Below are 71,681 nucleotides of genomic sequence, written 5' to 3'. Positions count from 1 at the left end.
AAGTTTAACAAACCTTGCTGATCAAGCAGCCCCCATTTAGAAAATTAAGTTATAGGCTGCCTGAAAATACCGAGATAATTATTATGTTATGCCTGTTTCTCTGTTGAGTTATCAAGAGAGCTAGCATAGTTTCAGAGATAGATATTTTACAACTAACGGAAAATCCAGTAGGGTTGCTTATGGGTAACGTTTTTCTCCCTGGTAGCCATCACAGGTTCATAAACACATAGAAAAGCAGAATTTGGAATGCTAAATTAAAAATTACTGAATAGGAGGAAGCTGGATGCTTTTTTCAAATTAAAGATAAACAAAACCGACGCCGACACATCAACATGCGCCTGATTACGTTGTTAAACAAAGGACGTAATGTATCTACTTTTATGAAAAGCAAATCCGCAACAAATTCATTTTGTCTTTCGATTTAATTACCATTATAGTCTACATTAAACAGACACTTCAAAAGGGAAAGGATATACATATATTCTGGAATATCGTCGCTTCACAATGGTCAGGAACTTCCTCTATCTGGCTTTATTTCTGGGATTTTTAATGAAACAAAAAATATCAGCATTTCAACTAGTAACAGAAAACGACCATGTTTTGGTCGGCCATGTTTTTCAACAGTTATTCGCCAGAGACTGGTTTAACTGTATTCAGGCCTGTCACGATGAACCAAGATGCATCTCGTACAACTACGAGAGATCAGCAGGCGCTAATGGTCTGTGTGAATTGAACGACTTTGGAGTTGCAAGCTTGGATGACAAAGACAAGTCCCTTTTCGTGTCGAAGGGCTTTGTATTTCAGCAGATAAGGGAAATAAAAGTAAGTACCATAATTTGTCAAACTTGCGTAGCGTTGAGATACTGGCCGCCGGCAAGTGTTTCTCTGTGCGGCTTAGAAAAATTGGCTTCATATATGCCTTATTCTCAGGCTGCGGGCGCAATATGGCGTCCATCACCGTACGCGACTGCTTGAACATTCTTTTGTATAGTCCAGTTCTGGTCCTCTCCCTGTCACGCAGGGACACCTGTCTACGCTTGCTCCCGCTAAACCAATCAGAGCTAGTCAGAGCGCAGGACGTTCAAAACGCAAAAATTCTGGGAACAGCATTTTGTGCATGAGCTGTTAGGTAGACGTGAAATTGGCCTCCCTCCAACAAGGGCGAAAACAAATGAATTGATCGAAAAACGTGAATGCGTGAGGGTTTGTAATCGTTTATACATGTATTTATTCAATATTAGTTACGACTGGCTCTCCCTAGCGTTGCCTGACAGAGAGCGGGCCAGAACTGGACTATATTTTGTAGAAACACAACACACGAATTGAAGCCTTACTGTCAATTTAGAGAGAGCTGTGAAGGTTTAATTGCAAAATTTCTTTTTCGGGTCGCGGAAAAAAGAATTCTATAATTCTCAAAGCTGCTTACTCGTCAGGCGAGTCATTAAACCTTCTCATAAAGCACTGAAATAAAGCACGCTATGAGAGAACTCGTTTTATTGTCTGGCTAGCTCCGTGAGCGGGCAAGATTGCTCTGCGATTGGCTAGCGAGAAGGCAAGATGGCGCTTATCTTGCATGCCCGCGTGGGATTATCTGTTGTGTCTCGCAAGGAAATTGTTCGGTCAAGATGGCTGGATATTGCAATTGGCTTCGTTCTTTTTTTTTCACGCAATGAAAGATCTTGGCCAACAAACAACCATCTCGACTTCAAGCTTGTCCAATAACCCATGATATATTACCACGTCATCTCAGTCATCTTTTCCTGGCTATGAGCCTTTCAAAACAAAATTGTCTATCTAGAGAAGTTAACGTTTTTATATAAAAAAATTCGTTCGAATGTCTGTTTCGAGTGTAATATATTCGTAACCGGAAGTTGTGTTAAGCTGTTGTATTACCCAAGATGCTTGGAGAATAAAGTTGTTGTGTTGAGCAAGCCTAGTCAACTTGTGTTGTTATGTCACCGAGCCATACTTTTGCTAGTATGTTTCATTTTGGCGACGAGGATGGGATACTCTACATGCACGAAGACGCATGAGAAATCCAGTGAAGTTTTGATTTTCTCTGTGTGAGGAAAAAGGTTTGTTTTCGACCGAGGCAACTTGATCAAAGTTTGAGCACGTGCTATCAAAATGGCGGGAATTGGATTGTTTGGTCGTGTTGGCGAGTTCAGCCCTGAGCGAGAGACTTTTCGTTCCTATGTGGAAAGAATGGAAATGTTCTTCATGGCAAATAATATCATAGAAGAAACAGGCGAGGGTAAAGAGGAAGCCAATCTCGCAGTTGCAAATAGAAAACGTGCTATCTTTCTGACTGAGATTGGACCGGAAGCATATTCTACCCTGAGCAATCTGCTGGCACCAGTGAAACCAAAAGACACTCCTTTTGCGGACATTGTCAAAGCATTGGAGAAACATTACAATCCAGCGCCATTGGAGATAGCAGAGAGTTTTCATTTTGGAACTCGCTATCAAAAACAAGACGAATCCATCAGTGACTTTATTATGGCCTTGAAGAAGTTATCGATTCATTGTAACTATGGAGAGTTTCTCAACCGAGCTCTGAGAGACCGTTTTGTGTGCGGATTGAACAATCCCAAAATACAGAATAAACTTTTGAACACCGAGGATCTTTTCTTTTGAGAAAGCGTGCCAGATTGCCAAGTCAATGGAAATGGCAGAGAAGAACACCCAAGAATTCCGTCCTGTCAGTGCAAGTGATGACAGCCAAGGCATAGTAAATAAACTGGAAACTGTAAACACTAAGGAACCCTCATGTTACCGGTGTGGTGGTAAGCATGCTGCACCTAAGTGTAAATTTAAGTCAGCAAAATGCTACAAATGTAGCAAAGTAGGTCACCTTGCATCATTTTGTCGCAGTAAAGATGTTGAGTCTAGCTTGAAAACAAAACAACCAGGAGCTAAAGGTACTGTTCATAGTGTCTTAGAATCAAACACAGAAGGTTATGATAATAATGATGAGTTAGGTATTTATTCCATGTATGCAGTTGGTACAGATAATCCTACCAACAAAAGTTATACTGTAGAAATGACCATAAATGGTTCACCATGTGCAATGGAAGTAGACACTGCAGCTGATTACTCAATAATGAGTAAGAGCACACATTCTCAGAAATTCAGTAGTTTTCCACTTCGTCCATCAAAAGTTGAATTGAAAACCTATACGGGTGAAACCCTTACAGTGTGTGGTGAAATGCTGTGTGATGTAGTGTACAAGGGCCATGAATATACATTGCCAATTATTGTAGCTGATTATGAGAAAAAGCCTACTTTGCTGGGAAGAAATTGGTTAAACCATATAAGGCTTGAGTGGGGGTGAAATATTTAGTTTAACAAGATCCGAGTTGGAAAGTGCCAAAAGTCAACTTGATGGATTACTAGTTAAACACAGTGAGTTGTTCAAAGATAGCTATGAGGGTATGAAAGAGTTGGAAGCACACATCACCATGAAAGATGGTGCAAAGCCCATATTTATTAAGCCACGTAGGGTTCCATATGCACTAAAAGATGAAGTTGAAAAGGAGTTGGATAAATTAGAGAAAAATGGGGTAATCGTTAAAACTGACAGCTCAGACTGGGCAAGCCCAATAGTAGTTGTGCCAAAGGCTGACAAATCGGTTAGAATTTGTGGGGACTACAAAGCAACCATCAACTCAGCTGTTGAAGATGAGCAGTATCCCCTTCCCACCCAACAGGACTTGTATGCTGCCCTCTCGGGATCAAAATTTTTCAGCAAACTTGATTTGTCGCATGCATATGCTCAGCTAAGCGTTGATAAAGCAAGTCGTGAGTACCTGACAATTAGCACACATAAGAGATTCTATTCCTACACCAAATTACCATATGGGGTTAAATCAGCACCTAAAATATTCCAAGCTAAAATGGATATGATTTTGCAAGGAGTAGAAAAATGTGTGTGTAAGCAGGATGACAGTCTTATTGGTGGTGTCAGTTGGCAGGAGAATATCAAAATCCTGGCTGAGGTATTGGAGAGGTTGCATAAATATAACCTGCATTTGAAGATGCAAAGCGTGAATTTCTGAAGAGGCAAGTTGTCTTTTTGGGTTTGAAGATAGATGCTGAAGGTTTGCATCCAGTTGAGGAAAAAGTAGATGCTGTAAAAAGGGCACCAGTACCACAAAACGTCAGTGAGTTGAGATCTTTTTTGGATATGGTCCAGTACTATCATCCATTTCTACCAGGTTTAGCAACCACACTAGCACCATTACATGAGCTCCTCAAAAAGGGTGTTCAGTGGACATGGACAAAAGAGTGTCAGCAAACATACGAAGCTTGTAAACAAGGTCTCACCAGTGATGCACTGTTGGTGCATTATGATGGGGACCGTGAACTGAGACTTGCTTGTGATGCGTCCAGCTATGGAATTGGAGCACTTATTAACCATGTGATGGATGATGGCCAGGAGAGGCCAATAGCCTATGCCTCTCGGACACTGAGTTCAAGTGAAAGGAACTATGCACAAATTGAGCGTGAAGCATTATCAATTGTTTTTGGTGTAAAAAAATTTCACCCGTTTTTGTATGGGCGTAAATTTATCCTGATCACTGATCACAAACCATTGTTGGCAATTTTCAATCTAAAATCCGCTATCCCCACACTAGCAGCAGCTCGAATGCAGAGGTGGACTCTAGTACTTTCGGCGTATGACTATGAGATTGAATGCAAAAGATCTGAAGACCATGCCAACTGTGATGCTCTCTCAAAGCTACCACATGAGGACTCCACAGTGGGAAGTGAGGGTGTGGTCTACAGTGTGAGTGTAATTGATGATGATTTTCCAATCACTGCAGAAGATATAGGAAACGCAACCCTTGTAGATCCTGTACTTGGTAAGGTACATCAATTTGTGATGTCAGGTTGGCCAGAAGGGTGTCCTGATGAGACCCTCAAACCCTATCATAATAGAAGAAATGAGCTGTCCTGTGAACAGGATTGTGTCCTTTGGGGCTCTAGGGTGATTATTCCACCAATCTTTAGAGCCAAAATGCTGGGGCAGTTGCATTGGAAACACCCTGGTATATGTGGTATGAAAGCAATTGCTCGTACATGCATGTGGTGGCCAAAAATGGATCAGGAAATCGAGGAAGCAGTGAGAGTATGTACAGTATGCCAAAATGTTAGAAATGCCCCACCCAGTGCACCCCTGATCCCATGGAAGTGGCCAACTAGACCATTTCAACGGATCCATATTGAGTTCTGTCAGAAGGGTAATGATTACTTCCTTGTAGTAATCGATAGTCACTCAAAGTGGATTGAAGTGAAACATATGAGCTCTAAAACTACTGAACGGACTATTGATGAGCTCCGTTTAATTTTTGCTACTCATGGTTTACCTGAAGAGGTGGTGTCTGACAACGGACCACAGTTTACGTCCATTGAATTTGCCGAATTCATGCGCAAAAACGGCATCAAGCACACGTTGGTTCCACCCTATCACCCTCAATCTAATGGGGCAGCGGAGAGGTCTGTTAGAGTTGTTAAGGATGCTTTAGTTAAACAAGTGCTTGAGGGTAAAAAGGGCATCTCTATGAAACACAGACTTGCTAATTTTCTATTTCGGTATCGCACAACCCCTCACAGTACAACTGGTGTGACCCCCGCTGAGTTGATGGTGAAGCGTTGCTTAAGAACAAGATTAAGTCTGATTAAGCCTAATCTGGCACAAGTTGTAGAGAATAAGCAAGAGAAACAGAAAATGTATAAGGATTTGAAATGTAAGAGGGAAAGATCCTTTGTAAGAAATGACAGGGTGCGGGTACGAAACTCGAGGGCTAATTCTAAGACTGATAAGTGGATTCCAGGCACTGTAATTAAAGTTTGTGGGCCCAGAACCTACGTAGTTAGGACAGGACACAAAACCAGATATGTGCACACTGATCACATGATAAGAGCAAATGATAATGTACCAGATGATGTCAGTGAGCCAGATGTCGTGCTGCCTGAATCAAGTGGTCAGAAAATAAATGATGATAATGTGAATCCTCTCGATAGTACTTCTGAACCACATGTAGATCTGCCTGAAAACGAGGATACTGTTGTATCTCCTTTAGTTGTAAGTAGTCCACCTACAGTTTTGCGAAGATCTCAAAGGATTAGAAAACCAGTTGTTAAACTTAACCTGTAACTTTAGGTTATCACTATGTCTTGGGTATAAGTGCATCCTGAAAATCTGGGGGAAAGTAGTGTAATATATTCGTAACCGGAAGTTGTGTTAAGCTGTTGTATTACCCAAGATGCTTGGAGAATAAAGTTGTTGTGTTGAGCAAGCCTAGTCAACTTCTGTTGTTATGTCACCCAGCCATACTTTTGCTAGTATGTTTCATCGAGTAACCTTTTACTGGTGAATTTCCTTTTTATTATATGAGCCAGTAACAAAGAAATTCTGCCCATCAATACCACCATTTTCATCGAGTATTCTTAAATAACTATTGTACAATTTGTAGTTTTGGATAAGTATGTAAGCCTTCCTTGCTAATGTCGTCTTCACTAAACATTACTTACATCATACCCGCCATATTTAGATTCTCATTAGTTAAGACCATCATTACCGTCTGTATGTAATATTACACTTGAACGAACAGCAACTTAAATACATATCTTCCCAGCAAAATATAATTCAAAACTTTCAAAATAAATCGGTGAGCTTTCACAAAATCAGATATACAGTGTCATTGTTACCGTTTTCGGCCCTATGTGCCACGAGGCAACAAGCGGACTGTTAGTTAGTAGTTTCATTGTTACTGGTTATGATATATTTCATCTTAACTTTATATTACAGCAGGCACCTCCTACTCCTTCTGACTCTTTCCAAACTCATTCTCAGCCAGTGAATTCCCAACAGCCGATCCCGACGACTGGTAAGTGTCGCGACTGATTTCATACGTTGTTTGAGTCCTCTTTAAACGTTTTTGTGCAAACCGAGAAAATTTCAACCAAAGTAAGACTTTCGAATCAACGTAAATCAAGAAACGTGAACATAACGACGGCCCCTACTAAATTCACAGTACTTTTTGCGCGATTTAGGACTATGTGGAAAAGTTGAAATTAACACAGGCTAAGACGCATTTTTAGCGATAATTGCGCATCAATCCCCAACAAAAATGCTAATGCCATGAGCTGTTTTAAACTGCTTTAACATTACTTTTGGGCTCCTGTACATCTATTTTCCTGTTAACTCTCTAGTAAGTCAAATACTTGCAAACCTCAAAATTTGATAGCAGTATAATTTTCTGCAAACAAGGGTAGGTCTTTCAGTTGTTAGCTGTTAGTGGTTAGTGATGTTTTGCTGTTGTGGTGTTTTGCTCCTGGTTTTAGTCAGTGCGTTCATTATAATTAAACTTGATTTGGCCATTGTTTCGACCCTGGCGCGCATTCTTAAGGTTTTTCCCCAGTATTGCATTGAGCATCCCTACTGCGCATAATTTCACGCGTGATTAGCGCGCGCGCATTAAAAAATGGCGGCTTTTTTTTTTACAGCTGGACCTCGCCATAGAGATAAATCGTCATTTTCTCGCAAACGAGTATGGTGACCTATCATTTTTTTCTTTTGTTTTGAACTGAACGATAAATTTCTCAATATAAAATAAATATGGACCAGTTCTCAATGTAAAACAAAAAGCAATCGTCGGAAACGTGAATTTAGCAAGCAATCATAACTACAATCATGGTGCTATTATAAGGATTTATATGGGTATAAACAAGGTGCTTTTGCTCCTAAACGAACATGGGGACCTCTCATTTTTATTTCAAAATTTAAGTTCCTATAATATAAACAATCGATAGGCAAAGTTTCACAAAAATCTCAGTGCAGGTTCTATTTCAGCGAAATGATCTTAAAGAATAGTGGCAATCCATTCATGCGTCTTCTGGTGCGCGCATGACTTTTGCTCACTTCTTCGTTCTTCTTCAAATACAGTCAATCTACCACGCGTTTACGTTGAAGTAAAATCCCCATTCAAGTCCCGGGACCCATACGCGTGGCACTCACTTCCCGATTCGTATTGAAGAACACAACGAACAGACCGCAGTTAGGGGCTCGAGCCCAGACCAGTCCATGACAGTAAGGGCACCTCACCTGCCATTAATCATGACTTGAATGCGATATCTCATTGTTCAAAGCGTTTCATACACGGATGGCTCGGTTGGTTCCACACATTTTCTTAACGATGCCAGCATTTAACTTGGAGTAAAACAAAGTTGTAATTTTCAGCTTTTAGTATGTAGCCACGTTGAAATAATTTGGGCATGCCGGGACAGACTCGCGATAACGAGGTCAATTGGATTGGCCTGACGTATCTATTAATCTGTTTCATTCTAGATTCATTTTCCTGTGCAAGCGCCGGTGAGGGTTTCCACCCAGACCCCAGTGATTGCTCAAAGTTCATCCGGTGCTATCGCGGTCAAGAATATAGACCAAGCTGTCGCAAGTATCTTTTGTTTAACCTGAAACGTAAAGTATGTGATTGCGAATAAAATGAACATCAGATAACAACATGCTTGACGAGAATAATTGTTTAAAAAAAGTAGATTTGTGTTTAACAAAATGAAGAACGCATAGTTTTATGCTCAATGTACTCACACTGTTTTCCCATATTCTGGGCTATCGTACTCCAGTCCTTTCCCACTGCTTTTAACTTTTGATGCACTGACCTTCTCCAGTTTTGTTTTGGGCGCGCACTTTTCCTTTTATCCTGGGGATTCCAGGAAAGGGATAAGCGATAGGCGATATCTAATCTGCATTGTTCTTATGGATACCCTGGGTAACAGAGGTTTCTTCTCGCGCGCGGCGGACTGAAATACTTTAAAACCTCTGGCACCCAGGGTATCTTCTGGACTACTTCTTTCAAAATGGAGCATATGCCTTCGGTCCTAACTAATTTAAAGTACAGCTGTAATGTCTTGAAATCAGACTTCTTCTACAGTTGTTCTGTTTTGTTCAGCTGTTAAAATGTTCGAGCTCGAGAATTTATACTTGAGCCCGGTATTTTTAGCTCCAAATTGCGAATATCAGCGAAAGATATCTCTTTGGAGAACTCTTGAATACGTATCGGAAGCTCGACATCAAATATTTCGCTCCATGTTACTTACTTAACTGCCCTTGACACAAACCTGTCGTCAGAATACCTCAAGTACAAATTAGCCTTAAGGAGAAGGTCAATATTAAAAAAAACGCATATTCTTTCTCAACGCAAATAAGAATCTCGCACTAAGTTTTGCTACTCATCGAAGGTTCAGACTCTCAAGTACCTAAAATTTTACATCGTTGCCGCTATTTTGAACAGTACTCAGCAGCCAAGCCACGTTTTCGTGACGTCATTCCGTCCAAGCGATTTTGTCGAAATGGCTTCCGACAAGACTTTTAACTACCACTCAAGATTATGGCTGTTCTTGAGCCGTATGATTTCGAGCTAGACGTGCCCCAAACCCCGAACATGATAGCAGAGAAGATAGTAAAGTGGATAATCAGTTGAAAAACAAAAAAACATTTTGCTGACCTTGTGAAGGATGCTAAGTCAGTTGAAGGTTTTCCTGCTTCCCGCCAGTTTTGATTTGGAAAGAGGCTGAAAGTTCGGTGAGTGGAAAAACCCAATGTTTATTTGCTATAGGTGGAGACAGCCTACAAACAGCGAAGACGGAATTACAAGTGAATATATGAAAGACCATACAATCTTCGGGTATATTGCGAACTCACAAAGTGACCAGCTTCCAGTTGGCATGATCGCTCAGTTGGTAGAGCACTGCACCAGTATCGCAAGGATCACGGGTTCGAATCCCGCTCAGACTTCAATTTCACTGCTGCTTAAGGTGGCTGAACACAGTTTTTGATACCCGTGTTTCATTCACCTTTTTCTCTAAAAGCCTTGATCTCTCGGTCGCCAAAAATGGCAGCAAGCAAGTTAACAACACAAACTTTGATTTTTTTATGGGTAGGCTGACGTATGTGCCGTTGCCATGGCAACACGAATAAAAATAAACAGGCCTTTAAAATCGGTTTTGTTTATTTGTAGAAAATCTAGCCATTAGATTTTCTTTATAATTTGCATGCAACAAGCTTGTAACGATTCTCACAAGTTAACACCATTTTTGCTAATAATTTAACAGAGAGATCTTTAATTATCCCTTGTTGAAGGTTTACTGGAATATCTAGAGTTTCCTATGTTAAAGTTCAATTATTTTCAATATTCCAGTTACTTATTTCCTAAAGTATTTTCGTGCCAAATTTCGTGAAATTCTAAAGTGTGGTTCTCGAGAAATAGGCGTATTTCCGAGAGTGCAAATTTTCATTCAATCGCAATTTTTTGACTTACTACGCATGCGCTGCATTTAACTGGGTTCTTTCGGTAACAAAGAAAAAGCTGAGAATTGCTGAGTTCTTTCCATCTTTACCTTTTCTAACATATATGTGTGATAAAAGACTAAAGCCATCAATACACTGCGTTCAATTATAGAGACAAATAGCACAGATAGTGCGAGTGTTGAGTAAATAAATTGATCGCTCTATTGACGGCATGTTTGTCTTTTGCAATCCTTGTGCGCGCGCTGAGTTGCATCAGCAAAAGCGCGCGCGAAAACTGTGTTCGGCCACCTTAAGGTGAGTGTATAACTGGGATGATCAGTCATGTCTTCATGAAGATGGAATAATAGGGAACATCTTTCTAAACTTTCTTATGCATGGTAAAATGGGTGCTTCATAACATTTGTCTCTACTTTCATGTAGCGGCTAAGGTTCGTATTACCTTTTATAATTAAGTTTCCATATAACGCGAGCTGTGATTGGCTGAAACAGCATGCTTTATGAGAGACCAAATGCACGGTAAGCTGAATTTTAAATTTTTCCTTCGATATTTTGACAAATGTGACCCAGATTAAACGTTCCCAGTGACTCAGACAAACGCAATGGAAACAAGCTGTTTGTCTGCGGTAAAGAAAGATGCCTGAAGGCCATTGTTTATTGCAGAACAACAGAATTGTTAAAACTGTACCCAAATAACAAGTTTTGCTAGAGTCCGACAAAACGGTACGCTTAATCACATAGCGAAATAAGCAAGTTCTCAACTTAGCGAATGCTTCGATAAGACATTATATTTGTTACGAAGGCAGAAATTATACTTTAGAAGTAAAACAACAGAAAACACCACTTGAGCTGTCTCTGTTTATGATGAGAAGCTTTATTTTTGTAAACATGCTCAAACAACCCTTACATGGAGTAAAGTAACTTTCGTTCGCTAAATAGCGATCTCTGGTAGCCTCAGCGAAGTGAAACTCGACAATTACAACGCTCACCCGACGAGTGATCAGTTGAAAACTTGTTGTGATATTCTCTCCTGTACTCGGAGTGTACTGAGAGCAGTTCAGTCTTTCCAACTTTGACGCTAATTCGGGCAATCTTGCCGCAAGCTTAAGTAACTGTAGTCCTTTCATATACAGCTCGCATTTCGCATTTTCATTCACAAGCTTTGAGCTCTTTGTTTCGTAATTTCCAATGGAAAGGTGAACTTTTTCATGAGCCACAATGCGGTCGGATTCCTCTGGACTAGAAACTTTTTAATCATTATTTTCAAATTAAACTAAAAAGCGAACTTTGAAGCGATCGCACTTCTCTCGAAAGCCACTCGAAACCGAAAGTTTGGCTGAAGTCCAGTTTCCGATTGACAGCTGTTGTCTTGTTAGCCAATCAAATTATTTGAATAATTCTAACAAGGATTGTGATTGGCTTATTTTTATCAGAGAACAGATGCACGCTGAGAGCACTATTCCTCGTTTGGAAAATAACGTTTGCTTGAAAGTATTAGCTGAATGTGTGGGGAAATTAATGGGTCTTCGTCATAAAACAAATAGAGAAGCCTCGACTGAGCTGTGTCTGTTGTAAAGCACTTAGAAAGCGGTTTTGCACTCACGAACTAGAGAGAAAACAATCGACTACGTCTCGTGTTTTCCCCTACACTTCTTCCGTTCTCTACCGCTTCCTGCGGGCTTTACAACAGAACAGAATACAGTCAAGGCTTCTTTATTCGTTAACTGCTATGTTTAAGATTGTAATTAGCATACTTATACATATTTATAAATTTTCAAAACTTAAAATATTTATAAATTTTAAAATTTTCGGTAAGTGAGTTTCTCTCTCTGTTATTGTTTCGTCTATATGTTTGTTTGTTTTTGTCCGCCGACATAAATATTGTCCTCTTTTTAAAGGGGCCTTCAGATGGCGCCATTTGCATGCAAACAAATTCGCTAAAGAATTGTCTTTAATAAACGTATGTCTCGTCACTAAAACATAGGACACGTTATGTCAAGCAAGGATTGTTAAAGTGATAATCAACAAAACGCGTGCGGCAGGCAGGTGGATGCATTCTGTAAAATTCAAGTGAAACAGAGAGTCAATATGGACCTAGATTGAAGATATTTTTTTTTAAATGTTAAACAAAAGAATTCTCTCTTTAACCGACCAATAGCTCTCTTGTTGGCATATTAATAACAATGGTGACATCACTGAAATCGTTGCTATTAAATTGCGTTTTAGTGAGTTGCCAAAGTCAACACTGGACAAATATATAAAGAGCTAATTCGTAGCAAATCCATTTTTTCGTCCATTACTCACAATTACCGTGTCAGCTGTGTTCATTTCCAAAAAGAGAAAAACATCGCAGGATATCACACGTATTCTTTGCACGGTGCTTGATAATGTTCAAGGGCTTCGTTTATCTTGGTTTACTTCTACAATTTTCAAAACAACCAAATATACTGGCATTTCAACCGATCACGGAACCCAACCATGTTTTGGTCGACCATGTTTTTCAACAGTTATTCGGCAGAGACTGGTTCAACTGTATTCAGGCCTGTCATGATGAACCAAGATGCATCTCGTACAACTACGAGAGATCAGCGGGCGCCAATGGTCTGTGTGAACTGAATGACTGTGGACTTGAAAGCTTGTGCGACAGACACAGCTCCCTTATATACTCGCAGGGTTTTGTTTTTCAGCAGATAAGGGAAAGCAAGGTACCTTCGCTGTGTTAATCCGTTACAGCTGTATAGTTAAGTAAAATTGCTAGTAGTTATAATGTTTTCTTGATAAAAGTTTAAAATAACCTCTCCTTAAAAATTTTTATCTCGTAGATTCAAATTATATCTTAAGGTACTGTATGTTTTATCCAACTTATTATTCAACTCCAATTTCACGTTTTTCCCGTGTGACAAATTGGAGTTGTGAATATGAAATATTAAACGAGGAATTCTGTTATAAAACGGAGGACTCAATGAGATGCAACTGATACCTGACAACTGGTGAAAATTTTACAACTGTCAACTGGGAAATGACGACATGCGAGAAATGCCAATTTTTTACTCTTGAAGTCATATAACGTAGTGAAACTGATCTAATGTCCTGCAAACTGAACATTCTCAAAACCATGACTTGTTATAATTATGTTTTTACAGGATATTGTGGGTAAAAAACGAAACACACTTTATCGGTAACTGGAGTGAATACACCTGTGTTGATTGTACGTTGTTAAGGCTTTGATGGATGATTGACGAATGGGCATTTGGGTGGCCACGCTGGTTCATGAAAATATCATGAAGATTATGGCATACATATGTCGTGCTTATTGTTCGTAGAAATAAGGAGTATTTATTACCGAGTACTCTGAGAAAAATTATGCGGATGCCTGATAATTGAACATTTACAAGTATGAGGACTTTACCCTCACTCGTTCTTGTTGCATTCGAGCTTAACTTCCGTTTCATTTTACAATATTGGGAAATGAGAGCAATCATCAGGTAAACGTTTTCTAAATTCACTCTAATGCCTATTTATAATCCCATAACAGTCTAGTCCTGTTGATCCGCGTTCATAATTCAGTTTAGAGGGTCGTCACGTTACAGGGGAGTCTCTGGCACGGTTTACTAACGGAAAAAATTGGGGATCACGGATCACGGATATAAAAATTTCGTTTTCCCGAATCACGAAAATAAGCAAGCAAGATACTCTTTTTAAGGTGGCTCAAAACAGTTTCCAACACTTAAATTTTGATGGGTCGTTATAACCACTCTTTATCACTTGATGCTGCAATCATGGTATCAAAAAAACTGCCCAATCGTTGGTGAACACGTTGTTATCATTTTCGTGACACAATAGGTTACAATAGCAACAGTATGACCTTCTAAAAACACCTTTAATTACAGCTTTAGGGGCTTATGATTAAAACACGGCACGGTAAATTTTTTTATATTATCAGCTTTTGATAATATTTTATTTGATATAGGGGTTTAGATATCTAATTAAGCGGTACCGTAAAATCCCACGTTAAAGACCTCTGCTTATATAACTTTCATAAGGGGTTTTGGGGGGGCTTATAAACAGGGGGGCTTATATCCGGGGGGCATATAAGCGAAATAAAAAAAACGGAACGACGAGATAAAACCTATCTGAGAAACGAATTAAAGCTAACATACGATTACATTTAGAGCTATTAGATTTGTATTTATAAAACGCAAAAGGAACGCACTTATTCATTAGATGGGCCTTATAATCAGAGGACTTTAACGTGGAATTTTACGGTATACGAACAATTTTAGTATTTACCGATTTCAAATTTGCTGGAATTGCTTTGGAGGAAATATCCAAGAACCAGTTCAACGCAGTTGGTCATATTATGACACCTGGGGCGAGTGCTCTGCGACTTGTGGAGGAGGTATCAGGAAGAGGACTCGTATTTGTTCCGCAGCATCCTGTGAAGGAAACACGCAAGAGACTGGAGAATGCAATGTTCATTCTTGTGACGGTAGGATTCCCTTGAAAACTGAGTTTACCATAAACGTTTAGAACAAGGTGTTGTGATAGATAATTGAAAAAGTGTCTTAACGAAAACGGAAAAATTCAGGTTCGCTTTATTAAGAATTATATGCAAGTAGGTGCAAACGACAAAAAACCGACTTCTACAGATTTCGTCTGTGGTGTAAAACATCGGAGAGTCTTCTAACAATTTTAAATCGTAGCAAACAGCCGCTAATGTGGTGTAAACTCAAAGTAATACGAACAGAATCATCGCTTTATTTCCGTTTGCAATGACTAATTTTAAATGGCAGTCAGAAGGTTTCCTTTCAAATACCATCACTTTTTACTGATTCAAGCGTAATCTGCGATCAGGCGTTCTTTTCAGTTCGTCGAACGGGCTTCGTCAAAAAAAAAGAACGCTTGGTAGCCGATTAGTTCAAGCGGAACTTTCTTTTCAAAAGAGCCATTGTTAACTGGCGTTTAAGATTTGTTGCAATTTATGCGGCCCTACATGGTTTTGGTTGGTTAATACAAAGTTTTAAAGAATGATTATCAGTAATACGAAAAACAGTGTACCTTCCAATGGCGCGGCCGGTTAAATATTATGTTTACTTCCCACAGGACCCAGTGCCCCTCCTAACTCTCTTAGAGCAGTTAACAGAACTATGCACAGCATCGGTGTCAAGTGGGATGGAGTGCCACAGGACCATCGAAATGGCGGTATCACGAGTTATACCATCAGTTACCATTCCGACACGTCTTCAGAACCACACCAAAAAATGGTTTTACATGCTCCCACACGTTTTGCAAACCTCATTCATCTTTCAAAGAATACAAGCTACACCATTACAGTTCTGGCCTCTAACAACGAGGGACCTGGACCTGCCAGTGATCCTATTGTTGTAGCGACAAGTGATGGAAGTAAGTATTCCTCCTGTTTTGTAATTTGAAAAGTATATCCGAGAAGAAAAGTAGCACAGCTGAAATAATTGACGGGATTACAAGAAATACGCACCTTGAGAAAGGTGATTTTGTTTTCCGGGTGCAACAAGTCTTAATGATTGCGCTGAAACTGACTGGCCAATACACTTGTTAAAAACCGACCGTTTGAAAGACCAAGTTGAGAGGAATTATACAAGGCGTTCTAATACAACGTTTGGATCGTCAAAGAAAGCCTGACTTCCTTATATCCGTTACGTTTATCCGTATGCCTAGAATCGCGAGTTCCTTATGTAATTTTACAATAACTGTGCAATTCTCGCGCGCTGATTTGCTCATTTTTATCATCAATAAGAGTATATTTCAGAATAAAAACTAGCGATAAAAAACGACGTTTCGATCTCTCTGAGATCATTTTCAAGTTGTAGAAAACGCGAATGAAATATGCATAGATAAGTACAAATTACGGCGTGAGAATGTCCAACGATAAAATATGTAAATACAAGCGCTAAAATGTAAGAATTAAAATAACAATAACTTAGAGTGATGGATGAGGAAGAGAGTCTGCATACGAGCCAAGTGGCCCACCAGGCCGGAGCTTATCCCGGTTTCTGTGGCATGAGCGACTGGGAGTATTTCTCCTTCCCCCTGGATGGGATGCTAGTCCATCGCAGGGTTACCCCCAGCATTAAATTCGCCGGTACCCATTTATACACCTGGGTGGAGAGAGGCACTGTGAGAGTAAAGTGTCTTGCCCAAGAACACAACACAATGTCCCCGGCCAGGGCTCGAACCCGGACCGCTCGATCCGGAAACCAACGCACTAACCATGAAGTCACCGCGCCTTCCAGTAGAATGATGGATTAAGGTACGGTAAATCGATTCGCCCGAAACCGGGGATTTTAGCGTGGCAGCTTCCATAAGGAGTCTTTAACCAGTTACAACTTACACGCTGAACTTTTGTATTTTTGTATCTTTTCTAGGTGCCTTCCAGTGTCCCTTGGGAAATGGTGATTTCTGGCTCGACCCGAACAGTTGTTTTCGTTACTATCGGTGTAACAATGGCCAATCTGTTTTTCATGGAAACTGCCCCGCAGGCACAGAATTTAAACATTCAGTGCACGGCGGTCGTTGTGATTATCTTACAAAACCCTACTGCCATTTATAGTAATAACAATAATAATAATAATAATAACAATAATAATGTTAGTAATAATAATATTAGTAATAATAATAGTAATAATAATTATATTTAACGAGGGAACCCAACTCGCCACGGCGGTTTTCAGTGGGGCCCTAAAAAAAATATAATTAATTAATTACTTAATTTAAAAACAGCCTAATCATTAAAATAGCTAACTAAATGTACAGAAAATGTACAAGTTTAAAATTCATTAAAATTAGTTAAAATCCAAAAAGTTTACAGTTTTGCTTTAAACATAGATTTTAAAAAAATTATAGTCTTTCGTCTCTTTTCTCCTTTGACGCACGGCCGTTATGAAACCTGAGAATTTCTCCCCCTATGAGAGTTAATGGTTAACGACGTTACTCGAAACTTGAGACGTAATCGGAGCGTCATAATGAATGAGTTGCCAGCAATCGGATACCCGTGTTTGCGCAAAGAATTCTGGGATCGTCAGGGGGCAAACATTGCAAGTCGCTAGAAGAAAATGTATGGCGAAAAGTTGTTTCGACGCCCAAAAACATGGTTTTGGGGAGAGATCAACGCTTTTTCGCCGTTGTTTTATTGCGAATGGATTTTGGCAATTTTTGATACGTAGAAAATGTAATTTTTTGTTTGAACAACCGTGAAATAAGTGATAAAATTCACCGATAAACTCCATTTTGCTTGAGTGAGGTTGATTCTGAAATACATTGAAGAGGATATTGAAAATTTCAATACACGCCTGATCTCGAGAGGCTACCCAGAACAAATGGTGGAAAAGACCCTCCGAGAAGTTAAATACAAAGACAGAAAAGAAGCTCTAAAACAGGAATCGACAATTGCAGAAGGAGCTATTACCTTTTGCGTCGCGGCAGGTATATTTTGCAGGTGGCAGGTTGCAGGTTGCAGGTTGAAATTTAATTATAACTGGAAAACCGCTGCACTAAAAATAATTAAGAACCTATATACTCGTAAGGGGTTCTTACATAAAGTAGTTCGCCTCTTTCAGATAGTGAAAACACGATCGATCCGCGCTCCATCCGATTCACAATAAGTACTTATCGATCGACACGCTTAGACCAGTGGGAACTCTTCAAAGCCATCTGGATGGCCGCTCCACAGATGTTTCCATCGATTCCAGATTTGGCTCGGGTCTTCTCTCAACAACAGAAGATTGCCATCACAAATGAAGCAAATAAAGCAATAAATAAAGAAATGAAATAATATAAGATTTTAACCGACGGAATATACGAGAACAAGCCCAGTGTGCTTTCATTTTGGTACTCACAGGAAAGAAACCAAATTCAGCAGATATTTCAGTTGATATTTCAGATGTTTTTTTAAAAACAATAATTCATTGCATAAAATCATAGGAATATACCTTCCTCCCATCGCTTCGATCAGCCGGTTTGGCACTTAAGTGGAAGCCTCCTTACTGAGCGATTGTAAACAGCGTCATCTAACAGTCGCCATAAGTCTGCTACCGGTAGGTTTCTTTTAAGTGCCAGCGGTTTTCCAGTCATAATTTTAAAATTTTTAACCTGCAACCTGCAACCTGCAGCCTGCAAAATATACCTGCCGTTTGTGTGGGGCAATTTCACTCAACCGTCAATACCAAACTTTGGAAAGCATAATTACGCACAAATGGCACTTTTAAAGACAAATGCTCAGCGATATATTCAAGGAGCCACCCTTGATCTGTTATAGAAAAGGAAAATCACTGAAATACGTGCTTGTAAAAGCAAAACAAAGTCTTCGAGCAACACAGTAGCCACACAGCATGAGTCGCGCGGACTCATTTGTCATTAAATCAACCCCAGACAGTACAATGATCTCCACCGGGCTTATTTCCAGTATTATTTGTATGACTGAGCTTTCAAGTACGCCAAAAGTAGCCTGTACACAACTTAAAAGGCTTTACTGGGTTATTTCCTCTCGATTTATACCTAATTGATTTTGTGATATTTTCAGACCATTACGCGATGTAAATTTCACAATAAACCTCACGCAAGCAACGGAGTTTATCGGTAGATTTTGTCGCATATTTCACGGTTATTCAAACAAAAACTTACATACTCCACATATCAACATTACCCAAATCCATTCGCGATAAAAACGACGGTTAAAAAGCGTTGATCTCTCTCAAAAATCGTTTTCTTGTACCTCGAAACAACTTTTCGCCACACATTTCCTTCTAGCGACTAGCAATGTTTGCCCCCTGACGATCTCAGAGTTCTTCGCGCAATCACGGGTATCCGATTATTGGCAACTCATTCATTACAAAGCGGCAGACGAGATAATATGCGGAAATGGAAACCGCCTTCGCTTCATTCAAATCCCTTCTAAACGACTCAAAAGTAAACAACAGTTCATTTATCTTTACTGCTCATAAAGCGCTCAGGTCCCCTGTGGTGAATATATGAAAGTAGAGTGTATTACGAACTCACAAAGTGACCAGCTCCCAGTTGGCTTGATAGCTCGATTGGTAGAGCACTGCACCCGTATCACTGCAGGGGTCATGGGTTGGAATCCCGTTCAGGCCTGAATTTTTTTCAGGCTTTGATTTCACAACTGCTTAAAGGAGAAGGTCACTCCAAAAAGCTTACTTTTTTGTCTTTCTTCGCCTATAGCAAGTAAACATTCAGCTTTTCCACTCACCGAAGTTTCAGCCTCTGAAGTGTCCGCTATATATCCTGAAAAAATTTGTCCCGAAAGAAGCAACTTCGGAGGCCACCATTTTAAAACTCTCTAGGCGGCCAGGCTGCGTTTATGTGACGTCATTCCGTCCGACTCGAAATTGGCGGGAAGGAGAAAAACCTGCATCTGATTTGGCATCCTTCACAAGGTCAGCAAAATCTATTTTTTCCGAATGGTTATCTATATCACTATCTTGCTATCATTTCAGAGTTTGGAGCATTTCTTGCTCAAAATAATATAGCTCAAAAGCAGCCATAACCCAGAGTGGTAGTTTAAAGGCTTGCCGGAAGCCATTTGGATAAAATCTCTCGGAGGTAGACCTTCCTTGCTGACGTCGTCTTCACATCACTGTTTACTGAACATTACTTACATTTGTCATATTAGTTTCGCAGTAGTTAAGACCTTTATTATCGTCTGTATATAATATTACACTTGAACGTACTTGAACGTACTGCAACTTTGCAGCAAAAAAGCAATTCAGAAATTTCAAAATTAGCCGGTGAACTTTCATAAAATAAGATTTCCAGTTCACTGTTTTGGTTATATCTCCGGTTTGCATAACGGCAGGTACCTCCTCCTCCTCCTCTTCCCGATGCTTTCCAGGCTCCTTCTCAACCATGCAGCAACTTCTCAACAGCCGACCCCAACGACCGGTAAGTGCCGCGATTTATTTGATGATGCAAATCTTTTTTTTCTACAATTTAGGACTATGTGGGAAAAAGTTAAAATTAACAAAGGTTAAGACGTATTTTTAAGCGATAATAACGCATCAATCCCTAACCAAATTACTAATGCCATGAGCAGTTTTCAACTTCTTTAGCAGTACTTTTAGGCTCCTTTGCATCAATTTTCCTATCAACTCCCCAGTTAGTCAAATATACTCTGAATATTAGATAGCGGTATAATTTTCTTCAAACAGGGGTCGGTCTTTCAGTTGTTAGCTGTTCGTGGTCAGTGATGCGTTGCTGTTAAGGTGTTTTGCTCCTGGTTTTAGTATGCGTTCATCTAACTTGATTTGTCCATTAAAAGACAATTTTCTGTTCAGGGCCACGCACTTGGTGGAGTAGTTGATTTTGTCAGTTTCGACCCTGACGACCCCCCCCCCCCCCTCCCCCCTCGTCCCCATCTTTTTTTTTTTTTTTTTTTTTTTTTTAGTTTCCTTTTATCTTGGGGATTCCAGAAGAGCGATAAGCGATAAGTGATAAGAGATATCTAATCTGTGTTGTTCTTCTGGAAAAAATGGACAAAATGGACAAAATGGAGAACAAGCTCCCGGTCCAAGCTACTTCAAAGTACACCTGTAATGTCTTGAAATCAGACTTCTTCTATAGTTGCCTCTGTTGTTGTTCACTTGCTAAAAATTAATGTTCGTGCCCGAGAATTCATATTTGAGCCCGGTGTTGTGAGCTCCAAATTGAGAATATAAGCGAAAGATATCTCCTTAAAGAAACCGTCAATACGTGTCGGAAGCACGATATCAATGAAGATGGAATTATAGGAATCATTTTGCTAAGCTTTCTTATGTATGGTGAAATGGTTGCTTCATAACATTTGTCTCTACTTTCATGTAGCCCTAAGATTCGTATTACCTTCTGATAAGGGGAAGATTGTACACAAGCGTACGTTAAAAATTTCTAACTTTCAAGCAAACTCTACTGTTTCGGTAAGTGATTTTCTCTCTGTTATTTTATCGTCTATATTTTTCTTTGCTTTTGTCCATCGACGTTAATATACTACCTGCCTTTTAGCAGTACTGAACTACGCCAGTTCATGTCTTAATTTAAAAAGAGACCTTCAAGCAGCGTCCGTTTGCTTGCGAATAAATTCACTAAATAATTTTCTTTGATAATTGTATTTTTCCTCACTAAAAAGTAGGACTAGTTGTGTCAAGCAAGGATTGTTAAAGTGATTATCACCAAAGCAGGAGGCAGGTGGATGCATTCTCCAAAATAAAAGTCAAACAGAGTCAGCGCCGACCTATTAACTTGTCTTATTAGGTTGCTTAAGTCAACACTGGACTAATATATAAAGAGCAAATTCGTAGCAAATCCATCTTCTCATCCATCACTCAGAATTGTCGGTCGTATCAGTTGTGTTTATTTCCAAAAAAAGAAAAACATTGTGCGATATTGCAAGTATTCCTTGCACGTGCTTGATAATGTTTAAGAAATTCACTTATCTTGGTTTACTTCTACAGTTTTTAAAACAACCAAATATACTGGCATTTCAACCGATCTCAGAAAACAATCATGTCTTGGTCGGCCATGTTTTTCAACAGTTATTTGCCAGTGACTGGTTCAACTGTATTCAGGCCTGTCATGATGAACCAAGATGCATTTCCTACAACTACAACAGATCAGCAAGCGCCAACGGTCTGTGTGAATTGAATGACTGTGAAGTTTGCGACAGACACAGCTCTCTTATTTACGCGAAGGGTTTTGTTTTTCAGCAGATGAGAGAAAGCAAGGTACGTTTGCAGTTCTAATCCGTTACAGCTGTTTTCGTTAAGAACAAATGTTACCAGTTACAATATTTATCTAAAGTAAATCTTGTTCGACACTGGACTTATCTGAGGTTGAAGTGCTCTTAAAACGCGACATTTTGGACAGTTTTATTGCTCTTCTTCAGACACAGTAGTTCTAGTCCAACAAGACGGACTTTTTGAAACACTGTTACTCTATAATTTGGTCCACTTACTATTCAACTTTTACGTATTTGTCGGTATAAGGTGTCAAAAATACTGGAGTTTGTAAATGGCAGGAGATTATTAAACGAGGGCTGATTCTGTGATAAAACGGGAGGTTTAATGAAGTTCAACTGATACCTGACAACTAGCCAAAATTTTCTTAGCTGAGAAACGTGGTCAAGCGCGAAATGCAGATTTATCCTGTGCACTTCATATCACTCCGTGGAATCTTACCCTGCAATCTGAATATTTTCAAAATCATGACTTGTTAAAATTATGTTTTAGCAGGATATTCTGAGATAAAATGAAACATATTTTATCGATAACTGGAGTGAAAACACCTGTATTGGTTGTTCGTTGTTAAGGCTTTGATAGATAAGTGACGAATGGGCATTTAGGTGGCCACGTCGAGCCTTTGTTTTTCTCTGCCGGAACTTGCTGTTTAGTGGAATAAAAAAAAACTCATTTGGTGATCTCTCTTATTTTGCATTTTTCCCAGCTCCCAGGAGGCTTGCATTGGAAAATATATGAACATTGTGATATACATATGTAAAAATAAGGAGTGTTTATTACTGAGTACTCTGAGAAAAATTATGCTGATACCTGAGAATTTAACATTTTCATGTGGACCTTACCCTTGTGGCAGATTCTAGCTTAATTCTGTTATATTGTATAATACTGGCTGAACAGTTGTTCATTTTAAAACGATTGCTGAGAAGCAGTTGTAGTATTAAGAACTTTTTATCATTCCGCTCAACTTAATGTAGGACAAGACCATCTGTACTTGGGCTGAAAACAAATCCAAGACGCAGCAATTATCAGGTAAAACTTTTATCAATTCATTCTGATGTCTATTTATACTCCCATAAAAATCTAGCAATTGAAAAATATCGATTTATTTGAGAACTTTGCAGGGAATCGATTTCTTCTTCAAGGTCATTTTGAATTCTTCACCACTTTTTCTTGATCATCGGCGCCTTGTGTAAATTTTAAATTGTACTAATCTAAATGCTTTCATACAGGATTTGACTGTAAAGAGTCACGTCTGTTGAATCTGGCGGAAATTAAGACTTCACTTATTCAAATTTAAATAATTTAAATTTGCTGGAATTACTTAGCAGGGAATACCCAAGGACCAGTTCAAGGCAGTTGGTCACATTACGGGGCCTGGGACGAGTGCTCTGTGACTTGTGGAGGAGGTATCAGGAAAAGGACTCGTACTTGTTCCACAGCATCCTGTGAAGGAAACACGCAAGAGACTGGAGAATGCAATGTTCATTCTTGTGACGGTAAGGTTTCCGTGAAAACTGAGTTTACCATAAGCTTTAGAACAAGGTGATGTGACAGATAAATGAATGTGATAGATAAATGTCGATGAAAAAGGGAAAATTCAGAAGTAAAGGTCAGTGGATCTTAACTTAATCTTATGTAACGTTTTGCTTAACTCAGAAATATATACAATTAGATGCAAACTATATTACCAAATTGTTGTCTGTAATTCAAAAACTCCTGGGCCGGGCTGTTCAGAGCCCGATGAAGCTAACCCAGGAGAAGCGAGAATTTTGATCTGAGTTTTGTAACTTTGTGGTGACGTTTTCTGTATATTGTTTGGCCTTCTGTTTTGAGTGTGAATAATCTCAAAATACACAAAACAAAAGCAGTGAAAAACATTTGTATACAAAGAAAAATTTATTATTCGGTTAACTTTTAATCCTGGGTTAGCGTTAAGCGGCTTCCGAACAATCCTGCCCTGTTTACAACAAGTTAATCTGACATGAACCGGCGATCCAATCGAAAACCAGCACTTAGTAAGCAGTCAACTTCAAAAAAAAAACTCACGCGACCTCGATGAGCTCAAAACTTGAGCCTGCGATATAGTCACGTGACACTGGTCAGTAGATACCTTGTTTGGACAGGTGTCAATTGGCCAGAACATGAATCTCTAATATAAAAGAAGGACGCTATAAACCGAGGTTGCATGTCTCTGTCAACCTGTTAGCTGGAGTACGGCCAGCGCTATCTTGGGCAACTCCGCCGTCGTCATCGTGCGCAAGCGCCCACGAGCAATAACGCTAGCCATGATAACCATGGAAAAATCAATTCATAGGTTTCCTTTTCTTTCCTATATAAGTATGGGGCTCCGCTTGGTGGCCTGCGGGCCGCCGGAGCTTCGTTGTGATGTTAATTTCCGACAGGACCCAGTGCCCCTCCTAAGTTTGTTAGAGCAGTTACCAGAACTATGTACAGCATCGGCGTCAAGTGGGATGAGGTGCCACAAAGTTTCCGAAATGGCGATATCATGGGTTATATCATTAGGTACCATTCAGGCACTTCTTCAGGACAACAACAGAAAGATGTATCAAGTCCTTCAACACGTTTTGCAGACCTGACACATCTCACAAAGAACACAAACTACACCATCACTGTGCTGGCCTCCAATGGCAAAGGAAATGGACCTGCCAGTGATCCTATTGTTGTAGCGACGAGTGATGGAAGTAAGTATGCATTCTGTTTTATAATTATATGTCCGGAAAGACATATTTATATATTCATTTATAAGAAATGACCACCTAGAGAAAGATAGTCTTGTTGTCCAGATAAAATGTATCTTCGTGGTGATGCTGTAACACTGATTAATCTACTTCAGTACATGTAAAACCAACCAAGTGGAGCTACGCAAAGCACCCTGAAATAATGATACTCGAGCGTCAAGGAGAGGGTGACTCTCATTCATTCATTCATTCATTCATTCCGTTTATTTTGCCTTTTTACATAATGTACAGTATTTATAAATATTTTAATGTGAGGCGAGGTGACCTCTAGAAACCATCAGGCTTTTAGTTGAGGCCACCTCGTACGTAACAATACGGTTACATAAATAGTGCAACAGTGTGCGGCTTTACCAGTTCAGTAATTATTTTACTAAAAACTCTTGCAGTTTTTTCTTAAAATTGGGAAAACTTGACAATGAAGTGATTGTAACAGGAAGGGAATTCCAGATCTTTGGACCTTGGTAAAGAATTGTGAATTCTTTTAGATTAGTCCGGCAATGATGCACGCGACAATTATTGGCTGTTCTGGTGCTATAGCCATGAATTTGACTGTCTTGTAAAAAACAAGGTGAAAATCAATGGAGGCAACAGGTTATTATGATAATAGCACATAAATTTAGCTATTTGAAACGTGTTGATTTGATAAATGTCTAAAATTCCTAACTTGGAGAATAAAGGAGCAGAATGTGCTCTATAATCTGAATTGGTAATAGCTCGCACAGCGCGTTATTTGCATGTTCAGAACTTTGCAATTTTGAGTTTCTGTATTTATTGTAATCTTGGTTAAGTTTTAGTGGAGGTTCCAAGTTTTCGAAGCCTGGTTTTCTGTGTAACAGCTACGATATACCTTAGTAATTTTCCAGCCAGTTACAACTTAAAAGCTGACCATTTGTGTCTTTGTATCTTTTGTAGGTGTCTTCCAGTGTCCCCTGGAAAGTGGTGATTTCTGGTTTAAAGACCCAAACAGTTGTTTTCGTTTCTATCGGTGTTACAATGATGGCAAAGCTGTTCAACATGAAAACTGCTCCGCAGGAACAGAATTTAAACCTTCAGTGAACGGCAGTTATAATAATTGCGATCATCCTAGCGAACCTTACTGCCATGTATAAGTAACCACACCATTAATGTCAAGCTAGGCTCTGTAAATTAAATGTATAGAGATAATATTAGGAGCGATGTTCTCCCTTAAAGATGATCGTTATAACTGAGCGCTATCAAACACTGGAGAGGTCTCTTAAAGTAGTGGTCAAAAGCTCTTTTCTTTTTTCAATACCAACATAATCAGGAGGCGAGAAGAAAGAAAATCATCAACTAAGTGATATTGTCTTGATGAACTACCGAATTCTCACAAGTGACATTAAAATAACTGATTGCAGTCAGTAAGAGGAAATAACAGTTTGAACTTAAGACTGAAATTAAAGGGTTAACACCACCGAAAGTTTTCATTTGCCGTAGGCGGATAGCCTGCTTTGCAGGCATAAACGGGGAAGAGGAAGGGAGGCAAAAAAGCGAGGAAGAAGGGGAAGGAACGCCTGCTACAAGAACCAGGCTTTTCGCATTACGTCCACCACTTTCGATGTAGTCCGATTTCATCAACTGTCAGTTATTGTCAAGTGGTTTGCCAATCGGAAACTAGCTCGCGCTTGTCGTCACTGACTTCCTGTCGGGGTCTAATCAACTGAGATTATTTCCCGATGAGAAAATCTCATCATAACAACATAACAACCATTTGCGGTTATTTTAGCTTGGAAATGTTCTCTACTCTCTTAAGAAGAGTTCGAAAATAGGGAGTAAAAAGAAGGAAGACGGTTGGAAGAATTTCTGCAGGTTCTGTGTTATCGAGTTTGGTACAAAAGCGGAGAGAATCTTCGATTCCGAAATGTTAGTTACAAAGTCCAGATGCTGTGTTAATTGGTCGACTGTTGTTCTTCCATTGGATTCCCTTTAATTCAATGCAGAAGTTGTCTAAACGTATTTGTAGAAGTTGTTGCCGCAAAATCAGAAACGCTGCAGAATTATCCTGTGTTATTAGGACGGCTGTAACTTCAGGCATGCCATAACTGCTTCGGCTACGAACTGTGAGGCGGCGGAAGATAGCCAGTAGTTTAAATGCGCACCGGCGAATAACACTAGGAAATTGGAGCAATCGGCGGAAGGATAGCACAGTGATTCCATCTCCTGCAGCTGCTCTCTCAAAGTTACTTTCCAAAGGCGAAATAACGAGAATCAACGCATTCCTGTTCAGTTCATAGTTCTTGGCACGAACAAACGTCATTTGACCAGGCATATTGGATTTCACTATTTTCTTAAAACGTCAAGAAATAAAGGAAATTAATACGAAATCAAGCCAGAATGCTTATGGAAAGTAAACATTCACGAATTTCTGCAATTTGATCAAGAAAACTTAAAAAAAAAAGATAGAGAATTATGTCAAAAAAGTTGATTTTCGGCCAGATCTACATGAAATTTGCGGTTGCTTTGGCAACGTAAAAAGTGATGGACACACATTGACATACCAAAATTTGGTGAATTCCTTCCCAACTTAATCGACCCTAAAGGAAGACAAAATATACTGAATCATCTAAAACTCGCCGAGATATTTTCACAGCGGCTTACACGGTGGCAATATTTGCAAAATATTCCAATAAACAAGAACCGTTGCGTTTTTATAAATCGAGTCTCAACTACACGATCCTGCTTGAAAGAAAATTCGCGGTACTCGAAAACCTTTATCAACGTATTTAATTCAGTTACAAATGATCCTGTTTAACGAATCAAGTTTACAAATCTTCGCTGTTTAGATAGTTCTCCACTTAGATCCTTGGATTTTGTGATATTAATTTAACGTTTGGCAATAAGAACTGAAAGACATTTTGTCGGATAGGGGATCTTCTAGTGTACTGTCAGGCATCCACTAATTTGCATTTCAAATTATTTTCTTAAGCGGGCTCCAGTTAGCATAAGCTTCATGATAAGAATCAAGCTACAGAGGTAAGTTTTGCTCATGTGGGTTAAATTCAACAGCTGCTGAGCGAAATGAACTGAGTTCTTAATTTAGTTAGTCATAATAATGAATCGAGTTTACAAATCTTAGGTTGCTATAGTGTTTAGATAGTTCTCCACTTAGATCCTCAGATTTTGTGATATTAATGTAAGAGAGACATTTTAAAAGACATTTTGTCGGATAAGAAGTCTTCTAGTATACTGTCAGATATCCATAATTTGCATTTCAAATTATTTTCTTAAGCGGGCTTTAGTTAACATAAGCTTCATACTAAGAATCATGCTACAAAGAAAAGATTTACTCATCTAGGTTAAATTCAAGAGCTGCTGAGTAAACTGAACTGAATTCTTAAAAGTATCTTACATATCTGTATACATGTATCCTACTCAGTTATCCATAATCATCACTGTAAACAGAGTAGGTTGTTTGCAACGAATAATAATATCTTTTAATGAACGCAGCCCTCCCGAAATGAAATTAGAAACTTATCACCTAAGGTGATAAGCTTCTCAGTGGTAAAATGCATGGAAGGCCTTGAATCAGAGGTTCATTTGATGACAGATCCTTTGAGAGATTCGTTTGAGTAATGTGCTGTTGCCATAATTTTACACCCCATTTCGTGTTGATAGATTTATAGGTAAATTGAATTAATTTGGTGGACAATTTGTGACTCACTGATACTATAAACGATGGATCCTCAGTCATACATGGTATCTGCTTCCATTCTAAATCTACTTCCATAATAAATATATTCTCATTTCTTTTTTTTTTTTTTTTTTTTGGTTTTTAAAATAAACGAAAGTAAAGAACATGGAAAACGTAAAGGAAAAATTGAATTGCAGAAAATAGTATTTTTGACCATTACACAAAGACAATTAAAAGCAATTACTTTGAGCTTTTAAGGAGTCAACTGTTAATTACCAGCTACAGCCAGCTGCATTGCCATGCTGCGATAATCTCCATTTTACATGCACATCATGAGCAAGTCCTCTATTTTTCTTAATCTCTTCTTCGTATATATACAGAGACCTGCTTTACGGTTGTGATTTTCTTTGTTTTAACTTGAAGAATCATTAATTAATGAGTTTGAGAAGTTTCCATGAAAGAATAAAACATTTGTTATTTTCTCGAAGTCATCCTCATGCTCAGTATTCAGGTTCAGATTTATTTGTGGCTCTGTTGTCATCTGGTCTACTGGATTGAACTCAAAATCGAGTGCTCAGCAGTTTAAGCGTCGCGATATCCTGGTGCAACGTTCTTGGGTTACGAGAGGCAGCATGGCCGACAGGCTAAGGCGCCGGACATGATATGTTCAAGTTCCGTGCTGACTATTACGCTGGAGTTGTTGCTCGGTTGACCCTAGTTAAACATCTCGGTCATGCTTGTGAATACAATAGCCAGCTGATCTGCCTTCCGCCAGTTGGGATTTTTAAGCCTATCATGTTTCGTTGATATTGTTTCTTTCAGTTTAAGTGGCATGCCTGTAAACTAGCTACAAACATGGACAAAAGTCTTGGGACAAATTTTCACTTTTTGGCGCTTTTGCGCACACGCTAGACGCGAATACAACTTCACCTGCCTAACCTCGCCCCCCAACCAACATATAATGTTGAAAACCACTACCTGCAATTTCTTCTGATTTGCAGCATTGTATTGGGTGGGGAGAAGGAACAGTAACGCGTTTTTAAAAGGAAAGCAGCGCTTTTTTCAAGCTTCAGAAGTAAAACACATACAATTCGTTAAATTACATAAGTGTCCCAAGGACTTTTGTCCACGATTGTAGGTGTAGCTAAGCGCATTGACCACTATAAACAACAACATCTGGACATTTTGATTTGAACAGTCCGAAACTTTACTTCTATGTGCCTTCAAACAAAACATTACAAATATCAGAAAGAGGTTAAAAGCAGAGGGAATAAATCACAATCAATTTAAATTAATAAGATTTGAGATATAGAAGATGTAGAAGGTATTTTATTTCAGGACCCAGTGCTCCTCCACTATTTGTTCGAGCAGTTAACAAAACCATGGACAGTATCGGCGTCACGTGGAATGACGTTCCAACACGTGATCAAAATGGTGTTATCGTGAATTACAACGTTAGTTACCATCCTCTGACACCTCAATTTATCGTAGAAGAGCAATCTATCATTGCTTTATCACGGTTTGCCAACCTCACAAATCTTACGAGGAATACAAATTACAGCATCACAGTGATGGCTTCTAATCAAGTTAGAAATGGACCACCTAGTTCTCGCATTTTTGTGACCACAAGCTACCACAGTAAGATTTTCTTTGTATATTTATAACAAGAAAACTGACTGTCTTTGAAGCATAGTGAATCTGCGCTTTAAACGTTTTGATATTGTTCTGGTAAAGGTCCATTTTACTTCAATTTTAAGCAAAATAATTTTTGCGTCACTTCGTCCCTGAACGCCTCCAAGAGGTTACTGTCCCTCATAAAGTTGTTTGTAATACTTCTTTCTTAAGACCCTAAGCAAATTCTTTTAACTAATTTAAACAAAATAGACTCAAGCCTTTTTTTAAAGTTTACCTCTATCTAACGCTTAGTATTGTATATAGGCAGTGGAAATTTTACCGTGTTTAAATAAAATTATCTATTTGACTCTAGACGATTTGATTGATTTCCCTTCTATTCCATTTTAAGAGCAAAAGATGTCCTGGTGGATTTTTGGAGGTATCAAAAGTTGTTGTGTTATTGTATGTTATTGTATGCCTTATATTTATGGTGTGGCAAATAATGATGATGATGATGAGGAGGAGGAGGAGGAGGAGGAGGAGGATTACGATGACAGCTTTCTAGTATCTAAAGATCTCTTTGGGTACGTATTGTCAAAAGTACAAGTAAAAGATTCAAACAGTTGTTTTCGCTACTACCAGTGCGACAGTGGTGATGATTTTCGTCTTGTAGCCTGTCCTCCCGGAAAGGAATTCAAAAAATTACCGACTGGAGGTTCATGTGACTATCCTAGCGATCCCTATTGCCACGTCTAGATCTAAGATACGGCAAGGAAGTCTTCTTTATCAACCAAACGATAAGCAACGTTTTTCTCTTATAATAATATATATGGAAAAATTACTCGATTCTGATTGGCTGTGAGCAGTGTAGTTTAATTGTAACGCCAGTGCAAAAAGTGTAACGCCAGTACAAATTACATGTTGTAATTCTGGATTATGATTGGCTGATAGAAAATAGGAGATTTTCTAAGCCAATGATATAACGTAAACTGATGACAAAAATTTTGTGCGGAAACTTTGAAAAACGTTTCTCGAATGAGAAAAAGTAGCTTCAAGAAAAGATCTTCCGGCACTTCCTCCACGCGAATTTTTTCATGTTTATGTTTTTAATATATAAGTAATCATACGGTTTTTCTCGTTTAATTTGGAATAAATTTGCTCTTGTAAGTTTTTAAAAAAGCTCACTCGAGCAAATTAATTCCAAATTGAACTCGAAACCGTATGATTACCTATACAAATACTATGTTAGCTCTAGAAGGGGTTTTCTGAAGGTGAACCGTCCCATAACCTGAGGTTTTAATCGTTCTATATGATTTTGCTACGTTTCTAGATCTACGAATGATGTATTATTTAGATAATTACATTAATAGAGCGAGGAAAATTGCACTGCCATCTTAGCCCAAATTTATGGCACAAATTTATTTCGCCAGGCCTTATGAGACATTGATGAGCGGGCGATTGAAGTAAGTGTTCAAGAGTATATAAAAGTATCGGTTGTTAGGTTGTTTTACGTTAAGCTAAAGTCATAAAACAAAGGAACTCGTATCAGTCCAGCCCGACTTTCCTTTGTTTTGGAAGTCCCACTGCGTAACTTGCGTCCCAGCGTAATTAATTCAGTACCATGTGACCGGATTCTGCAAAAGGGCCAATTGTGTTGCACTGCTGCTCATTTATTCCCACAGTATGGATATCATTCACAAATTGCTTCGCAGTCACATGTAAATTAAAAGGTTTGTCACCTAATATAAAGCTAGACATCAACTCTTAGAGCGGTTTTCAGTTGAGTGTCGTAAAACCAAAACCAAACCAATTATTTACCAATTAGACTACTCAGCCAATCTCAAACCGTAGTAAAGCCAAAACCAAAACCAAAGTAATTGTCTAATTACTTTCGACACTCAATTGAAAACCGCTCTATGCATTTTAAATTAATTTCTCGAGTGGCCTTATACTGTGAATCGGCCCTTATACTGTGTATCAGCCCCTTGTAATAAGAATGGATTTCGGCTCTCCACCGACACCATTTTCTCTGCCGCGCCTTCACCAATAAGTAATCATGCATGCCAAATTATCTATTTTAAGATTGTATAAATTTGAATTTAGTTACCTGATCAAGTGCACTCGGCTTTTCGCTAGCATTATACATTAAGAAGGCTGTTTGAACTGAATAAATAAGTGTCGTGAACCCTACAAGTATTCAAACCAGGGGGAGCTATTACTGTCCCCCGCCAACTTCTACAGATTGTAATTTTGAAAGTATTAAGACAATGAACTCCAAATATTCAGTCTCTTCTTATTGTGCCTCAAGTGAAATGCATGATGAAGTCTCAGTTTAAGGGCAAATTTATTGTACATCCTTTGACATTGGAATTACAAGTTATTTGCGCAACTCTAGGCACTTGCTGATTAATTTCAGGCTAATTCAGTGGACTATCTTTGGCTCGCTGACACCCATAACCTGTTTAACCTGAGCTCAAAGCACATATGTCACACTGTGATAAATAACGTTGAATAATTTGGTTTTGAAAGCCCCTAGCAGCTGTCATATAAAGCAAAAGAGAGGTGCCAATTAATATTCAAATATAGCTGCTAATATTAAAATAAATAATTTCAATGTAACTGTTTTGCCAGAAGCTTGAAGTATACTTCTATCCGTCTCATAAAATCTTTTTCTCAAAATAAAACGAAAAAATTCGAAATAAAGTAAGAAACATGACACATTTTAAGGAAAAAGTAAAATGACGGAATCGAAGCGGGCGTTCTTCAAAAAGTCGGGTAAACAATGGCAGTACTGATTAATTGCCACGAGCACCAAAGGAATCGGTTGTTAATTACCATCTGAAGGCAGCTGCTTGTCATCTGAAAAAGGCAAAAGCTTACTGCGATAATAGAGTCCTTTTGCATAGGGTTGACGATGTTTGAGAACCTCATTTATCTCACCGGACTTCTTTTAATTTCAATGCGACAAAAAATTGTGGCATTTCAACCGGTCACAGAAAACAACCATGTTTTGGTCGGCCATGTTTTTCAACAGTTATACGCCACAGACTGGTTCAACTGTATTCAGGCCTGTCATGATGAACCAAGATGCATTTCGTACAACTACGAGAGATCAGCAGGCGCCAATGGTCTGTGTGAATTGAATGACCGTGGAGTTGAAGACTTATGCGACAGAAATAAGTCCCTTATCTACTCACTGGGATTTGTATTTCAGCAGATAAGACAAAGCAAAGTGAGTACTGCGTCAGTAAAGTTGGCTTGCAGCTGATTTTTAGCTTGTGCAATTTTATGTTCTGGTGTTTGTTTAGTTTCCTCAAATGTTTTATATCCTCATATGCATTCGGCCTATTTTATAAAAATGAGTAGTATCGTATGCGCCATTCTAAAAACCCAATTTATATCTATGTTGAAAAGCACATAACTTAAAACAAGCGATAAAATCGTTAGAATAAAAAGTGTTTTTCTTTTATGATCGGCTTATTCCTTTTGATAACTCCGCATGGATTTCGGCTATTTAAATAGCCACTGTATCGGACGTAGTTTTAAATTAGCCATTTTTCCGGGGTGTTTTGGCTAGTGATGTTAATATTTCTTAGATAAGAAATAGAAAACATCGTCCTTACTCCAGCTCTTGAGAATAACACAGTAGACATGTATGTCTCCACGAAAAATGATTTGCATAAATTGACATTCAATGTAAACACATCCCCTTTTAAAAATTGAATGTTACGTGTGTTTTGCAATTACCGTAATAGACCAACGACATAATTCAAAATAAAATTATTTTAACATAAATAATTTCAAAATAAAGTTATTCCAGACGGTAGTTAACGTTACCAAAGGTAACTATGTTTTTAGCAATTTTCAGGGTCTTAAGAGCAGCTTCGCCTAAATATCAACTAGACTTGGAAATAGCGAAAAAATCAAATTTCTTCAAACTCGCCCAGAATGAAGCCCTACGGGCACTAGTTACAAAAACAATGTTTTAAGTTCGATAAATCAAAAATTATTTTTTTCCGCAATTTTTTCGTTTCGATGCCCCAAATCGGCCAAAATCGATCGAAAATGAGCGGCATATTCAGAGGCTCGTAAACTCAAAAGTAAAAAGCTTCATAACAAACTGATTAAATGTCGTATTTGTACTTCCTTTCTTGTCTATTTAGAGCTAAATAGATCGCGATTTAATTAGAACTAAAATATTTGACGAATTTTTTAAGTTAACGACCCAAGACAGTTTTACAAGAGGTCTACATTTAGCCTATTTTCAAATGCTAAAAAGGCGTTCTGGTACACGGCTTTTCTCAAAACGACTAGTTTGGTCTGAAAGAGCATTGTTTCTTCTTCAAATTAGTGAAATAAAATTTTTGGGTAAATAAAATCCCGAGCGCTGAGATAGCGAACTAAATACAGCACTTCTTCCTGAAAACGTGACCTTTGACCCAAGCGTTACGAAACCGATTACTGCAAGAAAACCCGGAAGAAAAGCAAACGCTTCGTTATTTTGAAACAGTTTCTAATGATATCTCTCCAAAACTATGATTGCAAGAAACTATTTCCAGATATGAAATCTTACAGGGTCAAAAAAGGAGCTAAAGGGCGCATTTCGACACAATAACTTTGTTTGCTGTGAATTGACTTGAAGTCAATTCCAGTGAAATTTGCAAACTTGAAGTATGTTAGCCGATACTTACCTGAATATTTATATTTATAGAAGAGTAGTCTTCTTGGATTAACCTTTAAAAGAAGCTGGTTCCAGATTTGGAAACCTCTAAAAGAAGAAATGGTTAATGTTCCGTGACCTGCTAGTCTCCTCCGCAGCCGTTTTTTGGGATGTCACGCAACGCTCCCCCCAAAGAAACGGCTGCTCACATCCGAACCACATTCTTTTCCTTTTGTGTTTGTGGTTTGTTTGCGCTCCGTTGAACAGACCAATCACATAATAGCAAAGTGTGAATGAGGTAAGCTTTCGCGCGGAAAGGTCTGCGGTGCGAACACGCGAGGAATTTCTGGCTTTTGTTTCACGCCGCACGTCGCCAAAAATAGGCGGTGTTCGCAGGTTACGATCATGACGGACGAAAAAAAATTGTAAATGAAAGTCCTAAGTACAAGTGCTTCATGTGCTCATCGCTATGTTCAGCTATAAATGAGACAATATATATTTTCTCGAAATGTCAAATTGTAAGCGTCAATCAAGGGCCAAACGCTTCCTACAGATTGTAATCAGGCCGGAAAGAGCGGCATTCAGAACTCGATGTCAACAAATCGAGCGAAGCTACTTGATTTCCTGGTTCCTTTATTAAGTTAAAATAGATATCTTCCTTCTCGACAGTAATTTTTTGAGTTGAAAGCTTCTAATAATTAACTTGAACTTTGAAGAGTCTTCAGCTACATAGAAAGCTCGTTCAAGCGTCGCCGGTAGTTTTTGGCGTCCCTAAACAAAAGCTGGAAATCTGTATGTTTATTTGTGACATCTCCCACGACGGGATACAAAGATAAAAAACATTCCCTGATTGGACAAGTTTCAAAGGGCGAATTTGGCGCGAAAACGTTCTTGAAAATGGAACGGAAGCGGTGATTGGCTAATTTCGTGAAAGGAATGTTGTTCGGATGTGAGCAGCCGTTTCTTTGGGGGGAGCGTTGCGTGACATCCCAAAAAACGGCTGCGGAGGAGACTAGTGACCTGCCCGCTGCTATAAATTCCATGCACATGCCGAACGCATGTTTGTCGTAAAACCAACTGAACTCCACTGACAGTTTCCATGGGCAACCCCAAAATAAACAATCCCCAAAAATGTAAAGTGAAATTAGCTGTCTTCATGAACAGTTAGAAGCCAGAGTCAAGTTTCATTACCTCTTAAAAGTGCTCGATTTTGCCAAGTTCGAATACTGCGTTGTATCGGTCACGCCAAAACACTGCAGACCGTGCAGACTGAGTAAGTTTCCCATACAAAGTCTTGTACGCGTTTGTCTATTGAATCAAAAGTCAAATACTGCGCTTGTGCAGCCTGTGGATAAATGACAAACTTTCAGATATATTGAACACTATTTTGTAACTAGGGCCAAAAAAAATGAGTCAAAATGAAAGGCCCAAACAAGTGTCTGCGGTCTGCACGGTCTGCACTGTTTTGGCGTGACCGATTCGCGGTATTCGAACGTGAGAGTAGTGAACAAAGTTGACGCAAAAAATAAAATCAAGCACTTTTTAAAGGTAATGGAACTTGACTCTAGTTTCTAACTGTTCATGAAGACAGCCAATTTCACTTTACATTTTTGGGGATTGTTTATTTTGGAGTTGTCCATGGAAACTGTCAGTGGAGTTCAGTTGGTTTTACGACAAACATGCGGTTGGCACGGCACATTAACAATTTCTTCTTTTAGAGGTTTCCAAATCTGGAACCAGCTTCTTTTAAAGGTTAATCCAAGAAGACTACTCTTCTATAAATATAAATATTCAGGTAAGTATCGGCTAACATACTTCAAGTTTGCAAATTTCACTGGAGTTCGTTAATTCTCAGCAAACAAAAATATTGTGTCAAAATGCGCCTTTTAGCTCCTTTTCTGACCCTGTAAGATTTCATATCTGGAAATAGTTTCTTGCAATCATAGTTTCGGAGAGATATCATTAGAAACTGTTTCAAAATAACGAAGCGTTTGCTTTTCTTCCGGGTTTTCTTGCAGTAATCGGTTTCGTAACGCTTGGGTCAAAGGTCACGTTTTCAGGAAGAAGTGCTGCATTTAGTTCGCTATCTCAGCGCTCACGATTTTATTTACCCAAAAATTTTATTTCACTAATTTGAAGAAGAAACAATGCTCTTTCAGAACAAACTAGTCGTTTTGAGAAAAGCCGTGTACCAGAACGCCTTTTTAGCATTTGAAAATTGGCTAACTGTAGACCTCTTGTAAACCTGTCTTGGGTCGTTAATTTAGAAAATTCATCAAATATTCCAATTCTAATTAAATCGCGATCTATTTAGCTCTAAATAGACAAGAAAGGAAGTACAAATACGACATTCAATCAGTTTGTTATGAAGCTTTTTACTTTTGAGTTTACGAGCCTCTGAATATGCCGCTCATTTTCGATCGATTTTGGCCGATTTGGGGCATAGAAACGAAAAAATTGCGGAAAAAATAATTTTTGATTTATCGAACTTAAAACATTGTTTTTGTAACTAGTGTCCATAGGGCTTCATTCTGGGCGAGTTTGAAGAAATTTGATTTTTTCGCTATTTCCAAGTCTAGTTGATATTTAGGCGAAGCTGCTCTTAATTGATGAAAAGCCAATGAACAAATATTAAATCAAATGAAATTGCTTTCTTTTCTTTTCTCTTTCTCTTTTTTTATTTATTTAATGAACGTTACAGAATGAAAGAAACCACTGCTTGGATAAATCAGGTCAGTATCTCGTTTTCTACCAGTTATAAAAGCAATAAAATACAAGGGCCAGTTTTCCAGCGCTCTCCTAAGTTTAGATAAATGCTAAATATTGTTAAAAGGCTTTTGAATTCGAGCATAGCCATAATCAAATAAGCCAATGAGAAACATATAGCGAAACCTTGCAAATAGAATTCTATATGTGCTGTATTTGCACATGTGAAAAAAGCGATACGTCCAATCAGCTTCGCGTATAGCGTTCTTCCCATGTGAAAATATAACCAATCACCGTCCAGGATAGAATCACTTAGCCAATCAGAGTTAAGCACTCAAATGACTTCCGAGAAGCGGGTCTTGAAATCAGCGCCCGCTTGAAGTTTGTGTCTCGAGAGTATGGCTTCGGCTTCCCGTTTTAGTTCACTTTCGGAAAAACAGCAGCGGAATATATCCAACATCTGGAGCGCTAGAACTTCAGTTTGAGAATCAATGGCCATTTAAGAAACCGGGGAAGTAAATTTAACATCAGAAAGCCAACAACATTCAAGGAGGAACATTCAAATTTAAACAGTGTGAGTCAACAGAGTCCGAATTTTTCTTTGCACAGCGCGAAGCGCCGCTATTACATGATTGAATCTGAGAGTGATTAGGGACAAGCGAAAAGATTTCACACTATGTATTTCTCCCGTATTACATTTAAGCTTGTGTAGGCTCTTTGTCCGCCTGTTGCTGGACGGGAAAGCAGATTTGTTTTTTCATTACGATCGATCATTTAGATCAGTTTTGAATTTGTTGCTGTCCTGCATGTAAACTTACGGTATCGGGTAGACTAAAACTGATTCAACGGATATGTTTAATTCTTGTTATATATACAATAAACAAATTACAACATAGAAAGTGCTTTGTAAAGATTTTTATTCACTAGTCGAAAAACTTTGGAACTCATGAATAAAAATCCGTACGTCGCACTTTCTATGACGTAATCTATATATACTGTCCTAATATCCTTCTCATGGGCGCTTTCTCATTCAATTAAAAATTTCGAAACGGGGACAAAATGCTACGAAAATTTCCTGGGAAAGTTTTCAGAACATCCGTAAACTGTTGAATTTCCGAAAACGCCGGAAATTCCATTCGGAAAGACAAATGGAACGGAAATTCCAGGAGAAACTTCCAAAAATTTATGTATACCTCTTTTTCTGAAATACCGGAAAATGCTGTCTATTCGTCATTGACCTGGACCACTGCTTCTTGCCAAATTACAAGCCATACAGCGATCAAACTCGCCTACATGCTGCCAAAGCGTAGCGAAATGGCAAAAATACCTACAAATCCCCCACGGTACATGTTACCCATACACTGTCCATGCAGAGCATCATGAATCTAGCCCCAGGACTGTAGTTTTCAGTTAGCCAGACAGGACTTTTTCTTGGTGACGGCGATTTTATTGTCTTGTCATTAATGACAAATTTTGTCCTGATACCGTGGAATCAGTAATTTTTCGAGCTTTCGAATCTCCCGTTATACATTATCCTAATCTGGAGTTAACATGCAAACACTAAATAAATCTTTTTTTCAGTGCCCTCCGTCGCTCCTCAAAATGTGACAGCGGTCAGTAAGACTTCCACCAGCATCTTCCTGAGGTGGGATGCTGTTCCATCCAATCAAAGAAGCGGTAACATTCTGGGGTACAAAGTGAATTTGACATTACAAAGCAAAATCGATGACAGGCAATTCACCGAAGAGGTTAGCGTTGCAATGGTTTACGTCAACCTAACAGGACTCAGAAAGAGCAGAAATTTCAATATTACAGTGTCTGCCTTCAATGAATGTGGAGATGGACCTCGTAGTGTGAATCTCTTTGTGAAGACAGATGAAGACAGTAAGTGTTTTATTTAGGAAGTAGAAAACATAATCTATCGCGTTTTAGTAAAAATCTACTAGCGCTGAATCATGAATACTGTTCTCTAATTTGGCTGCGCTACTCACTCAATTGCCTATTGTGGAGAGTCAGTAGCCTAGCGCGTGTGCGGTTGTTGACAAAGTGGCGGCCGCTTCTTGACTTTTTCAAAGGGTCCGTGAAGAGGATTGAGAGAAAGTTTTGAACGACTAGTAGATTAGATTATGCAAATCCTTAGTTTCCAAGTATAAGTTACTTTACACATAACAATGTACCTACCTACACACACCACTGCGTATATATCGTAAAGTTCTGGTTATAAGCCACACACCCCCTCCCCCCTATGGAATTTTACGGTATATGCCTCCATGTACCATGGTCCCATGCATTTGCTTTTCTACTTTGTTAACCTTAGTAATGCATGTTTATAACTCTTCCATATTGTTATCGAATGGCATTTGATGTTAAAAACGATACTTATGACACATTCCAGAGCCTGACGCGGCTCCTCAAGATATCACGGCAGTCAACAAGACGTCAACAAGTATACTGATCAGGGCTGTTTTATAATCTACTTTGTTAACCTTAGTAATGCATGTTTATAACATTTCCATATTGTTATCGAATGGCGTTTTGTATTAAAACCGATACTTATGACACATTCCAGAGCCTGATGCGGCTCCTCAAGATGTCACAGCAGTCAACAGGACGTCATCAAGTATACTGATCATGTGGGGTGAAGTGCCAAGAAGTAAACGTCAAGGAAGCATTCAGAGTTACAGAGCGGATTACACATCAACAACAAGCGACGAAACAAAAAGTAAGGAGGTCCAAGCCCCTACCCAATACTTGGAGATAGATGACTTGGAACACAACACCAACTACACCATCACAGTTATGGCTTCCACCAGTAAGGGATATGGACCAGCCAGCGAGCCTATTTTTGTGGCCACAGATAAAGATCAAACTGTACCATGAACACTCTGTCCGACTTTTGGGGTTGGATTCTTCGAAGGGACGATGATATTTCATCCTCTTAACTTGAAACCAAGACAGTAAAATTTAGTTTGCACTTGTAAATAGACTGCAGTTCTAAGCCAAATACAGGCACTTTGGACGGGAAAGAGATTGGACAAAAATCCATTGACGGGAGACGGATTTTAAAAGTGCGTTCACAACCGGCGACTCCCACTTCTTACTCGATTACCTTTGGTTAAACTACAGCCGTTTGATAAATTACTTATTAAACTTCGCTGAAGTATCCGAGACGTTTGGGGACAACAATGCACGAAATTCGGCGATCTTCCCTTAAATTACTTTTCCACAATACTGTATAAATGGAGTATTTGTGACACACTCCTGCTTGTAAGCAAGGGCCGCCGGTAAAACGTACTATTTAATTTAGTTACAAAAAGATAGTCTTAGGTACAAACCAACGTTTTTATTAATGAATCAAGATTATAAATACACTTTAACCTTTTCGCTTCTGAGACCGCTATAACGTTCAAACTGTTCTTTGCTGACGTCTTTAGATTTTTTGATACTGATTAACACCTGGCAATAAACATTGAAGGACATTTGTCAGATAGCAGGTCGTCCAATATAAAGTGAGATATGCAAAGTGAGCAAAGTATGCATTTTAACTATTTTCTTTTAAAAGCAGGCTCCAGCTAACGTGAGCTTCATACTAAGAATCAGGCTACAAAGGCAAGTTTTTGCTCATCTGAATTACATTCAACACATGCTGAGTGAGCTGAACTGAGTTCTTAAAAATATCTTCCATATCTATATATCTTTCCTTGCTTATTCATAAGCATCATTACAAATAAAGTAGATTGTTTTCAACGAATAATAAATACCATTAACGAGAGTAGTTCTCAACGAAATAAGTAACTTATTACCTGAGGTGATAAGCTCGTAGTGAAATGTATCGATGGGTGAAGCCTTGTTTCACAGGCTCATTTGCTGATAGATCCTTGTACATTTACATTTAACTAATGCGCTGTTGCCATAATTTTGTACCTCAGTTAAGTTTGTGTTTGTAGAATTAATTTAGCGAACAATTTGTGACTCACTGACAGCTATGACCGAGTTGAGTTTAAAATGTTAATTTTGAGATTAAGGTCCTTAGCAGCTGTGACAGAAAAATTAACAAGTCGCATTTGGCAATTTATTTTAAACATCACCGAACTGGGAGAAAATTCAATAGAGTCTACTCCCAATGAAAATATATTCTCTTTTTTTTCCTTTTTTTTAAATAATAATGTTCGATAGTAAGGTAAAGAACATGAAAAACTTCAAGAGAAAAGTTAAATAGCAGAAAATAGTATTTTTCAAATATTATACAAAGATAATTGAGAGCAATTACTTTAAGCTTTTTAGGAGTCATTTGTTAATTTACGGCTATAACCAGCTGCATTGATATCAGCTTCTATGGTAAAAGGCAAAAGCTCACTGCGATAATTTAAATCGACCCTTTGACAATGTTCAGGTCCACCATTTTTCTTGTCCTCTTCGTCGTAATAATACAACAGGGAACACTGGCGTTTCAGCCAATAACTGAAAACAATCATATTTTGGTCGGCCATGTTTTTCAGCAGTTATTTGCCAAAGACTGGTTGAACTGTATTCAGGCCTGTCATGATGAACCAAGATGCATCTCGTACAACTACGAGAGATCAGCAGGCGCCAATGGTTTGTGTGAACTGAATGATAATGGCGCTGAAAGCTTTTGTGACAGAGATAAGTCCCTCATCTACTCGAAAGGCTTTGTATTTCAGCAGATAAGAGAAGACAGAGTAAGTCAGTAGCTGATAAAAAACTGCAAGATTAAGGTATATGAATCTATAGATTGGCTGGGGGAAAAAGGACATTTTGATTTCTTAGCTTATTGCACGGTTCCGTTCGATAACATGACACGCATCGTCGGTGATGAAGGATTTCGCCGTGAATACACCTCGAGTACGATCAGGAGTACTTCAGCTTTTAAATTGACAAGTGCATAATTTAATTTTAATGTAATGATATAATATACCGTAACTGGAAAATTGAATAATACAATTTGATTGATGAATATATATAATTTAAATATAATTTCTAAGCTTAAGCTTAAGTACGAGATCTTTATTTTCCTTTCTTACACTGACATAATCTCATAAGATTCAGTAATTAGTTAGTTCCCATAGAAATACTCTCTTGAGGTTACAGTATACCTTCGGGTCGGCAATTTTCTTCAAATTTGGATTTTTGGGTCAAAGTGGTGGTCGAAGAATAATCTCTAATTTCTGGGGGAAAAAAAATTGAAAAAGACTAAATATTGGCGGAGAAATGGCGGTTTTACGTTTTCGCCGGAAGTAAAAGTTTACCTCTTGATTGACAGCCCTATGGTGCGTATGCAATCAACCGAGACGATTTTCGCGGGAATTACCTGTACGGGTGTCACGAATTGACTATTCAGTTGATCAACATTGTTGCTCAGCTCTGACTACCAAGCATTTTTTGGTATTAGGTGTAATTCTATTAAGTTATAAGTAAACATAGACCACGTTAAAAACATGGACCAGTTCGAAAAAGCGAAAACAGCGAAGAACGAATGAAAATACATCAATGAGTGAAAACCGAAAGTTCGCTATAGCTAATGTATAAGCCGGGCAAAAAATTCGAGGTAAGAGAAAAGAGAGGTTCTGTAAAAATTTGGGAACTTGACAGAGACTCTTCTGATGAGTCCGATATCGATTGCGACGAATCGTTGGACTCATTGAGATCCATGGAATATTATCCATGCACAGTTGTTCCGCCGCGCATTCTCTTAGTTTTCTTCGCTCAGCCACTCTAGCGTTCGTCTCCTTTTTCGTCTTCCCCATTTTGCCAGGGTGACCAGCTTCGAGAAAAACCGAGCTACAGAAAAATGATTTCTCCGCCTTCGGCGCCTTGAGCGCATTGCGAAACACAGGGATTTTTTGGAACTTCGCGCGTAAATTTCACCAGGAGGTTAACGGTAAACTCTCCCTGAACTGATTGGCTCAGTTATCTGAGAACCCAGTTGAAGGCGTTAGTGGGCGGAGTTTGCTTGCGAAGCAGAAGATTTTTCTTAACGCTGTTTTCGCGAATAAATTTTTTCGCTTGAAGCAGACACTTTAAAGAGTTCTAACTCAAAGGGAATTTGTTCAATTGCCCTCAAATTTGGACAGTAGCTAGTTTAACATATAAACTACCAAAATGTATCTGCGAATTGTTAATTTCGAAATACTTTTTCTTCGAGAGCGATTTTTGTACGATCACTCCACATTTTGTTAATCCTATTTCGAAAATGTTCTGTAACTTTTTACTGCGATTGAATATGGTAGAACGCAGACACGCTTTTTAGCGCATTGGGCCCTGAAACCGAGGAAAAAATTAGATTGGCGAAAAACAAAACTCGCTTTGACTTATGGCTTTCGAAAGGTGTTTCGGGCGCTCGCATTTAGTGGTAGTGAAAAATTCGACAATTCATTTTATTTCAAAATTATTGGTATCATTTGATAGCCAGCTCTATAAGCTTTAATTTGATTTAGGGGTTTAGGTATCTACCGCTTAAACTGCACTCGCTACATCGCTTGCACGCGAGACACCCCTGAAGGTATACTCTAACCTTAAGCAAACCAGCAATTTACTCATAACAGATCTGTCAGATAATTAACTTGTTGATAAGTTGAAGTAGCTGAGGAACTGTCGACAGCTTTTGCTCAATACAAGACTGTATTATTGTTTCTTTGAATCAGTAGCTTTCAGTTTTCAGTGTCGTTTACGAACTACCCATGCAAAAACTAACCGACGTTCTTCTTTTTGACTCCACGCAATATAGAATGAACAAATCTGCAGTTTGGAGAATTCAGGTGAAACATTTTCTCTGTAGTAATTTAAAACTATACATTCCTTCTTGTGACTAAGCTTCGCAAAGATAAAAAAAGCACAGTTAGATTAAAGCAGTCCTTACCGAAAAGTTGTACGATTATTCATATTCTTCGAAATCTCAGGCATTCTTCTCGTTTAGTTGCTTTCGTTTGAAAGGAAACGTTGATAATTAACTAACATATTTTCAGTGCCCGCGGCTTCCCCTCAAAATGTGGCAGCGGTCAATCAGACTTCCACCAGCATATTCATCACGTGGGATGCTGTTTCATCCAATCAAAGAAACGGCAAAATTCTGGGGTACAAGGTGCAGTACACCTTTCTGTTAAACGATGGCAGGACAACCAACGAAGTCAGCGTCGCAATGGCTGACCTTAACCTGACCAGTCTTGGAAAGAACCAAAAGCACGCCATTGCAGTGTTAGCCTTTAATGAATGTGGAGATGGTCCCGCTAGTGACGTTCTTTCTGTGAAGACAGACGAAGACAGTAAGTTTTGTTATATAACTTTTATCAAGTGATACCCGCTCTGATCGGTTCATCAGTTGTTTAATTTCACGATATTATAGCTGATGACAATGCTTATGGTGATACAATTACCGTTGAATATTAAAATACCATATAAACTCTTGGTTTTCGGCCATCGTAGCTTGATTAAAAATATAAAACAAACAGCGCTGATAAACCTTATTTATTCAGGAGTTGCAGCCAGCATTGAATGCCAATGTCAGCAGTGAAAAGCTTTCACTTTACTAGGAAAGCTTTTCCATTGTTCACTTTACAGAAAGTTTCCGTTTGAGACGTCTTAAATTTCTACTGCAGATGTTTTTCCGTCTAGGTTCCAGATCCCCATTGATACAGTATAAATAGCTTTCCAAAAAAAAATTTTAACGCTTATACTTTGAAAATGTATGTTGACTGGCATACGAAACGTCAAGTTCATAAAATGCGTGTTTTTGAAATGTTTATCATCGCTGTTTGTTTTATATTTTTAATTAAAATACCATTTACAATACATTCTAGAGCCTGACGCAGCCCCTCAGAATATCACGGCAGTCAACAAGACGTCAACAAGTATACTGGTCACGTGGAGTGAAGTACCAAGAAGTAAACGCCAAGGAAGCATTCAGAGTTACAGAGTGGATTACACATCAACAACAAGCAACGAAACAAAAAGAAAGGAGGTCCAAGCCCCTACCCAATACTTGGAGATAGAAGGCTTGGAACACAACACCAACTACACCATCACAGTCATGGCTTCCACCAGTAAGGGATATGGACCAGCGAGCGAACCTATTTTTGTGGCTACAGATCAGGATAGTAAGTCTACCTCTGCACTTACTTGTATAAATGCTTGTACTAGAAAGGTAATATATTTCCTGTCGTATGAAACACTTGACAGGGACACTAACACGCCGATTTGTCTGCAGGGAGTTTGATAAAAATGTTGCTTAAATTTTGACTACCTAGCTTCGCTTTAACACGAATCTTTGCCAGAACGCCACGATGGAAATATAACGTGAAATGTTGAAGTGATTTTCAAAGGCAGTCTGCCAAACATTTTCAATTTCGCAAGGCGGTCTCATTGACAAAGGGCCAAGACTAATAACAGGCGAGCCGAGGCAGTTGCCTCGGTAAACATTTCAGTTTCATAATTTGTTCAGGATACTAAGAATATAATATATATGAACATAATATATATGAACTATGATATGAAAGACATTTTTCTTTTTTTCAAAATGCTGTCTAGATAAATATTTGCATCTGACTACGGCCTTGGCATACGTAATTTCCCACAAGACTCCGTTTATAACTTCAGCAAACCTACAGAGTAATTTTCAACAAAATTATTGCATTATTTTTAGGTTTCTATCATTAAACATATGTTTTACTGTTTTGACTTTTGGAATCGTGATAGTAAGCTTCAAGATCGATCGACCCTGTGGTCGAGAATAGCGTAATTTTATTCTTCAATTCCTCGATGTCCTTGAGTAGAAACGTTATCCTAACAGGCAGTCCATTTCAAAACAGTGCATTAAAAATTAAAAAAAAAAGAGTTTTACAGTGTAGTTTCTGTAATAATATGATATCAACGCGTGAATATGTAACATGCAATTCTAACTTACTGAGTTTTAGGGGATAGAGGAATAACCATGGCATTTTATTTCAGAACCCAGTTCTCCTCCCCAGTTTGTGCGAGCAGTTAACAAAACCATGGACAGTATCGGCGTCACGTGGAATGAGGTTCCAACAAGTGATCAAAATGGTGTTATCGTGAATTACACCGTCAGTTATCATTCAGTTACACCTGGATTCCTCGTAGAGGAGAAATTAATCATTGCTCCATCACGGTTTGCGACACTGACAAATCTCACAAGGAACACAAATTACAGTATCTCAGTGATGGCCTCTAATCGAATTGGAAATGGACCTTCTAGCTCTCCTACATTTGTTAACACAAGCGATGACAGTAAGATTTCTTTTCACATCTATAGCAAGAACATTGAGTGTGTGAAAGGATGATAGCAAACCAACCCGTTAGACTATTTCGTATCGTTTTGGTAGGGGCTCAAGTTTATTGCCTTCAGAGGCACAATAGCCAATTTAGCAATAATCCTCTAGCTTTGTATTAGTTTTGCTTCCCGTTTTAACGCCCCTGCGCGTTTGATGTCCATATGAAATTTTTCTACATTCTTTGTAAGGGCCTGTTTTCAAGGAGAGAGGGTTACCCTAGCAAACGGGTTACCCTTGCAAGCGGGTTACTGTAGCACTAACACATTTCCTCTTTTTTTTTCTTCATCGTGTTTACGAGGCAGCTAGGGTTACCGGGTAGGCAGGCTACCCTCTCTGCGTGATAGGGTTACCCTGATAGGCGGGTTAATCCCTTTAGCTTGTAAACACTCCAGGTAGGGTTAACCCGCCTACCCGGGTTAACTTTCTAATTGTTTCGACACCCTTTGAGTGCAACCGCGCATTAAGTCGCCCCGGGTTGTAGGGTTACCCTACCTGTGAAATTTTGCTTGTTAACCCGGGCTATCTTTTGCCCTATAGCTAGGGTTAACCCGCCTGCCAAGGTTGCCCTCCCTCCTTGTAAACAGGCCCTAAGACACTGAGAAAAAAGAATCTTTAACTAATAAACCAAATAAACAGGTGTTTTTGTCGATAACAACACGTTGTTAAAAGCATCGAATGTAACGCCCACCACCGACAACTTAAACTTAACATTTGTACGTTGTACATCTTCCAGGTGAATTCCAGTGTCCTTTGGAAAAAGTACAGCTCAAAGCAGATGCCATTCGCTTATTCAAAGATCCAAACAGTTGTTTTCACTACTACCAGTGTGACCTTACAAGTGCAGCTATAATTCTTGTAGACTGTCGCCAAGGAAAGGAATTTAAAGAATCACCTTCTGGCGGCTCATGCGAGTATCCTGGCGAGCCCTATTGCCATGTCTAAGCAACGGCAACTGTCTGAAGTCTTTTTTATTAACTAAACAAAGCAAGCTTTATCCCTTAAAATACTACCTAAAGTTAGTTCCGGTAGGGTTTCTTCCATAACACTGGTTGAAATTTCGGTCTGAACGTAAATGGTAAGACAATTTTTACTCGAGCGACCGGGAAATTTTCGAAATAGACGGAACGTGTTCCAGACAATATTTCCAACCGAAATTTCCTAGTGGAAAATGTCCTTATCATTTGCAATTCTTCGCCGACTTCTTGGAATTCGTCCTAGTCTCTTTCGCTAAATTGGGAGTTTATAAGGAAATGGTAAATGGACAATCCGAAAGGAATTCACCATCAGGGATTTTTGCTTACCATTTGTACAAACCGTTGAGGAACCGGTTTCTCCGTGTAAATGTTAAACAACTGTTGACTGTTGTTTAGGACCCTAGTTTCTAGGAATGATGTCTTATAGGTAAATAGATTAAGGGAAAATTCATCGGACGCCTTAATGCGAATTTTTGGTGCGAGCTTACTGTCATACACTTCATGTGGCATTGAAGAGTATTTGCCTATGAATATTAATCTAAGAAGTTGCTGGGTGGTTCTGCGTTAGTCTAAAACAATTTAAATTAGTACAGTGACAAGCTTATTGTATCGATGCTCATTTATTTATATCAATACTACAGGAAATCATTTAAACGTTGCTTAGATCCTTAGATTTTGTGAACTTATTTAACATTTGAGTATTTGACAATAGGTAGGTTGCTAACTATTTTGTATTTCAAATTAATTTCTTAAGCTCCAGTAAGCATAAGGCTCATACTGAGAATCATTTGAAACAAAAGGTAGATTTGCTTTTTTGCATAAATAATAGTATGGCTGGCTTGATTTAGGCATTAAACCATATCAATCACTCTTACTATAAATAGATTTGGTTCTCGGCCGATAGAGTTTATCTGCCTTCATTCATATATTAATCATGTTGAAAGATCTATGTTGTACGACGGTGAACATTTTAAGTTCCCGTTGCTGGTGCATATGTATTCAGTTTTTAACCAGCGTTTTTAAATAAAGTAAAAGGTAAATATCATCAAAGAAGGTTCAACTATATGCGCATATCCAGTTTCCGTTTAGTGTATCCAGTCGAGTAACATGTATGATGAAGTTTCAGTTTTTAGGGCGAATTAAAATATCTGTTTTGACGTTTGAGTTACGAGTTGTTTTTACGAACTTGAACTTTTGTACTCATTAATGGTTAATTTCTTACTAATTTCACTGTCTTTCAAGCGTATATTTGTCACACTGTGATGAGTAACACGTCAAAACATGCACCATTTAATGTTTGAATGTAACTGCTAATATTGAAATAAGTAATTTCAATGTAACTGTTTAGTTAATTTCCCTCTGTTTTAAAAGCATCTTTTACTCAAAATAAGAGAAAATTTAAGACAAAAAAAAGAACACGATAAATTCTAAGTACTAGAATTTTAAATACTAGCAACTAGGGTTTTTCAAACAAACATCAACGGAAGACAGCACCGATCAATTACTATGAGCTTTTAATGCGTCAGTTGGTAATTACCATCTGTAGGCAGCTGGGTCTGTAGGCAGTTTTCATGTGTAAAAGGCAAAGGCTTAATGTGATAATGCAGCCTCTTTTCGCCAGTTTGACGATGTTCAGCAACCTCATTTATCACAGCATACTTCTTTTATTTTTCATACCACAAAAAATTGTGGCATTTCAACCGGTCACAGAAAACAACCATGTTTTGGTCGGCCATGTTTTTCAGCAGTTATTCGCCAAAGACTGGTTCAACTGTATTCAGGCCTGTCATGATGAACCAAGATGCATCTCGTACAACTACCAAAGATCAGCAGGCGCCAACGGTCTGTGTGAACTGAATGACTATGGAGTTGAAGACTTATGCGACAGAAGTACGTCCCTTATCTACTCACTGGGATTTGTATTTCAACAGATAAGACAAAGCGAGGTGAGTACTGTGTCGATACCTAACGTAGCCTCTTCCAGGCGTTCACTAAGGCTTGCAGCTGAAGTTTACATGTGAAGTGTTATGCTCTAGGGATTGTTTATTCTATTCAAATTTTATATCTTTAATGCGGCCTGAATTTATTTTGTGATGAGCAGTATTAGGTAGACCATTCTGCAAATCAAATTTACATCTATGTTTAGGATGTCGTAACTTTTTAAAAGTTATCAAAAATCGTGAGAATTTTTGTTATTGTCGGCCTATTTCTTTCGATAACCCTGCATGGATTTCGGTTAACTATGGGCCTTTTGCGCGATGGGAAGTAGTTAATTTTAGATAGCCCATTTCGTGTTATTTTTTTCAACTTTTCATCATATAATTCGATGCGAAATTTAAAAACATAACTTCCCTAGCTCTTGAGAACAATCGTTTTATGTTTTAACGTTAGTCAATCATTCTCGAATAGAATTCTATTTTTTGCAAGACAATTTACATACAATAAAATTTACATCCACCAACCAATCTCCTAGTGAAAATTAAGTGCTACATTCATTTTATATTTATCGTAATAAGCCAACGACAATTTTACCTGAAGAAGAAATTAAAGTCCTTTCAGAGGGTAGTGAACTTTGCCTAAGGTATATATGAGCTGTCATTTTTGACAAACCTTATTCTAAAAACCAAGCTGGAGCTCCAAAAACATCTCCTTTCTGTTGTTTAAACATTTAACCGATTCGGTGCAAAATCGTAAGGTTCTAATGAGAACCCAGTTAGAGTGTCAATTGTGGTTTCCTCTCTAAATATTGTATATTTTTTTGTTGAAGGATAGGTAATAAGTTTTCGATGTGTGTTCTGCGGCATTTTGTAATAACTACGCATTTTGTAATACCTTACGCATTTTGTAATAAAAGTTGCAGCATTTTGTAATTACCTGCAGTATTTTGTATTAAATGCAAACGACGCATTTTGTAATAAGTGTTGCAGCATTTTGTAATGAACGTTAGTCTACGCAATTTGTAATAACGTGGTGACGCAAATTGTAATAAGTCTCTTCACACGATAATTTCACCAAGCATACAGATTGGCTGGATTCCCTTCAACACTGGCTTAATATAGTTTGTCAAGTGCTCTTTTTTAGCAGATATTGGGAGCTAAACAACCCACCTACTTCTATGTAAATCTATATTTTCAATAAGCATGTGGCATAATTTTAGTCTGAGAGGTGTATAAATTTTGGAAAATAAAATTCTCAATTCCTTAAAAATTTCCTAAATCTTCATAATGGAGAATGGAATACCACCAGGTGAAATAGTTCCACCCATTGTCACGCAAATGTTGACGTTTTATTACTTTCTTTTTCGTGAACCTAACTTGATTCCAAGACTCGGACAAAAGTGAGAAAAAAGAACTTATCTAAAAAATCGCGTGCATCTACTGTACAAATACCCATGCAGATACTGTACTCATATTCAGTTTAAAAAATCCTGCAATAATATAATAACTGATTTTCCATCAGGTTGGTGTTGAAGGGAATCCAGCCAATCTGTATGCTTGGTGAAATTATCGTGTGAAGAGACTTATTACAATTTGCGTCACCACGTTATTACAAATTGCGTAGACTGACGTTTATTACAAAATGCTGCAACACTTATTACAAAATGCGTCGTTTGCATTTAATACAAAATACTGCAGGTAATTACAAAATGCTGCAACTTTTATTACAAAATGCGTAAGGTATTACAAAATGCGTAGTTATTACAAAATGCCGCAGAACAATGTGCTATAATCTTTAAACGTTCACAGTGCTTGCTATTACGTAGCTAGTGTGTGTTAAATATATATATTACTCCAGCCCCCGGGTTCAACCAACAGCTTATGCACTATACCGTAATTATTTGTCCTTGACTAATTTTCACTCTATTTAATGAAAATCCGATGTACAATTAAATCAAACCACATTACATTTTTTCTTTTGATTCCACTAAATAATCACAGCAACAAAGAATCTGCTTTTTGGATAAATCAGGTCAGTATATCATTTTCTACCATTTATAAAGGCACTGAAATGCAAGAGCCAGATTTTCAAAGTTCTCCTAGGTTTAGATTCACCCAAAATATTGGTTGCGTAAAGTGACGAGAAGCGCTAAAGGGTTTGGAAGAGACAAATACTTGTCTATATGTATCGGCTCGAGTTTCTTCCTTCCTGCTTGAATCAAAGCACGCTCAAGCCTTTTTTTTATTATTATTTCCTTATTATTACTATTTCGTGTTTACATGCAAAAGCTAAATAAATCTTATTTTTTAGTGCCCGTAATTCCTCCTCAAAATGTGACAGCGGTCAGCAAGACTTCCACCAGCATCTTCATTACGTGGGATGCTGTTTCGTCCAGTCAATTACACGGCAACATTCTAGGGTACAAGGTGAATTGGATATTAACAGGCAAACATGGTGACGGGGAGACAAAAGAGTTCAGCGTTGCAATGGCCAACTTAACAGGACTCAGGAGAGGCAGAAGGTTCAATCTCACAGTGTTTGCTTTCAATGAATGTGGAGATGGTCCTGGCAGTGACATCATTAGTGTGAAGACGGACAAAGAAAGTAAGTGATATTGAATAAAATGGAAAACATTTGCCGTGTCTCTATTGGGCTACAGAAACAAGGGTGCTAGTTTGAGCGAACGAGACATGCTCTAGGAACGCTGGACGAGCCGCAGACTAGTATTTCCACGTCCTTCTCGATAGAAACGTAAAGAAAATGTTTTCTATTTCCCTTACTAAGCGTTACACTGAATGAAAAAGAAAGGAAAATCACACACTTGGTCGTTTATCTGAATGTACCAAACCTCGAGCTCACAATCTAATTTTTTAAATAGAAGTACGGTCTTTAGGGCAAGATTCCTTGACAGCGTTTCCAAGAAGAAATTTTAAATATAGTATATAACGCTCTGCTAAGTCAAGTAAACTATTTGAATGAGGCTACATTAACACGGTATTGGTGATGCTTGTTTTAACTTTCTCGAATTTTGGCCATCTATGCACTTCTTCTGTCTTTGTAACTGCTAAACTAAAACTACAGAAATCTCTTTTAACCTATAATTCAAATCCTTAGTTCGCAAATGTGATGTCCTTCATCACATACTTCGTTATAAACGCTCCACTGAATGCGTGCATGCATAGAGACATTACGACTTTATTTACTACTTTAGTAACCATGCCATGTTGATCGCTTATTGTTATCGAATAGCGTTGGCTACTGATACACATGTAAAATTATGACACATTTTAGAGCCTGGAGCAGCTCCTCAAAACATCACAGTAGTCAACAAGACGTCCGCAAGTATACTGGTCACGTGGTATAAAGTACCAAACGATAAACGCCATGGTTTCATTCAGAGTTACAAAGTGCATTATACATCAGCAACGGACAACGAGACAAAAAGTAAGGAAGTCAAAGCCCCTACCCGATTCTTGGAAATAGATGGCTTGGAACAAAACACCAACTACATCATTACAGTTATGGCTTCTACCAGTAAGGGATATGGACCAGCTAGTGAACCTATTTTTGTGGCTACAGATCCGGATAGTAAGTCTATTTTTGCACTTACAATTACAAATGAACTAGGTTGTTACAATGGATAGTAGCTTCTTACAGTGGCAACCGGGCAAATATACGTACCATTAATATTCTACAATAGGCTGGTAACCCGTCTCGGGGGTAGAGTAGTTACCCCTCCCTCCTTTCCATTTACTTGTCCTAATTTATTCCAGTGTGATTACCTATATTCACCAGCTTGATTCATCATAACTCATTCAACCCCAGTAAAAAAAAAAAAAAGTGGCGCGACTGAGAAGGTTGTGGAAGTGCGAACTGACAAAGACTATGGTATTTCCCTACCTTGGCATCTTTAAAATTTGATTTTGTGCAACCTAGTCTGGATGGGATGCTGGTTTATCGCAGATTACACCTCATGCGAACAGTACATTTTCTTAAAAATATTGAACTGGTGACATAACATGCCTCTTCGTTTGTACCCACCTTATGTACATGGTGTATATCACTGCAATACGGATAAAAGGAGCTGTGTCACCGTTTCCGACTCTTTAAAAGTTTAGACTAAATTTTCCAATTTTCTTTGTTTGTAATCCGTGTTAATCCTCTCCATCCTTAACCATCCTTGTTCCTTTATGGTTTATTATTATCTCTTTGATGTTTGTCCATCATAGTTAACTACTATTTTCAGGTTTTCTTCAATTGCAAGGCAATTTCGTATGTGCTCAAAATAACTCAAAATGAACCTTTGAATATAACATCTGTTCCTTCAGAACCAAGTGCACCTCCCCAAATTGTTCGAGCAGTTAACAAAACTATGCACAGTATTGGTGTCACGTGGAGGGAGGTCCCAGAAGGCCATCGACACGGTGACATCCTTAGTTACAAAGTTACCTACCATTCAGCCACGCCTGAAGATACCATGCAAGTCAAGTCTATAAGAACTCCAACACGTTTTGCAACCCTGACAAATCTTACCAAGAACACAAAATACAGCATCACTGTGATGGCATCTAATCAAGGTGGAAATGGACCTCCTAGCTCTCCCACGTTTGTGATCACTAGCAATGGCAGTAAGTTTTACTTTTTACTAGCATAAGCGGCAAGATCAACCCTTTGTAGGAAAAAGATGGCGACGGGTAGATTTACCCATAATTATTAGTATACGAAAACTTTCACAACGGTCATAAAAACGTCCAGAAAAGGATTGACATCTTAAAGGAGCTCAGTCACGGTTTGCGCATATTGAAAAGTTTAGCCCCAATTTTTCAAATTCGTCGTTTGTAATCCGTGTCAATCTTCTCCATCCTTAGCCATCCTTGTTCCTTTATGGTTTATCATTATCTCTTTGGTGTTTTTCTATCTTATTAAACTGTTATTTTCAGGATTGCTACCATTTAAAGGTAATTTTGTGTGTGGCCAAAATAACTCAAAATACCGTGACTGAGCCTCTTTAAGACCTAGCATACACAACGTCGTTAGCACAGGGCCAAATATTGCAAAAATATGGCTTTCCTTGTTCTTTATGAGCTGTGTAAGGCTCGCATAGTATTGTGATAAAATTACCTGCAAACAAATTACCGTTCAAGTATTTTTCAGAACCAAATCATTCATAATATTGTACGTGATACGTTTTTTGCCTCTAGACACCTCAGTTAACAATTTGCATCGCACAAAAGCAGTTTGAACAAATTTGAGAGAAAACACCCTCACATAATTATCAGACCACATAAGCGTTGCTTTTTCGTTAATCAGATAAAATAAATTCAAGCCAATCGTAACGGCTTATTCGTATTTTGCCACCCAATCAGAGTCGATTTTGTTCCCGACTTGTATATAATATATCCTTTTGGTGTTATCTACCACGAGGACGGTGGTGCAAGATAAGCTTGTTACATAACTGTAAAGGGAAACAGCTTGTAGTTATTAATTTCCAGGTAGTGATAAATTGTCCAATGTACGTGTCCAACTTTGACTTTTCTAGGTGTTTTCCAGTGCCTCTCGAGAGATGAAGATGCCTTGTTTAAAGATCCGAACAGTTGTTTTCACTTCTACCGGTGTTCCAGCGGAGGTGCTATTCATCAGCACGAATGTTCCCCCGGAACTGAATTCCGACAATCAACACGTGATTTCAACCCATGCAACTCTCCCAGCGAGCCCTTCTGCCATGTCTAAGTCACCGTTGATTCTAATGTGTGTTGTGTTGTGTTTTGTTGTGTTGTGTTGTGTTGTGTTGTGTTGTGTTGTGTTGTGTTGTGTTGTGTTGTGTTGTGTTGTGTTGTGTTGTGTTGTGTTGTGTAGTGTTGTGTTGTGTGTTTGTCTTTTCCCTTTTCCTATAAAATTAATGTTACGATTTTGAAGAGACTTCAAATGGATTTTTTCGCAGTTGTTGTTAATTAAATAACTGTGCCAATAAAAGCTAGCTTTTCCCTTTTTTCAGTCCTTTCTTTCTGACGGACTGGCTGACTGGCTGATTGGATGATGTATGCATGTTTTGATCTAAAGAGTAATTCAATACACTTGTTTCTTGTTAGAATGTTAGGTGTTTGTCCAGGGACATGTGGCTAGAAAAAGAGAACATAACAATCAAACCAAGCATGATAAATTTTTCACAACTTAGCAGATAAGTTGAATTTAATGACGTATCACAGTGCTGAACAGTAATGAAGATGTAATACCAACGAAACATGAAACGAAATTATACTTATGAAATGATGCTTTACACGGTATAATACCAGATCATCCATGAATGAGTGCTTCTCTGTAAAATTTAAAAAAAAAAACAGAGAAGGTGAAGAAATCCTTTAAAAGAACTGGCGTCTCTGTCTGGAATTCATCCCTCATTCAGTAAAATTAGCAATCAAATCTAAATTCCGCAAAAAAATAAAGGAACTACTCCTTGATGTGTTACAATGTGAAGACGACTATATTGAAGTCTCCCAACTGATACAGAAGTTCTCTAACTTAACGCTTAACATGGTTTATTAATAATGGTATTCTAGTTGCTTATGTATGTGTATATTACACTATTACTTTGTTTTCTGTTTCCTGTAGTTTTTTTGGTATCGTTTATTTGTACCTTCTGTAATTATCATTACTTTTTTTCTTACTTTACTTTTTTTAATATAAACTCTTGCCCCCGCCTCGATTAGTTCTGGAACTAGTTGCGGGGGCAAGAAATTCTTGTAACTGTATATAAGATATATAATTAAATAATATATAATTAAATTCGTATGTGTAGAAACAATTTTGTTTAAAATTTGTCAAATAATGACCTGTAAAAACTTACAAAAGGATAAATAAAATCTTAGCTTTTCTTCTCTCAATCTCGAACCTCTGCACGCCCAAAGGCTCATATTAAAACTTTGCTAAATCCATTTTGCCAATAATACGTTACTGACACACTGTGCTCAATGGAAATGACCTTTCTCATTAGCAATTGCTCCTTGCCAAACAAATTTGAGGGAAAATTAAATGCCATGCAGGTGCAGCTGACAATTTTCAAAAGTAAACAACGATGACCGCAATCACTTAATATGAATATGTACTGTACAGTCGCCGAATCGATAATTCTTACAGATGTTTCAGAACTTGCCTTAACACACTCCTTTTGTTTTTGACGAAAAATACTGGCATTTCAGCCAGTAACAGAAAACAACCACGTATTGATCGGCCATGTTTTTCACAAGTTGCACGCCAGAGTCCGGTTCAACTGTATTCAGGCCTGTCATGACGAACCAAGATGCATCTCCTACAACTACGAGAGATCAGCAAGCGCCAATGGTCTGTGTGAATTAAATGACTGTGGAGTTGAAGGTCTCTGCAGCAGAGATAAGCCCCATATCTACTCAGTGGGCTTTGTGTTTCAGCAGATACGAAAATTAAAGTAAGTCATGTTATTACCTGTACAGTACAATTTGGCTACATTTTACCGTTGAAGAATTGTAGCTTTAAGGTGGCCGAACACAGTTTTCGCGCGCGCTTTTGCTGATGCAATTCAGCACGTGCACAAGGATTGCAAAAAACAAACATGCCGTCAATAGAGCGATCATTTTATTTACTCAACACCCGCACTATCTGTACTATTTTTCTCTATAATTGAACACAGTGTATTAATGGCTTTAGTCTTTTATCACAAAGGTATGTTAGAAAAGGTAACGATGCAAAGAACTCAGCAATTCTCAGCTTTTTCTTTGTTACCGAAAGAACCCAGTTAAATGCAGCGAATGCGTAGCAAGTCAAAAAATTGCGATTGAATGAAAAATGGCACTCTCGGAAATACGCCTATTTCTCGAGAACCACTCATTAGATTTTACGAAATTTAGCAGGAAAATACTTTAGGAAATAAGTAACTGGAGTATTGAGAATAATTGAACTTTAACAGAGGAAATTCTAGATATTCCAGTGAACCTTCAACAAGGGATAATTAAAGATCTCTCTGTTAAATTATTAGCAAAATGGTGTTAACTTGTGAGAATCGTTACAAGTTTGTTGCATGCAAATTATCGAGAAAATCTAATGAACAAAACCGATTTTAAAGGCCTTCATATTTTTATTCATGTTGCCAAGGCAACTGCAGCCACGTCAGCGTAACCATCAAAAAACCAAAGTTTGTGTTATTAAATTGCTTGCTGCCATTTTTGGCGACTGAGAGATCAAGGGTTTTAGAGAAAAAGGTGAATGAAACACAGGTATCAAAAACTGTGTTCAGCCACCTTAAATTTCATGGTAAATATCTTTGATGTTACTTATGTTCTTGTTATTATCATACCATCATTCTAAACAAAATTATTTAATTACTACACAACTTCATAGCATTTTCACGCGAAAGTATGAGTAACAATCCATCAGTTATCGGCATAACAACATTTTAACCGTCGCTTAAATTACTGTCAAATTGAAATAAGTGCCTTTATAAAAAAAATTGATTAAGTCCACTTCAAAGAAGTACCGCTTTAAGTTGAAAAAAGAAAGCTTGTTTTGAAATGCAAGAGCAAATTTCAAAAACCCATAAGTTACACGATAGCTGTGATTATCGTCGTTGACAAAAGAAATAAGAGTAAGGAGTCTAAGAATCCTTCTTCTTAATTCATGACACGATGTGACATTTATGCATGTTACGACATTGACAAATGATTCACATAATTAACTTTCAACATTTTCAAATCGAGTAGATTCGATTTGGGTAATCAACGAAACCGATACGCAATTATGACTTGACTAAGTGAAATATGATCTCCTTCAGGTAAAATTTTTAAACCTCCAAATTAGCAAAATCATTGAGCTTAGGTAATTTTTAATCTCAGGTATAACAAATACTCTTTTTACTTTAGTTATTGGAGAGCCGTTGTCTCTCTTCCCCTAAACTTCACAGGGTAAAAGGATCAGCAGTTGGGAGAAAAAACAGACGAGATACAAAGAAGCTAGCAGGTGACCGGATTCATCTAACATTTTTTAATTGGAAAGTGCGTTAAAGTACTATGTCAAAGAAATGACGTGTTTTTCGAGTTACGTTATTCCATAGCCTTGCCGATAAAATTTAATTTGCTGTTTAGGTAATTTTTAATCTCAGTTATAACAAATACTCTTTTAATGGTGAGAAAGCAGCAATACGTCTCCGGTCAGAGAGATGTCGCTGGGCTGAGATCATTTCTTTACACAAATACGCTGGGACAAATATGCTGGTTTTAAGAACATCAAATTTCCAAGGGGCAACTATCAGAACGATAGTTCCGAGACATAAACACCTATTGTCTCCATTGTTAACCAATAATTTTTTCCGCGCGCCAGTTAAAAATCCTTTTGAATTATTTTCAGCCTTTTTTAGATAAAAGGCGCGAAAGCCAAATGTCAAATTTGAAAAAGAAAACAGTCAAATTGCGACTTTCAATTTTTTTTTTCTATAAGCCTATTTGTTTGCAGAAAAATTTCCATGGACGAGTACTATCTATCCAGATATTTTTCTCTGACGGGCCCTTTGGGCAGATAGTGCAGCTCCACCGACGAACTTACGTTACCTTATCCTAATATCGTTACGTGATCAATTTAACGCAATAAAAATCAAGGAAAATTTAGTGGTTAATTGTAAAGAGTTATAGAAACACTAGTGGACGTGGGAAAAATTTAGGAAAGCTTCCCTTGGTTGCCATGGAAACATCAAGGTTTGAGTAAAATGACATGTCATACCAAATTGTCTTTTGTCTTGTTTTTCACGATCGCCAACATTTTTCATCTAGTCTGTTTGTGTACAAGGAAATAGTCAAATTTGCTATTTACTTTCTTCAAGAGATAATCTCTTGACAATCTCTTGCTTTCTTGCAATGTAGAGCAAGTATTTGGAACTTCTGTACTTGCTAGTTATATATCGCTGATACTGCCTCCGCCGTATTTTGATATCATTGTTTATAATTGCAGAGCCTTCTGCATCTCCTCGAAATTTCAAAGCAGTAAAGAAAACGTCTACCAGCTACTTGGTCACGTGGTTAGCAGTGCGAGCAAGCGAAAGCAACGGTGACATTGATAGACACATAGTGGATTATGGCACGAACAGTAATAAAACAAGCAAGGTCACTGAAGCCCCCCCCCCCCCCCCGACATTTCGTGATAAGTAACTTACGACAGAATAACACCATCACAGTGTTGGCTTGTAATGAGATAGGTCTTGGACCACCCATTAAATCTATTTTCGCGACTACAGCCGGATTAAGACAATTACTCTTAATCAAGAGTGGGTGACTTTTGACGCCTTCACGAGCTTTAAGCACTTGCAACTTTAAAAGTATTGAAGTAAGAAACTCCGAATTTGGTAACGTTGCCTAAATTCTAATTAGGAACAACAAAGTTGTATCGACCCTTAAAAAAATTAATTTGAATTTAACTCATTTTTGTGATAAACAATGTATAAACTTCAGACAGACAGCTCAAAATAGGACATACTTTTACAACGAAAATGGATAGGACTCTTTGAGGAAGTCTCTGCAAAGTCAAAAAGCCTCAAGCTTAGTAATTCTTTCTTGAAACAGTCGAACCTCTATCAAGCGACTCCCTATTAAGCGGCCAACCTTTATTTGGCGGCCAGCGGCCAATTTCTCGGAAGAATCAGCTATTGTCAGCTATACACTGTAATAAAAACCTCTATTAAGCGGCCGCGACCAGCTTCTTGCCGTTCCAAGGGTGATTTTGTTTTTTTGTTTAATTTATACCTTTGTTAAACGGCCAGGAATATTTGAAGTTGGACGTTTTTAGCCAGATGAAGGTAAAAGAATGACGATGTGGAATACTGTAAAACACATTTTCAGCAGTATTTAATTCAAACAATCGCAAAACAAAGTCTCTAAACGATTTAGTTTGTTTGTACAGCACACGAGCCAGCATTGGGTTGACAGACGCGTCGCGTCTGTACGCGTAATTGTTTCTTTGGCTTTTGTTAGCGTTATGGACCTTATTATAACCATCATTGTTCTACTTTTTCTCCACTTCCATTTGTTTGTACTTATATTTGATAAAATAAAAACTGACCACGCCCAACGTTGTCTTCAGGTGAACCTCTATCAGCCATCTTCTGTAAAACGATGTTGTTAAATGAGCAAGTTCGGCACATTTTGGAGAAAGCGAACCACATTGCCTAATTTTTTCGTTGTTTTTAGTTGGATTTGAACACTGGCGTTACGTATTTAGCTTGAGCTAGTTCAGAAACCGATAGATGCATTAAACAGATCTGAAAAAACAACTGTAAAATTCAGAAATTCGAAGGTAAAATATGAATCTTTTTTTTTTTTTACTAGACCTTGTCCTCGGGGTCGCCGTCGTTATTGCTAAGGCTCCCTAACGTCGTGGCCAACCAAATGGAGCTAATACTGAGCCATTTCTTTCAATCTTGAGCTGACCATAGCCCTAATTCCGATAGGCACGCTGAATTGAACTAGAGATATGCTTGAAATTCGTGAGTAGTACCTCGCCTTGGTGTGGACGCACCTCATCCCTCTCCCCAGCCTCTCACGATCGCGCTTTCTGCCGGAAATGCCGGAGAAGACACTTGTTATGTGCCATGTACACCTTAGTGCCAGTATCCTCTCTTACCGTTCCCAAAGTCTTAATTAGCCAATCAGAAACCGTGTTTACCGTCCTGATATTCTACGATATTAAGTCACTAACCTAATATGTCCAGATTTCTCGCCGAATTGGAGTTTCTTCAGTGTTGGTAAAACCGCCATCAGGCGGTCTTGGTCTCGTCCTCCACCGCAAAAAAAACAAATAACGCCTGATCTCAGGTTTTTTTCTGGTACGCTTAAGTCGTAAAAACATTTCATTCTCGTACGGATCCCTTTTCTTATGCTCCGACTCCCATCGTGCGTCACTCAACGTCTTTGTGTATGAACCAATAGGAAGTGAGTAGTGAGTAGTTTCGTTTGCTATTTGTTACTGTGTGTCCTTTATGTAATTTGGATCATCCTGTTTTTGAACGGGTTTCTGCGGATAAAAATTATTAGGCACGAAATACCATAGTACTGATATTCTCACCTTAGACAGTTGCGACGCTAAAATAAAGCATGAAAACATAAATTAAGGTCGACTTGAACGGGATTCGAATCCACGACCTCTGGGTTCCTTGAATAAATTGTTGTCTGTGATTGTTAAAGCACACGGGGTTCAAGAAGGCGAAAAAACCATTTTATGCTAGCTTGCACTTGCGTCGCACTGTGAAACTATCCTTTTCAACCATTTTAAAGTGTGTAATGGCGTACATATTTATAAGTCTAAACGCTTCTTTTAAAAGCCCGCCGAGAGTTCAGAGGGTGATAATCGGTATTTCAGCATGTTCAACATCAGGTTCAATATGTTCAATATAGGATACTTGTCAGACCTAAAATAAACATAGCATAACCTCAAAAGAGGCCGCCAGAAGCCCTGATGTGTGACTGATGTCATGTTTCAAATTTTAGCGAAACCAAAACAACACCATAACAATAACCTATTTGACTGTTCAAATATCGAGTGTCGCTTTCTTTATGTCTACTGGGCGTTACCTGTAATTTCCGGGGGGAAAGGATAGGTGAGCTGTTTGTAAACAAGGAGGGGTGGGAGACGATATTTTTAGTTGATTGCATCGGAGAACGCCACTAAATGGCTGTACAAACGGGAGGACAAAAAAAATATACCGATTTTTCTAGATCAGATTTTCCTGCGTTACGTCTTGATCTAGAGGGCGTGCCAAAATCTTACCTTCGTTCAAATAGTTAAGCGAGTCACCCTTCCGTTCGGGGAGTCCTAGCCGGCGCCCCGACCCATTCCCCCGAGCCATTTAAAGCACACATACCTCACGAAGATAACTCATCGACTAAATATCAGCGAGCACTGAAGGTGACCCAGCGCTTAGATCAGAGCACATTCAGAAAACTGCTCCAAAATGGTGGACTGCTACCGAGTCATCAAGGGCATGTGCATCGTTCTCAACATGATTATGTACACACTGCTCCTCGTAATGAATTACGCCTCTAACAACAGCAGTGGGATCCTATTTGGCAACAAGTCCATTGGGCAGGTGGCGCGAAAATACTTCATAGAATTCAACCCGGCTCCGTGGGCTTTCGACATCTGGAAGCTGGTAAACGCTTGGACAGCCCTGTGGATCCTTTACTCGCTCAGCCATATCTTCAGGAAACGTGTACCCGATGTCCTAAGCGCGTTTTTCTTCGTGTTTTTCACGCTCGCCACCTTGTCAAACATGGCGTGGACGCAGTTTATGAGCTGGGAGTTCATCAAAGTCACGACAGGCTTAAACTTTGCGATCATGGTGTTTCTTTACGCTTCACTCGCTTGCAGCTACTCTGGTCTGTACAAACACCGCTACTACATCAGTCGATTGGACTTTTGGGTCATTCATCTCCTCGTTAACAACGGGATTGCCGTGTACACGACCTGGATAACTGTGGCAGCTCTCCGGAGCCTGGCTGTAACTATCACATACTTTCACGGCCTAAAGCAAGAACTCGCAGTCACGATCGCCCTGGGAATTCTCGGCGTTTCGATCGTGGTATGGTTTATTTTAGAGAACACTGTTTTTAAGGATGACCTTCTTTACACATGGACAATTTATCCAGTTTTAATTTGGGTTTTGGCAGCCAGCGTAGTATTCCAGTTCAATCGCGTCAGCCGCCTAAACACTGTCATTATGCAAGCTCTCCTTGCAGTTTCTTGCACGTTTTTCATCAGTCGAATTTTCCTCGTGCTTTGGAGAATTGTCAACAAGACATGTGAAACTAGAGCAACAATTGACATAGCCATGAGTGAAATTCCTCAGACGTCAGATGCAACCCGCGAGCAAAAATATACTGATAAAACAGATAACCAAGGCCTTGTAGACTAGATTTATTATTGCGCGCTTAGCCAGGAAACATATTTACTTTCTGTTTATATGATATGGAAATCGATATTGTAACTTCAGATCTGCAACGATGAGCACTTAAAAACAATTTTTTTTCATGTTATGTCACGCAATTTTAAGTCGTAGTGTGACTAGTGTCATTCCACTGTCCCCAACGTGGCCTGTGTAGGACTCTGTCACGTGCTCGGCTAACGGTCTTCAAATCAGGACATCAAAGCGATCCGCATAACACAGAGAGGTTAAATTCAGGCCCAAATCTCTTGTGTTAATTTTACGGTGACTCTAGCGATACTCCCTGTAGCTGCTCCTCGTCTTGCTGGTTTACTTCATGTAAGAATAGAATAAACCGTCGTTTGAAATTTAGCTTTTTTTCACCGATAAATTTATGTCAATTTTGTTAGTGATAGCAGCACTGTTTAGAAGTGTACTCATAAATGCATAAGTGGCAATTGACGCACGTACTGAATTAAATGTCAGCGGCATGTTGAAATAGAGCGATCTGACTTTCTCATCACTTAGACATCCTAGGATAACAGCAGGTTAATCTGCTTGGCCTTAAAAAGAATTGTTCTTAACGTTATCAACTCCAATTAACCCCTTTTCAGTCCTTTTATTATTGAATATCGTTTGAAAAAAGATGAGGTCTGATAAATTCAGCAGCAATTCGAAAACGTAAAAATGCCAATATGGCTGGCTACCATGCTTGGCGTCGTGTAAAAATACGAGACGGCTGGAGAGTAAGAAGCCATCGTATATGGATTTGTATCTTTTTACTGTCCTTTTCTCTGAGTACAGGTCTTGAAATGGTCCGACTCCATATCCAAGAAAAATCAAGGTGTTCCCCTATTTTCTCTTGTCATGCTTTATTGGAAATAAATTTTCACCTCATCTATATTTCGTAATTTTGGCGGGAATTTTTTCGCGGCGCTAAATTTTTGCGATTTAAAGTACAGGATTTTTCAAAACCAAGTGACTTTATTTCCGCGATCACATAGTACATACTATGTTACGAACTAAACCTGAAAAGTATATATAGGAAACAATCCCACATGTATTTTTTTTTATTTTTCATGATGCATTGCATTCATTCTACTACTGCCCTAAAGAAGGCGTAAAGTAGTGTAACAAAATGTACAACAGAGGACAGAATTTAGTCAGGAGATTGACATTATTTGACGCTGCCTCGTCCCCAGGCGTCGTTGCGTTTCGTAGGCGAAAGGCAAAAAATAAAGAGGGCGGTGCTTGAGGGTTAGGTTGGACAGAATTTGACGATTACACAAATGTAGCACAAGAACTGCATGGAGCTGAGGAAAGCGACCATGAACAATTGCCACACAGCGTGATCTACCCTCGGTATATCCACCTTGATCTACTGATGTTACACCGAACATTAATTTGTGCGCATACGTGTTTTAGCGACGTCAATTTATTTTTTTTAACAACACAAAACAACACTAAAAACGCAGAAATTCATGACATGGAGAAAGTTTCATGTAATAATCTAGCCCATGCTAGTGGCTTTGCGCGCCTTTGCAGCTGCTTATCTCAGTTAGGTGGTGGGAGACATTCCAGTGGAGTGACAATAAAGCTGGGAAAAAAACGCAGAACTGACTTTCTTAAAGGCAGGAATGTTTGTCTTCCTTGGGTTACTGACGACTGTTCACGGTATTCGAAATTAAAGTTGGTTCAAGTAATACAGTCGAACCTCCCATAAGCGACCACCCAAAACGTCAAGCCTAGGTAGTCGCTTACGGGAGGTGGTCGCTTCCGAGAGATTAGACCATATTGGGTCAAAATTTTGTCTCATTAGCATATGGTAACTGCAGAGACTTCTGAATGTTTCATTCATTTAGAAGTCAATCCGGTACTTTCCGTCTGTTGTTATGCGATGTTCTAACACCTTATTATCCAATTTCCGCTCTATTATCTGTCAAGTGGTCGCTTACGGGAGCTTAAAAACAAAAGAAAATTTCAAAAAAAAACAAAAAACAAAGTGGTCGCGGTCGCTTACAAGAGGTTCCAACTTGTATAGTGATTTGACTTGGAAACTTGGTATTTTGGATGACTGGTCGCTGAGGAGAGGTGGTCGCTTACGAGAGGTGGTCGTAACCGGAGGTTCGACTGTATACATTGAATCAAACAAGAGACAGTGTTTCATCGGGAAGAGAGTTGAAAATACGACGCGCAGCGGAGTGTTTTTGACAAAATTTGAGGTGTTTGATATATCTTCTCAATCGAAGCAAAAACGTAAGAGAAGTAAAATCGTCAAAATCTTGGTGTCCAAACCTCCTTCACGGTTGATTTTCTTTGTTTTAACTTAATGAATTATTAATGAGTTTGAAAAGGGTAGTGATCGTTCGGCCGGTGAAAGTTATCTGGTCGCTTTGGTGTTTACGGGGCAATTTAATAGTCATACAACACAGTATGTTCAATCGGAGCTAGACAACGAGTTGACCTTCTTTCGCTTGGATTGTTGTGCATAACAGAAGACCACGACTATGCGGAGCAAACAAGTTGATTTCTCAACCAATCATATGTCAACCCAAACCTTGGATTGGTTTCTTCATTTTTCCCGCAAATTTTGCGGTCTCGCATTGCGGTCCCGCATTGGTCGTGACTATATTTGGGTATGTTACGATTAGTCAGATATTGGTTTGTCCAATTTAGTTTAAGGAAAACAGCACAAAGGTAATCACTATCTAGAATTCTACTTCTTTTGTGTAGAGATGGAGAGGCAACCAAAGCTTCTCAAACTCATTAATAATTCATCAACATCACAACCGTGACGGAGGTTTGGATACCCGGTCTTAATAAGCATAGATTTTGACTATATTACTTCTCCGTTTACTCCTTTGTTTTTGTTTCGATTGAGATACATCAAACACTCGAGACAGTGTTTCATAGGCTATCCAAACACCTCGAATTTCGTCAAAATACTCCGCTGCGCGTCTTATTTTCAACCCTCCTCTCGGTGTTTGGATATCCCGGTGAAACACAGTCTCTCGTGTTTGATATATTACATCCACGAGGGACTAGTTCCACGACAACTCACTTACAGATTACATGAGGAGACTGCTTGTAGAGACTAGTCCCTTGTACTGTTTACACGTGAGTACTTATAGCAGTGTACCCTGCAAGACAGATTTTTGCTCGGTGAGAGACAAGAGGGAGAAAGAGAGAGAAAGCGAAGAAGGATAAGTTTAGTTTACTCAAAGGGACTTGCCGAAAGAACTTGTTGTAGGAATCTAATAGGGAGTTTAAGCAAATCGCTACGGCTGGCTCTGATACGGCTACCGGAAGTAAATTTCCCCCAAAATGAGACACTGCGCATGTACGTCGGTTGCATCAAATTTGGCAGACCACCGAGACGTACTCTCCCCAGACCTTTTCAGTCACGGCAGCCGTAGTTGCACCAGCCGTAGTGATTTGCCTAAACTCCCTAATTGCAGAGGCAAGTCCCCCTTGTGTGTGCCAACCTTTATGCTTCCTTCACGTTTGTACCACAGTCAACCAACTATAAAACATCACAAGATAAGAAAAAACTTTTCTCGTTTGCAGCTGATTCAGGTGCAGTTTTATTTGCAAAACTGACTTTGTCACAATTTGTTATTGCTAAATTGCATTACTTCCAGTACAAAAGGGCTAAGTCATCCGCAAAATACTTGAGAATTTTGAAAATATTATATTTATATACCAGGTGATTCATTAGATTCAATTTAAAAACCATTCGCTAAACAGATAGGCAACAGCAACTTCCTTCCTAGGTTGAAGTCCTGGGCCCAAGCATTCGGTCAACCTGTGATATTAGTCACACGTTACTAGGCAACATTTGTTTTATGCCATGTTAGAGGTGACAACTTTCTGAACGAATGTTCATGAAAGCTTACAGAACTGGAAATCTATGCAATGTAATAATTATTTCTCTAATTAATTTTATTCTCAAAAATATATTCCAGTATTATGGTACTATTGAATTGAATTTGAATAAAAACTATTTCTTACAAAGCTTTCCTTCTATGTCAATCACTGTACAGACCACTGCTGATGTCACAGTTTAAATTCAACCCTGTTAGCATATATTGAAATTCTCCGGAACAGTGAACAAATGGTATCTGTTAAAACTGCTAGAAAAATAGTGTCAGTTACATACCAAGCATGACCTCTGGTGTTTTCTGTAACGCAACCTATCCCTGTCACATGGTCTTGCAAATTATCACTTACTTATACTTGTCAAGATTCCTTAGACTGCTCAATACTTATCAGCATAAAAATATTACCTAGCAATCCTTAGAGTGATTGGCTGATGTGAGAATGCCATCGATTGGCTAAGAATGCCAGTCCTGGCTGTACGCTAAAAGATGAGTGATTGATTTGGTTATTGTGCAATTGGATTAGCAACCTTGAAACTTGAAATGCCAAGTCTTCATTTCCACCAATAACAATAAAAGGTATTACTAGTCTAATGCTAGCTATCATAATTGATAAAATGAAATATAACTCAATGCCTTGTGATTAGTCTTTTCCTCTGATTTTACATATGGGTGTATAATTTGAACATGAAAATGTACTGTTTAGGGCATGTAAAAGCCCTCAATTTCCCCAGTGAAAATCCTTTCTCTTAAAATCCTTTCAAGTAGCTCTATTAACACATCACTCTGTCATCATACTTCATTAGAATTTGTTTCCATAGGTTCTGTTGTATTTCCACCTCCCTCCCCCACAGGAGCAGCCTGGTCACCTTGGTAAAATGTGGGCTGAAAAAAAAATATACAAAATCTAATGGAGATCTGCACGAATATGAGCTCTAGATGCGCAAAACATATCCCATCCTCAATTAAAGTTCAGTGAATCGGGTTTCAAATAAGTTAGAACTGCTTTGTTTCTCAGGCGTGTCACACTTCTACAAGGGTAACACTTACAAAATACTTGTACTGTCATGCACAGCACTTGTTTGTTGGTACTACTTAATCACGATGGACCTCACTTATTCTACTATACAGGGTACACATCCCCCCTTCCCCATCCCCCCCCCCCCCCCCATGACATAGGTTACAACAGACAATGAAGTTGCTATCAACAAACCGTGGTAGGAACTTGGTATTCTGATACACCAGAAGTCTCTACAGCAGTTTCCTCATCATCAGAGTTGTCCTCCCCTGAAGACGTGTCATCTTCCACCTTGTCTGTCTTCTGTGGTGGAGTGGGGACAGCTGGACAAATAAAGAATGAAGTGCCATAAGATGACAATCTGCACAGCGAGGGAGAGTCAATCTGACAATTCATGCACCATACCAGTACAATGAATTGCACCATTTCACACAAGATTTTGATATTAAAATTATGGTTATTTCCAGTTGTAACTCAACTGACCTGCTCACTACTTTCCAGTTTCTATTTGAACTACAGTGTTCTGTGAAAATGCAGGGCTTACAAGAGGTAAGCTCATTAGCCAGGGAGAAGGGGGTGTAAGTGGTAAGGCGTAAAACCAGCATTTTAAATATGACAATTACATTTCTGAGGGTGGTTGGGCAATTTTTCTAGGCAAAAATGTTTTTCAGGATCAAGTCATTCATGGCTTTGCGTGTGGGTTATTATTCTTGATACATTTCTTTGCTATCCTCTGCAAAACAACAACATGAAATGAAGAAATTCTGTGTTGTCGGGGGAACATGAGCCACTACAGCTACTTTTTAAAATTTATACACTGTGCTCCATAAGCAGTTTCAAGATGCCAAAGTAAAACAAACTTAATGACTTAAGAGTATCACAAGTTTCGTAGGTAATATTTAAATTTGTTTTTGAACCAATGTTGTCGTGGACATCCATGTCATGGTTAACATGTCTCTCACAAATGAGGAAATACATGTTCTTTATTTGACTAGAAAAGAAATAAAATCAACATACTGTTGTGTCTCTTAGGTTCTTGATCAGATTGAACCTTGCCACTTGATAAAACATTATAGCAGTTGTCACACACTCGCAGCGGTTTTGTGGACTGGGAGGGTAGTAGAAATTTTTTTGTTGAACAACTACTGCACACCACACCTCCACACTTGCGACAGTGATGCTGAATAAGAAACAACAATCAAAGTTATCAACAACCTTACAAAAATCAACCTGAAAACCAGATATCTTTGTTTGCATGCTTTACATTTTCCCTTGTTTTGAGAGATGTCTGTTGCTAGACCAAAAGAAAAAGATGTAGCTGGTCACAAGATCCCTATCTTTGCAAACATGCAGTCAGAATGAAACAAAAACCAATTCTAGATGCTGTGAACACAAACCTCTGTAAAAATCTCCTCGCAAGTTATGAGTACAGGGCTAAAAAAAAAAAACATGAATTCCAGTTTGCCCTTGGGACAAGGAGCTCTCAAATATTGCTTGCCCTGGGAAGTCTTAATTTGTCATTTTAATGCTTTAGATTTCAGACGACCTGCATGATCCCTTGCCCATTGGGCAAGTGTGAATGAAAGCGACATGCCCAGAAGGAAAATCTACTTGTCCCAGACAACAGAACAGCACTTTTTTCGAGCCCTAGACTATGGAATGTTTGGGTTGATTTCCATCACAGTTTACAAGGAACATGAAAGTCAGTACCACAAGTAAGTTGCACCTACCCTACGGTTTAGAGCTGTAAACTTGCTCTTTAGACAGTGCATGCATGTTGAAGCCTCACTATCAGGAACCCAAACAGCAGCATGTTCAGTCGTACCTTTCTTACCCGCTGAAATCAAGTTAGGAACAGAATGTTACATAAGGAAAATTCATGATGAGTCTTATAATACATGATGTTTGTTACAGTCTTCTTTGCATGTGCAGAACAATGACACAAACACACACACACAAAAAAAACATTTGTAAGACCATGCGGAATGTTTGAATGCCATGTAAGCATTCCTGTTGTAGAGTAGGGTTTCTGAAGAATGCGCACACCATGACTTACAGGACTAATGTGTATTGGAAAACTGTCATAGGAGTGAAATCCCATTGTCAAATAACCCATTCTGAGAACATTATCCTGGCCTTGGCAATGCATCAAGGCTAAAGCTCATTTCAAAACACTGATCAAAACAAGCTGCTGATTAAAATACCCACTTTTTGCCAACAGGTCTTGTATACACTTGTTGATATGTGCCATCCATTCTGCCTTTTCCGTCCTTGTGGCTGCATACACCGCAAAAGACTTCTTTGCACTTATGATCTGCCATCCATTCTTTAAATCTTGAGACAAACGTACAAGAATAGGTGAGTTTCACCAACTAAACCCCTGCAGGAACCTGTGTATTATTTATGCTCTAAATTTTATGTAACCACGGTAAAAGATTTTTTTTTTCTAGTGGCCAGGAATGTTCTAAACAATTGTTTTGTTTTGTAAGAGCATGTAATTGACAGGCAGCTGAGTAGGCGTCCACTTAAAGTGATCCACTTGCAAAGAGTACATATAATTGGACACCCACTAATGACCATTTCTGTTCCTTGTACTCCAATTTTATAACAATAGTTAAAATACATGCCTGTTGAGAACCAATCAAAACAAGAATACTACTACTGATATGATCTGCTATAATAATACTTAGTAAAAGTTACACCACCATGGGCTTGGGTTTACAAATAGGAGACTTAAGGTTCATAGATGATTGAAACTTACTTCCTTCATCATCCAAGGATTGCAGTTTGATGTCTTCCAATGGGATAAGATGCTGCTTGTTGTACTGAAAATTTGACAATAAATAAAATTTATTTCAGTAATCTCAAGAACAAAATTTCCCTGATGCTGTACCCTCACACTAGCCTGAGAAACAAGACAAATGTTTCCTTCAAATACACTTACAAATTTACATCAAATTGTTTTTAAAGTTTGCTGAAACAGTTGAAGCAACTGGCCAAAACCACTAAAACCCAGTTAAAAGTGTTTCTTAGCAGGGCTTGAAAAAAGTGCCGTCTGGTCATCTGGGACAAGAGGATTTTCTTCTGGGCAAGTAGCTTTTCATTCTCACTTGCCTGATGGGCAAGGGATCAGGCAAGTCATCTGCCAACTAAATCAT

The 71,681-nt window shown here is 38.6% G+C and overlaps 6 protein-coding genes across 6 annotated transcripts in view; 5 read left to right on the top strand and 1 right to left on the bottom strand.

Moving 5' to 3' along the window:
* The first annotated feature begins 1,865 nt into the window (after positions 1-1,865).
* Positions 1,866-2,637, top strand: LOC145499908 (uncharacterized). The gene has a single exon (XM_081479426.1). The coding sequence runs from the start codon at positions 2,128-2,130 to the stop codon at positions 2,635-2,637; it is 510 nt and encodes a 169-aa protein (XP_081335552.1). The 5' UTR covers positions 1,866-2,127.
* Positions 2,638-12,711: 10,074 nt separating this feature from the next.
* Positions 12,712-41,565, top strand: LOC145501717 (uncharacterized). Its single transcript, XM_081481126.1, has 13 exons — positions 12,712-13,048; positions 13,153-13,171; positions 14,614-14,819; positions 15,434-15,733; positions 21,185-21,276; positions 21,658-22,080; positions 23,067-23,121; positions 23,418-23,588; positions 24,495-24,775; positions 33,149-33,346; positions 37,476-37,506; positions 39,062-39,364; positions 40,050-41,565. The coding sequence occupies exons 1-13, from the start codon at positions 12,718-12,720 to the stop codon at positions 40,358-40,360; spliced, it is 2,721 nt and encodes a 906-aa protein (XP_081337252.1). The 5' UTR covers positions 12,712-12,717; the 3' UTR covers positions 40,361-41,565.
* A 4,731-nt stretch (positions 41,566-46,296) lies between these two features.
* Positions 46,297-48,423, top strand: LOC145499737 (cell adhesion molecule DSCAML1-like). The gene is made up of 2 exons (XM_081479261.1): positions 46,297-46,741; positions 47,519-48,423. Exons 1-2 carry the CDS (start codon positions 46,486-46,488, stop codon positions 47,725-47,727), a joined length of 465 nt encoding a protein of 154 aa, XP_081335387.1. The 5' UTR covers positions 46,297-46,485; the 3' UTR covers positions 47,728-48,423.
* Positions 48,424-51,560: 3,137 nt separating this feature from the next.
* Positions 51,561-54,397, top strand: LOC145500562 (neogenin-like). Its single transcript, XM_081480082.1, has 2 exons — positions 51,561-52,301; positions 52,989-54,397. The coding sequence occupies exons 1-2, from the start codon at positions 51,977-51,979 to the stop codon at positions 53,339-53,341; spliced, it is 678 nt and encodes a 225-aa protein (XP_081336208.1). The 5' UTR covers positions 51,561-51,976; the 3' UTR covers positions 53,342-54,397.
* A 5,446-nt stretch (positions 54,398-59,843) lies between these two features.
* Positions 59,844-64,556, top strand: LOC145500801 (uncharacterized). Its single transcript, XM_081480339.1, has one exon. It carries the CDS (start codon positions 62,659-62,661, stop codon positions 63,616-63,618), a length of 960 nt encoding a protein of 319 aa, XP_081336465.1. The 5' UTR covers positions 59,844-62,658; the 3' UTR covers positions 63,619-64,556.
* A 2,995-nt stretch (positions 64,557-67,551) lies between these two features.
* Positions 67,552-71,681, bottom strand: part of LOC145500805 (pleckstrin homology domain-containing family F member 2-like) — a 6,222-nt gene continuing 2,092 nt past the window's right edge. Inside the window, exons 4-9 of the mRNA XM_081480344.1 lie at positions 71,285-71,348; positions 70,732-70,857; positions 70,254-70,360; positions 69,541-69,703; positions 68,719-68,846; positions 67,552-68,390 (exon numbers count right to left, since the gene is read on the bottom strand). Coding sequence (XP_081336470.1) covers positions 68,298-68,390; positions 68,719-68,846; positions 69,541-69,703; positions 70,254-70,360; positions 70,732-70,857; positions 71,285-71,348 — 681 coding nt within the window. The 3' untranslated portion in view covers positions 67,552-68,297. The remainder of the gene's footprint in view (positions 68,391-68,718; positions 68,847-69,540; positions 69,704-70,253; positions 70,361-70,731; positions 70,858-71,284; positions 71,349-71,681) is intronic.

This window comes from Orbicella franksi, chromosome 10 (assembly GCF_964199315.1).
Source record: "Orbicella franksi chromosome 10, jaOrbFran1.1, whole genome shotgun sequence".
NCBI lineage: Eukaryota > Metazoa > Cnidaria > Anthozoa > Scleractinia > Merulinidae > Orbicella > Orbicella franksi.
This window is presented reverse-complemented; position numbering and strand designations above follow the sequence as displayed.

What these genes read in the sequence shown, in the direction of transcription:
- LOC145500562 (XM_081480082.1), top strand. Translation starts at nt 51,977, where the DNA reads ATGCAAAAGCTAAATAAATCTTATTTTTTAGTGCCCGTAATTCCTCCT. An exon ending in TGTGAAGACGGACAAAGAAA is followed by an intron (nt 52,302 to 52,988) that starts GTAAGTGATATT and finishes GACACATTTTAG; the next exon opens with AGCCTGGAGCAGCTCCTCAA.
- LOC145500801 (XM_081480339.1), top strand. Translation starts at nt 62,659, where the DNA reads ATGGTGGACTGCTACCGAGTCATCAAGGGCATGTGCATCGTTCTCAAC.
- LOC145499908 (XM_081479426.1), top strand. Translation starts at nt 2,128, where the DNA reads ATGGCGGGAATTGGATTGTTTGGTCGTGTTGGCGAGTTCAGCCCTGAG.
- LOC145499737 (XM_081479261.1), top strand. Translation starts at nt 46,486, where the DNA reads ATGGACAGTATCGGCGTCACGTGGAATGAGGTTCCAACAAGTGATCAA. An exon ending in TGTTAACACAAGCGATGACA is followed by an intron (nt 46,742 to 47,518) that starts GTAAGATTTCTT and finishes TACATCTTCCAG; the next exon opens with GTGAATTCCAGTGTCCTTTG.
- LOC145501717 (XM_081481126.1), top strand. Translation starts at nt 12,718, where the DNA reads ATGTTCAAGGGCTTCGTTTATCTTGGTTTACTTCTACAATTTTCAAAA. An exon ending in TGTAGCGACAAGTGATGGAA is followed by an intron (nt 15,734 to 21,184) that starts GTAAGTATTCCT and finishes ACTTTCATGTAG; the next exon opens with CCCTAAGATTCGTATTACCT. An exon ending in CCACTGCTTGGATAAATCAG is followed by an intron (nt 37,507 to 39,061) that starts GTCAGTATCTCG and finishes TCTTTTTTTCAG; the next exon opens with TGCCCTCCGTCGCTCCTCAA.